This window comes from Hypanus sabinus, chromosome 1 (assembly GCF_030144855.1).
Source record: "Hypanus sabinus isolate sHypSab1 chromosome 1, sHypSab1.hap1, whole genome shotgun sequence".
Taxonomy (NCBI): Eukaryota; Metazoa; Chordata; class Chondrichthyes; order Myliobatiformes; family Dasyatidae; genus Hypanus; species Hypanus sabinus.
This window is the reverse complement of record NC_082706.1, coordinates 49,891,457-49,944,680: the sequence shown is the minus strand read 5'-3', so window position 1 is coordinate 49,944,680 and position 53,224 is coordinate 49,891,457. Positions and strand designations below refer to the sequence as shown.

Genomic DNA, 53,224 nt, shown 5'->3' with positions numbered 1-53,224 from the left:
CAGTCGTTGCTTAATGTTCTCTGCCATTTCCAATCAGATTCCATCTTCTTAAGCCAATTAACTCTTCCTCATATCCCCTCCCATCTTCTTTCTTCATCACCTCTCACCCACCCATCCAGCTCTCCAGTCACCTGAACTCACTTAACGCTCTCCAGGTTTTAATAACCTCCAACCAGCTTATTATTCTGGTTTCCGCCCTTTCCTTTCCAGTCCTGTCTCAGGCAGAAATGTCAGTTATTTATTACCCTCCTTAGATGTTGCTGACTTGCTGAGTTCCTATGGCATTTTGTGACTGTTGCTCAATATTTTCAATATCTTTAGAATCTCTTATGCAGATTTAAATACCATGTCTTTATTACCAATTCTTACCTGATGTGGGAATAAAACAATTCCACCTGAGCTGGCTCACAAAGAATGCAGAAAGTACATCATCACTGGCCTAGAGATAAACATCGAAAATATGACAAATCCTTCAGCTCCACATGCACAATTCTTTCTGTCACTACCCTTGCTGCTTATTTCAAGTACATTTTTTCTGGGAAACGTGTTCAGACAAACACTGCCACTCTGACATATCTGATATATTTCCCTTTCATTGTGGGGAGTCTGGGGACTTCAGAGGTTCTATAAGGATGTCTCCAGCTCAAACAGAACTTCCCACCTCCCTAGCCTCCATCGGTGCCTACACCCCCTCCATTTTTCTCTGACCCCTTCAGTACAGTAAAGACACTGACAATGTAATCTCTTCCTACAGCCTTCCTTGTCTCATTAAGCCCCCTCACTTCTGCCACTAAACGTTTTCCTGTATTGTCAACCCCACCTGGCCCTCAGCACACAAGTTCCCTTGTTCCCTCTGCCCCCACACCCCCCAGAGTTTCTGTAAACAACATTATAAAGCCTGAAGACATAGGAGCGGAATTAGTCCATCCAGACCATGGCGTCTGCTCTGCCATTCAGTCATGGCTGATTTATTAATCCTTCTCTACCCTATTCTCCTGCATTCTCCACAAAACCTTGTTGCTCTTACCAATCAAGAGCCTATCAACCTCCACTTTAAATACTGTATATCCAATGGCTTGGCCTCCACAGCAAATTCAACACCAACTGTCTAAATAAATTCCCATTTACCTCTGTTCTAAAGGGCCGTCATTCTGTACTGACGCTATTCTGATTCTAGGCTCTCTCGTGATAAAAAAACATTCTCTCCATGTCCAGTCTATTTAAGCCTTTCAATTTTTAATATGTTTCTATGAGATCTTCCACCTCTCACTCCCAAACACCATTCTTCTGAACCCCAGCACGTAGAGGCACAGAGCCATCAAATGCTACTCATGTGTTCTCCATTTCATTCTGGGATCATTCTTGTGAAACTTACCTGGACCCTCTCCAATGCCAGTACATCCTTTCTGAGATAAGTGACTGAAATTTGCTTACAATACTCCGTACGGCTTGATTAATGCCTTATAAATCTTCCGTTTTACGTTCTATCTTTTATATTCTAATCAACTAATGCATTTGCAAATCTAAACATTGCATTTGCCTTCCATATCAGTGACTCAGCTTGGAGGTTAACCTTTAAGGAGCCCTGCATGAGGGCACCCATCCATTTACAGATCTGATTTCTGAAATTTCTCTTTATTTAGAAAATAGCTTACTCCTTTACTTCTCCTACTAAAGTGCGTGGCCATATAGGTCTCTACACTATATTCTAGCTGCCAATTCTTGGCCCATTCCTCTACACACCCTCTGCAACTACCGACAACAACTTCCAATCTATGTAACTCCCTCCATCCTCTACATTCCTCCCTGCGTCTGTGACCTTCTCTGGCCCCAGCACATCTCAATGTCTGTGGAACCACTGCACCTCTGCTATGTAACTCGAAGTGGCCCAAATATCCCCCTCATTTATGTAACCCCCTCTGAAAACTGTAGTTCATGTTTCTAGGACAACTCCAGCCATAATATGACTCTGCACATCTGTAAAAACATTCTCCTGCAGCTATTCTTATCTCTGTAGCCCCTTCCACTTCAATCCACGGAAGTCCCCACTAATTCTGTGACATTAGCCATCCTGTACACCCCTCCTCATCTATGTAACTGCCACAAAATCACTTCCAAAGGCTGACAATGACTATGAATTGATGCGCTTTACCACTAACTCACAAATCCTCTTAATTGGCATTGATGGGCAAGGCCATACATGACAAGACCAGCAGCACTGAGAGTGCATCGTAACTGATAACCAAGTTCTACCCAGTTGTGGACTGAGAGCGCCTTTACCAGAAATCCAATTTTTGTTTTACATTCCCAATATGCTGCAGATTATTCATGTTACACAGCACAGCATGTAGGAACCAGATAGCCCACACTTTCAGGTAGTCAGGCCTGATGCTGATGGTGAAGGGGACATTAAATTTGTTTGGCCAGTCACTGAAGAACATGGCCTTGCTCTTACTGCTGTTGACTCTGGTCCCTAATGACAACAAAAACCTGTTGCAGTTGCTTGTCAATCAATGGGTTTCAATAGGTACATTTAATGTCAGACATTAAATCCAAGCAGAAGAAGCTAACTTCCATAAGACCATTAGATATAGGACCAGAATTAGGCTACTTGTCCCATTGCATTTGCTTCGCTTTTCTTCATGCTGATTCAATTTTCCTCTCAGCCCCAGTCTCCGGCCTTCTCCCTGTTTCCTTTCATGCTCTGACCAATCAGGAATCTACCAATCTCCGCTTTTGATATACATAAACACTTGGCTCTCACAGCTGCCTGTGGCAAGCATTTCCACAGATTCACTACCCTCAAGTGGAGGAAATTCCTCCTCATCTCTATGCTAAAAGAACACTGCTCTATTCTGGGGCTGTGTCCCCTGAACCTACACTCTCCCACCATAGTAAACACCCTCTCCACTCTATCAAGGCCTTTCACCATTCTTCTGAATTCTTGTGAATACAGGCCAGAGCCATCAAATACTCTTCCTGTGACAAATCATTCAAACCAGAGATCATTTTCACAAATCCTCTCCAGTTTCAGCACATCCTTCCTTAGATAAAGGGTCCAAACCTGCTCACAATACTCCAAGTGAGGCCTCACCAGTACTTTATAAAGTTTCAACATTACATCCTTACTTTTGTATTCTAGTCCTCTTGAAATGAATACTAACATTGCATTTGCCTTCCTCACCACAGATTCAACCTGCAAATTAAATTCAGGGAATCCTGCACTGTGACTCCCGAGTCCCTTTGCACCACAGATTTATTTATTTGCTCTCCATTTAGAAAATAGTCAACTCTTTTATTTCTTCTACCAGTCTGCATAACCAACACTATATTCCATCTGCCTTTTTCCCCATTCTCCTAATCTATCCAAGTCCTTCTGTAGCCTCTCTACTTCTTCAAAACTTCCTGTCCCTCCACCTATCTTCATATCATCTACAAACATTTCAACAAAGCTATCAATTCCATTATTCAAACCATTGACATATAATGAAAAAAGAATAAATCTCACAGACCCCTATAGCACATCATTAGTCACTGGCTGCTAGCCTGGAAAGGCTCCCTTTATTGCTACTCTTTGCCTCCTGCCAATTAGCCACTGCTTTATCCTAGCTAGGATCTTTCCTGGAATACCATGGACTTGTAACTTGTTAAGCAGCCTTGAGTGGCACCTTCCCAAACACCTTCTGAAAATCAAAGTACACAACATCAGCCAATTCTCCTTTGTCTTTCCTACTTATTATTTCTTCAAGGAATTCCAACAGATTTGTCAGGCATGATTTTCTCTTGAAGAATCCATGTTGACTATGGCCTATTTTATCACGTGCCTCCAAGTATCCTGAGACCTCATCCTTAATAATCGACTCCAACATCTTCTGATCCACTGGTCAGACTAACAGACCTATAGTTTCCTTCATCTACTGCCTCTCTCCCTTCTTGAAGGGTGGAGTTACATTTGAAATTTTCCAGTCTTTCGAAACTATTCCAGAATTTAGTGATTCTTGGAAGATCATTACTTCTGTCTCCACAATCTCTTCAGTGCTATCTTTCAAAACTCTGGGAGGTGCACCATTTCATCCAGGTGACTTACCTAACTATAGACCTTTCAGTTTCCCAAGAACCTTCTGTCTAGTTATGATATCTTCACACACTTCATGCCCGACACTTTGGATCTCCCACCATTCTGCCAATGTTTTCCATAGTGAAGATTGATGCAAAACACTTATTCAGTTTGTTTGGCATTTTGTTGTCTCCCATTACTACCTCTCCAGTGATCTGATATCTACTCTTGCCACTCTTTTACATTTTATGACTCTGAAGAAACCTGTTATCCTCTTTAAAATTATTGGCTACCTTAGTTTTTCCTTCTTTACATCCTTAACAACTTCTTAGTTGCCTTTTTGTTGGCTTTTAAAAGCTTCCCAATCCCTTACATTCTTACTTATTTTTGCTCTATTATATGTCCTCTCTTTGACTGATGTTGGTTTTAACTTCTCTTTTTAGCCATGGTTTGTCATAGGGTGGGCGTTGGAAAGCAGACCCAAATGCGAGACACAGACACTGAAGTACTAGGGAAAGGACTAGGTGCATTAAGAAAGCAAGGAAAGTGGGGAGGAAAAGACACTGGACAAGACACAGGCTCTGGATGAGATTAGGATACAGAGCCTGGGCTAGGACTAGACTAGGAAAGTAGGACCTGGACGAGGAACCAGGAACTAGGAACCTGGACAAGGACTCCAAGCCAAAGACTGGACAGGGACCCAGAACTCAGTCTCAGACTCCAGATCTAGGCATGGACAAGACGTGGCAAGGCAACAAAACTGGATGTGGGAGCAGGACACGGGACTCCAGGGCTGGATGAGGACATGAAGCTCAGACTTGGTCTTGGGAGACGGGAGAGCAGGAATGCAGAGCCTCGGTCAAGGGAGAGCAGGAGCGCAGATCCTCGGTCGAGGGAGAGCAGGAACTCAGAACACAGAGCCAGGGCCCCTCCTTGGGAACACGACGTAGGGCCTGGACTCATACACAGAAAGCTGAATATAACAAGTCAGCTTCCAGTGCTAGGATAGTGGCAAGCAGCCAGACCTACCTAGCAAATGTCTGGACACAAAGAGACAGTTCCAAACAAGGCAAGTCTCCAGACACAGGTTGCAGGGCAAGGCTCTAGCCAAGGGCTACAGAAAGAAGGGGAAGGGAAGGGAACAGTCCAGCCTCAGGGTAACAACAAAGCAGCCTGACCTGTCTCACAGAAGCAAGGACAGGATACTGACAAGAGAAACCAGCACCTACACTCAAACCCAGGGCCACTTAAATTCCCAGTTACAAGACGAGAATCAGGTGCCTATGATTAAGCCCAACTGAAACAAGGGACAGACAGAAGGCCCGGAGTCCAGAGCCCATGGACCGGACCGTGAACCAGAACGCAGACTTCACGAACCGGGCAGTGACATGGTTATGTCATCTTTCTTTAGGATACTTACAAATTGCTTCCAAAAAGTCAGGCATTGCTGCTCTACTGTTATCCCTGCCAGTGTACTTTTCCAATCAATTCTGGCCTACTCTCTTTCTCATGCCTCTGCCATTGCACTTACACCACTGTAATATCGATACATCTGAATTTAGCTTCTCAATATATAGAGGAGAGTGAATTTTCTCCCTCCTCTGCACGGCAATGTCACACCCCTTATATTATTATGGCTCCTGGTGGACTCTAGAAGGAGTTCTCTATAGTACAGCCACCCACCAGGGAAATGGATAGTCAAAGAAGGGATTCACATTTCTTCTCGCTCTGTAATCTTTCATTAGGTCCCCACTGACAGCCTTCTACGTCCTTACTGACTGTCTTTTGTTATTCATGTAAGTCACAGAAAGCTCAAAAGGAGACAGCAGTCAGAGAAGAAAACCGGTGTGGCTGTGATTGCCTTTGTTGTGATCAGCAATTATATTCACAACTGTAGTGAGCTGCCTGTCCAGGTCCAGGTATGTAGTGACTGTGCACCTCCTACATGGGGCTATGAATACATCACTCAGTTTGGCATCTTTGCTGCTCAAGCTCTTGATGCTGATGCCTTTTTTGACCAGTCATATTGATAATGCGATTGAAGTTGCCGATCAGAACAATTGGTACTCAATTAACCCGAGCAGAGAGGTATCATGTGTACATCTTGCCTACAGGCCCTGCACCATTAGCACTTTGACTTCAGTGATTGAGAACCCAGGCCAGATACATGACTATTGAACACCACCGACCACATAGTAAACCCCAGAGACCAACATTGTGACCTGCTCAAATAGGTGGAAAGGTAGACAGGTAACATTAGCCTTGACCTTCACAAGTTATTGCAAGGGATTAACTCATCGCACACTGCTGTTCACATCACATACATTTTAAGATACTGTTTTTATCTTTGTAGTTATTGTTCTTTGAGGTCAGTGATCACAAATTCAGTCCATTCTCAGCTGAATGAGCCCTCATGCTCACAGCTTTGGTGAATTCACTCACTGTTTTGAGGCTCTGTGGCCCTCTCCAGTGGTGATGCTGGTGGTCTCAATGGGAGAAGGGCACACATTGTTCCTGTTCCTTACAAGATTAACAAACTCCTTCATTTTCAACTCTGTTCTACTGGACAGGACCCAGGGTACCATTTACTTTCACTCCTGCAAGGGGAAATGTTGGTCCTTTTACAGCTAATGGAGCCTATCTGTGTTTACTGTTCCAGGGAAACTTGCAAGAGGATGTCGATGATCACCTGACACACACATCCCCTGGAAACCTGTCACCTAAACCCAACATGAAGTGCTGTTGCTGCTCCCCCTTTCTGCCCTACCTGCTCAGGATATTTTCAATGAGAACTGTCACGGCACTGAGGAGAGCCCATTCTGGAACCTGCAATTCTCCATCAACTAAAGCACTTAATTCACTGAGGCTTCCTCTGCCTCCAGAGAGATTGACCAGTGTACAGCCCCATTCCTACAACTCAGCTGTGGGTTGAGGGTCAAAAAGATTGATGAACATCAGCATTAAATTCAGTACCACAGTTACCACATAATGGGAGGCCAACCTGTAATCTTGTGTGATTATCATTCGGGTGACGTACGTCTCATAGGCTGTACTGTACATGTTGAATGACAAGTTTATATTTTCTGTCTGATCAGAGATGTGACTGAAACAATTCCAGTTAGCTGGCTCACAAAGTACACAGGCTCAATAGTTATGCTATTAAAGGGCCCAGAAAAACATACAGTATCACTCTGCAGAGACAAATTCTTCAACTACTCTCAAAAACTTGTTTCTATTTCCAATATTTTTCTACTGTAAGACAATTCCTGGCAGATATTTGTAATTCTGAAACCACCTGGTGCTCTAGTCTTTCCCACTGGCTGATTGTGGATTTGGGAGGTTCTGACAGAAAATCTCTGCAAGTTACAGGAATGATTTTTCTTTGCTCACATACGTTGCATTACTGCATTCCAGTATACTGGAGAAACGGTGGTGAAAGTCCTCCGATAGTGAATGGGCTGTGGAGTGTTTTGGGGATCAGATGGTCACTCCACTGAATGGGGGCAAAGTTCAGCAAATCAACCTCTCAGGCATGCCTCACAAGTTAATATCATCATTGCAGAGTTGCCCCAGACCTCCTCTGATTCTCCCCCAGTTCTTCTCTCCATCAGTCCCCTCTTTCAATCTTTCAAGCAAGTCCTTCCTCTGGTCCCAGACCACTCTCTCCTTGGCCACTCAGATGAATGCCCAGATGCATTGCAGCATCAATAAGCTCTTCCACCACTCTATTCGCCTAACTTCTGGGCCACATTTCATCATGAATCAAGCCAACTTTTCAATGTATGCTGGCTAGTTCATCACCCAGAGTCCCTCGAGCTCAAGATGTATACAGTACCAGACTCTACAAGCCCAACACTCTGACAGCTTTGCCATGTTTCATTGATGCAGCATTGAGCTGGAGGAGCAGCTTGATAACAATCAATTAGAAGTGTGAAGCTTTTTTTTATATCTACCTCTGATGTAGGGAGAAATTTCCTAGAGTCTACCCAGTCAATGCACCTCTTAATTTCACACATCCCCTGTTAATCTCTCTCACTCCAGTGAGTACAGAGCCAGACTCTATGGTCTCTTCTTGTAAATTAAAAACTCTATTAGGCAACATTGTGGGAAATCTCCTCTTTATGCATTCAAACCATCGTATATATCCAAGTGTGGAGGCTATTTCCTCCATATTTATTTTGTATTTCTAGCATTTGTAATATTTTGTTTTTGATTTAATAGAAAGTAAATGGGGCCTTGTCAGTGCTGCTCATATGTTAAATATGGATTAAAAATAAAATTATTTCTCCAGGTGTCAGTTACACAGGAAGAGACTTTTCTTTGTTTGACAAAGTGGCCATGGTTAAAGGTTGTGCTTTAGGGTCTAGTGGGATGATACAGCTGGATATGTGAATTTCCAATTTGCTGACCCTCTCAGATCATCCAGGTTACAGAGCAAAGAATTGGCCACTAGTGGTAAGACCCTCCAAGCTGTCCTATCATGAATGCACAGGACGTTCACTAGCGGGGTTTCCAGACATTGTTTGCAGAGTAAGGCACTGCTGGCTCTTTTCGTCAAAACTGAGAAGGTGAATCAAAGATTTAATGGAGGCGGTAATGATCAGGGAAATGAGGAGAAATTGGTTCCAACAGCAGGGACATTAGGAGGTGACAGACAAATGCTGGGAATCAACAGCAAGAAAATATGAGCGTATTGATGTGTGGCTACACCAGACAGTGGAAGCAAACTTGGTGATCGTGTCTGAAAGGAAAGGAGAAGTTTAGATGAAAAAGCAAAGTCAGCTATAAAAAAAACCCAGCAGAATGCAGCTAAAAATCCATAAAGAGAGAAAAGATGAAATATGAAGTTCATCTAGCCCATAATATAAAAGTGATTTCTGAAGGATTTCTTATTCAGATATGTAAAGAGTAAAGGGCAGATGAAAGTAGATATTGGAATGCTGAAATATGACACTGGGGAGGTAGACATGGGTGACAAGGAACTGATGGACCAACTGATTAGAGATTTTGTGTTAATTTTAACTGTGGAGGCTACTAGTCTTATGCTAGAAATTTGACAATGTCAGGGAGTAGAAAGTAGAGAAGTTGTTTGGGAAGATGAGAGATCTAAGATCCATTGTCACCGGGACCAGGTGGGCTGCACAGCTGGGAGTCCTTGGTAAAGAATGAATAGATTCTGAAAGGGTTTAGAAATTGTAAATGCTACTCAACTTTTTAGGAAGGGAGGGAGGCAGAAGAAAGAAAACTATAAGACAGTTAACCTGACTTCCGTAGTTATGAAGATGTTGGTGTCCATTAATAAATACGAGGTTGCAGGGTAATTGGAAGCACCTGATAAAATAGACCAAAGTCAGCATGGTTTCCTTAAAGGGCAATCTTGTCTGACAGATATGTTGGAATTCTTTGAGGAAATTTCAGACAGGATACAAAGCAGTGTCAGTCGAAGCTGTCTACATGGATTTTCAAAAGGCCTTTTTGACAAGTGTCATAGGGGAAAGTCTACAGTTTCCTGGAGATGTTCATACAGGAAGAGAGAGATTGAACAAGCTGTTGGGCTTTGGTGTATGTGCTTCATAGGCTGAGGGATTGAGAAGATAGCTTGGGACATGTTCCTTCAATACAAATCTTTGGTCAGGGCACACTTAAGAGTGCTGTGCATAGTTTTGGCTTCTACCTCAACAATGAGTGCAAAAGGTTGCTTGGAATGCCTGGTTTTTGCTTAGAGTGAGACTGGAAAGCTGGGTTTATTCTCACTGGAGTGAAGGAGGCTGAGGAGTAAGCTCAGAGTTTTATGAAATTATTTAGAGCGCAGACATATAGATCATCAGATTTTGTTTTCGTAGCAATGGAGTCTGTGATTAGGAGGCATAGGTTTATCATGAAAGGGAGACATGAGTTCTAATGGCTATGCGTGTCCACACGGAACGTAGTGACTAGCTAGAATGAATTCTTAGATAGGAAAGGAGAAAAAAGATAAGGAACTATTTGTATCTGGATAAATAGGGTCATGTAAGTGATTCTGTGGTCGTGATACCCGAAAGCAAATCTGTGATGCCAAAAGGCCAGGGTCAGCAATGTTTCTGATCAGGTCTGTAAAATGCTAATGGGGGAGGGTGAGCAGACAGAAGTTGTGGTACAAATTGGTACCAACAACATAGGTAGGGAGAGGGTGGCATTCCTGAAAAGGGAGTATGGGTATAATCTCTGGATTGCTGCCTGTGCCATGCACTAATGAGGCCAAGATCAGAGTGATTTGGTAGATGGATCTATAGCTGAGGAATTCATGCAGGGGTGAGGGCATCATTGGAATCTCCTCTGAGAATCGTTGACTTCTATATCTGAACCAGAGGGGGAGCAACATTCCATGTGGGCAGCTTTACTAGAACTTTTGGGGAAGGTCTAAACTAACCTTGCAGGGCAATGGATATCAAAGTGATAGGTCTGAGCATGGGGCAATAGGTATTCAAGTTGACACAGTGTTTAGTGAGAACACCAGGAACAGACAGAGACAAATTCCAGTCAGTGGGATGGGTTGAAGTGTATCTTAGGAGCAAAATGGAAAAGAATGAGGAATACAGTACTGATTGTCATTTATGCTGAATGCATACAGTATAGGATTTTGGAAGAAAATGAAGTTTATGAAAATTAAATTTTGCTATCTAGCTTGACTAACTATTAGCAGGGTCATCATGGTGACAAGATAAGAAGGAGACAGGTCTGTCCTGCTTGTGCTAACTAACAATTGATTGTGGCAATAATGAGGTATTGTTGACCTTTGTCTGAGCAACAAAGTGATTGACAACCTGTCTCTCTGGCTAATAGAGGAACCAAATATGGATGTGCAGTTCTAATTTTGTGTAGCGCACAGAGGCATTCACAAGCTGACTGATAATTAACAAGTGCTTCATGAATTTGCAGACCAAGTAAGTTCAGCTGTTTGCTTTGGCCCAAAATTTACTGTATAAATTTGAGATGTAACCTGGCATTGGCAGAGTCATAAAACAGCTCTCCATGATCACATATTAAAGGGTAAACTCTCTCTTTATTTCTGTTAGGTAACAGAGTAAATTCTCTAACAAGGATATCGTTTTGTGGCACAGTTACAGATTGACAAGTACTACGCTATGGGCATCACTGAGTCGTGGGTGAAAGACGGGCATAGTTGGAAGCTAACATCCAAGGATACAGATTGTATTATGAAAGACAAGCAGACAGGAAGAGAGGGTGGTTGCTTCTTTTAGTAAAAAATGGAATCAAATCTTTAGAAAGAAGTGACATTGGATAGCAAGATGTATTTTCTTCTGGGTTGAGTTGATAAACTTCAACAGGAAAAAAGACCATGACGGGTGTTACTCAGAGGCCTCCAAGCAATAGCTAGGATGTGGGATAAATTAGATAGAAAATGCATGTAAAAGAGCAATGTTATGAGAATGATGGACAATTTTAATCTGCAGATAGATTTCAAAAATCAGGTTGGTGCTGCATCCTAAAACAGGGAATTAGTAGAATGCCTAAGAGATGGCTTTTTTAGCACAGAATGTGCTTGAGTCCATAAGGAGAAACACAATTCTAGATTGGATGTTGTGTAATGTATCAGATTCGATTAGGGAGCTAAAGCAAAGGAAAGCCAAGGAAACAATAATTATAACCTGATATAATTCACTCTGCAGTTTGAGGGGGAAAAAATAAAGTTGGACCTATCTGTATTCCAGTGGAGTAAAGGGAATTAGAGACGCGTGAGAGATAAGCTGATAAAAGTTGATTGGAAAGGGACGCTTGCAAGGATGATGGCAGAACAGCAATGGCTAGAATTTCTGGGAGCCATTCGAAGGATAGATACATGACAAAAATGAAGAAGTATTCTCAGGGGTGGATGGGACAACTGTGGCTAACAAGAGAAGTCAATGAAAGCATAAAAGGAGAAAAATTAGTTGGAAGTCAGCCGATTGATAAGTTTCTTTTTAAAAACAGTAGAAAGCAACAAAAAAATCTATAATGAGAGAAAAGGTGAAATATGAAGGTAAGCTAGTCAGTAATATAAAAGTTACTCCCAAAAGATCTTTGTTGGATATATAATGAGGAAAACAGTGATGAGAACACTGGAAATGACACTGTGGTTGTAGGAAATGGCGGGCAAACTGATTAGGTATTTTGCTTCATTTGTAACTGTGGAAGACACCAGCCATATGTCAGTAATTCAACAGTGTCAGGGAGTTGAAAGGAGTGTAGCTGCTATTGCAAAGGAGAAGGTGTTTATAAAAGATGTGAAATTAGATGAGTAACTTGGACCAGATGGGCTACACCCCAGTGTTTGGAAAGAGGGAGCTGAAGATGTTGTGGAATACTTGGTAATGATCTTTCAAGAATCACCAGAATTTGAAATGGTTCCAGAGGACTGGAAAATTACAAATGCCACTCTACTCTTCAGGAAGGGAGGGCAAGGGGGTGAGGGAGTGGGGAGAGGAGGAAGAGAGGAAATTATAAAGCAGGTAGTCTGAATTCAGTGGTTGGAAAGGTGTGAGAGGCCATTAATAAAGATGAAATTTCGGGTTAATTGGAAGGACCTGATAAGGTAGGCTGAAGTCAGCATAGTTTCTTTAAAAGGAAATCTCATCTGATGAATCTGTTGGAAGTCCTTGAGGACTGGATACAAAGAAGGGTCAGTCGATGTTGTTTACTTGGATTTTCAGGAGACTTTTTTGACGAGGTGCCAAACATGAGGCTGCTTATTAAGACAAAAGCCCATTGTATTATAGAAAATATAGTAGCATGGATAGAAGATTGCTTGACCAGCAGAACTAAAAGAGTGGGATTAAAGGGGTCTTTTCAGGTTGGCTGCCACAAGAACGGCATTTTTTTTTACTATATATATATATATATCAATCATTTGGATAATGGAAAAAATGTCTTTGCACCCTTGTTTGCTGATGATATGAAGATAGGTGAAGGAGCAGGTAGTACTAAAGAAGGAGTCTGCAAGAGGACTTGGAGAAATTCAGAGAATGGGCAAATATGTGGCAGTTTGGATACAGTGCATGGAAGTGTATGTCCATGTTCTTTTGTGGAAGAAATAAAGACTATTGTCTAAATGGGGAGTGAACTCAAAGATCAGATGTGAATAGGAAGTTCGGAGTCATCACACAGGATTCTCTGAAGGGTGATTTGCCAGGTTGAGTGGTTGGTATGTTAGGCAAATGCAAAGTTCACTCTCATTTTGAGAGGACTAGAACATAAAGCATGAATGTAATCAACACACACAAAATGCTGGTGGAACTCAGCAGGCCAGGCAGCATCTATAGGGAGAAGCACTGTCGACATTTCGGGCCGAGACCCTTCATCAGGACTAACTGAAAGGAAAGATAGTAAGAGATTTGAAAGTAGTGGGGGGAGGGGGAAATGAAAAAAATGATAGAAGACCAGAGGGGATGGGATGAAGCCAAGAGCAGGAAAGGTGATTAGTGAAAATGATACAGAGCTGGAGAAGGGAAAGTATCATGGGATGTGAGGCCTCGGGAGAAAGAAAGGGGTGAGGGTGGTTCTCCTTATAGATGCTGCCTGGCCTGCTGTGCTCCACCAGCATTTCGTGTGTGTTGTTTGAATTTCCAGTATCTGCAGATTTCCTCATGTTTGCAGCATGAATGCAATGCTAGGTTTTTATAAGATATTGGTCAGACCACCCTTGGAGGATTGTCAGCAATCCTGGGACCTTATGTACAGTAAGTAAAGATGTGCTGGTATTGGAGACGTTGACGAGAATGATTCTGGGAATGAAAGGCAAGCATTTTTGATGGCTATGGACCTTTCTTCACTGTGGTTTAAAAGAAGAGATGAGACCATTTTAAATCTTTTGAATATTAAACAGCCTCAATTGCTTGGCTATGGAGAGAATATTTTCTGTAGGGGGGTGTCTAGGACCAGTTTCCAAACAGAGGGACCTCCATTCTTATTAGAGATGAATATAAATTTCTTCACCCAGAACTTAGTCAATCTGTGAAATCCATTGCCATGGACAGATCTGGATGCATTGTGATTGAATATATTTAACTGTAAGTTGTTAAGTTATACTGGTTATTCAAATTGTGCCAAATGTTATGGAGAGAGGACACATGAATGGGATTGAAAGGAATAATAAATCAACCATTATCGAATGGCAGAACAGAATCAATGAGATGAATGGCCTAATGTTACTCCTCAGTCTTATGGGATTATAGATACCACAGGCTGTAGAGACCGGATATGCCCATTTTCTGTACCGGACATTTCATTGATTATAGTTTTGTTTTTGGGTTCAGTCAACTATCCCAGAGTGTACTCCACTCATGTCATAGCTGATTTTGTCAATTCCACCAGCTAATTGTCTCTGGGCCTTTGTATGTTCAAGTCTTTATGAACCAATTTTATCTTGTGCTGAATTTTCTTATGTTACAAACATAAACTCTCTTTATTTAAAGTATGCAGATTTTTGATTTATTGAAAGATTCCATCCATAGAACACTTACATCCTTAGCTTTCATCTGTGTTTACTATAGGCAGCGGCTTTACAGGTTAATCCAGTGAGGGCATAATTTCCACAGTTCTATACAAACTCATGTCTAACCATTAAATGTTACTCTGAGATACTGGTCGATGTTTCTGACAATATTATCTAGAACATACAGGGCAAGGACGCATTTTGTCTTCTCGATCTGATCACCTTTCCACTGATTCGACACCACAAACATGCAGTGCTGGTCTATCCCCGTAAAGTGTGATAACCAGGCAAACTGAAAGAAAGGAAGAGAGAGGAATGTATTAGTGCAACAATAAACCCTTCACGGTGGTGATACATTTTGCATCAAAATCTGAATCAAAATGAATAAATTCTGTATTCCCTGTTTGGAGGATTAAGGATACTTCCTTTGGACTGGACAGGAACTTTGTGTAGGATGGGAGGATCCAAATATAGTGGTCCAATGGAAACTAATGAAATTGAGACAAGACTGGCAGTCCTGCTGAGGGTTGATGAGCAGCTAGGGACAAGATTATGAAACAGAATCTTAATGTTGACAATAGCAGGATGAAAATGTGTGATTTACAAATTGGCAGTGGATAAATAAGAGTAGGGAAAATGTTGCCAAGTTCGGTGTAGGTGAAGTGGATTCTGATGCTTAGGACAGGTGCAGCTGAATCAAGAGGAGAGCTATTCAGTCATACTGGGCTTCGGCCGAAATGATCAGGGATCAGTGACCTGCAGAACCAAAAGAATAGGGTTCATGACTAAATAGAAGAAAATGGCTTCCAAGTGTAGAATATGTAATAAAGGAAGCAGAACTATAGAATGGTGACACATAACAGTGAGTGGCCTCTGACAAAGTGTGACCAGAAAGCGGGAACAAGTAGACATAATTATGCAGTAAAGCCAAAGTATCTAAGATTGTTAAAAATATCAAGGCTTTAGGTTTGTTATTTGAGAAGACATAACATAGTCAAGAAAAAAAAATCAACGTCAGAGGCAGATATAGTATGTATGAGATTACATATACAGTATTATGATGACATTGTTGTTGGTTGACAAGGTCTATAAGCTCAAATTTTTGGATTATTAACATTCCCAAAGCAGAGGCCAAAAGGGAAATGAGACAGATGAGTGATTTTAATAGAGTAAAATATCAAAATTGTGTGGATTTGAGGTGCAGAGGCAGTGGACATAATGGAATAATGAACAGCAGGGGATGAAAACATTGGCAGGGCTGATCTATAGTCTCTCTTTGTCACACCTCTTGATTGGGAAAAGCTTCGGATGAGGAAACAGTGACAGGAGAATTTGCAGGGGTTGGAATTATGATAGGATACTTTAATCCACATGTTAATTAAATAGACCAAACTGGTAATGGTGTGGTAGTAGAATAATGTTGGGTGTCCCAGTTTAGGATTTCCTCAATGGTATGTTGAAGGTTAAGTCAGTAGTGAAGAAGTCAACTATAATGCTAGCATTTATTTCAGGGGCACTAGAATATAAAAGCATGGATGTTTGCTGTGTCCTGATGAGGTGTTGCTCAGACAACATTTGGACTATTGTGAGCAAATTTGGGCCCCTGTCTAAGGAACATGAGCTGCCCTGGCAAGTGCACAGAGGAGTTCCACAAGAATAATCTTGTGAAATAGGGTTAGCTTACGAGGATTGTTTAACGTCTCCATGCCTGCAATTATGGAGTTTTGAAGGATGAAGTGGATTTCAGTGAATACTCCCATATATAGAAATGCCTGGATAGAAAAACATTGTGTGGATCCTTTCACCAGTCTAGTGTCTGAGATCATGGCATCAGAATAAAATGACATCCCTATAGAACTGAGTAAAATAAGAATTTCTTCATTCAAAAGGTGACGAATCTGTGGAACTGGTTGCCACAGACTGCTGTAATTGTAGACATGCCAGGCATTGTAGGTTATTGATTCGTGATATCATTAAGGGTTATGTGGAGAATGCAGGAGGATAGGGCTGAGAAAAAAATATCAGTGATTGAATGGGAAGCAGGCTGGAATGGCCAAATAGCCTAAATTTCTTTCTTCATTTTTATTTATCAATTTGTTCACACTTACTGAACTCATTGAGAGATACCGTGCAGAACATGCCATTCTAACATAGAGTACGCACTGTCCAGCAACCCACCTATCTAACCCTAGCCTAACTGCAGGACAATATACAATGATCAATTAATCTACTAGCTGGTATATCTTTAGCCTGTGGGAGGAAACTGGAGCACCCAGAGGAAACCGATGCAGTCATGGGAAGAATGCACAAGCAACTTACAGAGGGCACTGGAAATGAGCTTGGATCAATGACACCCTAAGCTAAAATAGTGATGACTGTCACAGATATCTGGAACATAATAGGCAAACAAATTGAAGAGAGATGTGTCTATCCCAAATAGAGTCCCTTTTCCAGGGTGAAATGACAAAAACTAGTGGGATTACGTTTAAAGTTGGGGGAGAAATTACATATACGAGGCACTTTTAATACAAAGAGTAGTTCCCAACACAGTACACTGTGCTGTATTGATCTAAACCACTGACGCATTTGAAATATACTGCCCACCATGCTACAGGACAGATGTGATTGTGCTGTAGAGAGTGCAGAGGAGATGTACTAGGGTGCTATGTGGATTTCAGGACTTCAATTTTGGGATGAAATAGGACAGACTGTGCTTGTTTCCCTTGAGTGATCTAAATAGAGGGTGACCTGCTGGAGATATACAAAATAATGAGATGCATTGACGGATGGAGAATTAGAATCTTCTCCCCATGGTTGTCCTTTTGATTAATAAGGGAAGCATGGGCAAACCAGGAAATTCTAGCCCATGAGCTTTAAGTAAGTGGTAGTAATTGGAGATAAATTGTAGGGTTAGGATTCACTCATGTCTGGAAAAACATATACATTAGGGGGAGGCAGCATAGATCTGTGGAGAGCAGGTCATATCTTTGGAAGCTGATTGAAATTTTTAGGAGGATGTGACAAAAGATAATTGATGCCAGGTGCCTGTGAATTTTGTTCACATGGATTGAAGTAAAGCATTCTAAATTCCTCATGGTCATCTAAGTCAGCAGTATATGGACGTTAGTGGGATAGATGGAAACAAGAACAGTGAGTTCAGAATCATTTTAATCATAGACTATAGAATGTGATGATAGAGGGTTATTATTCAAAATTGGAGGTCTGTGACTAGTGGAGCTTTGGAGATATGTATGCCGGCCCATCTGTTGTTTGTAATGCATACAAGATTAATTGATGAGCATATGGAATCAACCAGTACTACAAATGCCATTGGCATAAATGTTGAAAAGGATTTAGCATGATATAAACAAGTTGCAGGCATATGCAGAAAAATGGTAGGTATTGTTTAGTCCAGACAAGGGTGAGGGGCTGCACTTAGAGAGGTTATTTACAAGGGGAATGTGCACGGGATCGCAAGCTATCATCTGTGAGGCGTGCGCGATGTTTGTTTTTAATAAAGTTCATGTTGGAGAACACCTGCTCACATACATATGTGGATCCAAAGATCGACAGGACTCCAAGCGCATACTTTTTTAATGTTTACATAAATATCGGGGATAGCATTCTATGTTTCGAACACAAGTTTGTCCGGTTTGGGGAGGTTTTCAATATCACTCCATCTGTGATTCTGAGCAAGAACGGCCTTCTGACGGGCAACATCTTCAAAGCCTGCTGTCAAGCTTCTAAACTTGGACACCCATATGTCTTTGTCGGCTATGTCGGCCAGTTCCATCTCAAGATCAAGTTGACTCACACCTGCCAATGCAGTCGTATTCGGTAGGGATGGATCGATGCTTAGAGAAGTGACCGGAAAGGATAATGTGTTTTTTTTCCGCTCTGAACTCACAGAAGCATTTCCCAAACGATGTTTGCATTGCGCTGATTGCAGAATGTAAATACTCTGAATTTATCATGTCGTGAGTTTGTTTGAACTCTCTCAACTTGGGGAAGTGAGACAATGTGCCTTTCTGTAAATCTCTGGCAAGCACTGTCAACTTGCACTCGAATGCCAAAACATCCTCCAACATGTCCAGGGCTGTGCGTCCTTTCCCCTGAAGAGCTGTGTTCAGCGTGTTCAGGTGCGCTGTCATGTCTACCATGAAGTGTAGCTTTTACAGCCACTCTGGCTGTTCCAGCTCAGGAAAGGTGAGCCCTTTGCTGCCCAGGAAAGTTTTCACTTCTTCCAGACACGCGACAAAACGTTTCAGCACCTCCCCTCTTGACAGCCACCGGACTGTTGTGCAGCAGGAGATCAGAATATGCGCTTTCCAGCTCGTCCAGTAACAAACAGAATCGATGGTGATTTAAACTTTTTGCCATTATTTCATTGACAATCTGAATAACAACATCCAGGGCTGTGCATTCCCGAGGAAATGTTTGAGCGCACAATGCCTCTTGATGCAAGATGCAGTGAAAAGTCAGCAACTTTCTGCCCAGCAACTTCTGCAGTAAAGCCACAAATCCCTTGTACGCTCCTGTCATACTTGGTGCCCCATCAGTAGCTACTGACACCAGGTGGGTGGCCTTTATTACTTTGGCTCTTAAACAATTCAAGACAGCCTCACAGATGTCCTCCCCCCATGTTTGGCCTTTTAGAGGCATCAACTCAATCATTTCTTCCTGTGGCCAGGCAGAATTTACATACCAGCAGAACAGCTCTATTTGTTCAATATCACCTTTGTTTGCAGACTCGTCACAGGCAATCGAGTAGGCCAGAGCTGAATTGATGTCTTTAATTTGCTGTCTTGTGATGTCTTCTGCCATTTTTATGGTTCTGTCTTTGACAGTCTTTGCAGAGAGGGGTATATCCCTGATTTTCTGCACAATTTCACTCTTGTTTTTAAAGTCCGTGAATAGATGTTCTGAAATCTTAATGAAAGATTCTTTTATATATTCACCATCTGTAAACTGCTTCCCGTGCCTGACTATTTCCTGAGCGGCAACAAAACTAGCATATGTAGTTGATTTTCCAGACTTCATCCACTTCTTGAAATGATTTTTCCTCAGCTCAACCTTCTGCATCAGTTCCAAAACGGCTTTTTTTCTCTCATCTCCATCTGGATATTTTTGAGCAAAGGCTGCGTGTTTGCTGGAAAAGTCTTGCAACTTTTGACTTTTTGTTGTTTGCTAGTTTCTCATTGCATATTAAGCATACCGCTAAACCAGTCACGTCAGCACTGAAAGCAAATGAATCTGCCCACGCATCATTAAACGTTCAGTTTTCTTCAGTCATTTTTCTTTTTTAGAATTCTCCGTAGTTCACCTACCTTGGATCGAAAAATTAAAGAAATCGTGCACTGGCGGGTGTCAGGCGTTGGCAGTATATTAATAGCGACAAAAAACACGTTTTATTTAGACTGTACAAGATCACCATAATCTTCAAATTTAGAATTACATTTCAAAAACTAACAATCTAACATAAAATACATTTTAATTAAATACTCATCATTTATTTTCCATAGCCACAGGGAGCCGCAGCACAGAGATGAAAGATGCGCCTGCGGTTCCGGAGCCGCGGGTTGCCGAACCCTGGTCTAGTCAAATCACTGATCAACGTGGTGGTTTTGGATGCTCAATATCCGGATCTGCCACTGACTGGCCCTGACGGGGAATGACGTTGTAAGATCTTGTTCCTGCGGAGGAAGGGCCAGGGTGGGGAGACCCTCTCCTTCCCTGGCTGATACAATAGGACGGGGATTGCTAACATCCAGGGTAGAGCTCTCCACAAAATAGGGCATCGTGGTTAAGGTGAAGAATACCCTTAGTACGGCATTTTAGTGGGCTATCAGTATTTCAGAGGGCGACCTGTAAAGATATATATGTTACTGACAGCAGCTGTCTCCTTTGTAGAGCCAACAATTCATAATGATGGAAGATGGACGTTCAGGAGAACAGAATGAAAATTACCCAAAGCAGCCAGTTAAGAGCCGAGACTAGAAAGTGAACATGGCGTTGGAGCTGGCCTCTCCCATCGGTGCTGCCCTCCAGCTTCCGGTGTTCGATGGTGGAATGACAGGCTGGATTGCTGTACCGGGAACAGCGCACACATTTTGCGGGACTTGTAGCTCAGAGTCTTGGACTATATCTACTTTTTTTTTGCGTGACTATGCTTTTTGTTTGTTTGCTATTTTGATGCATATGCTATGTAAGTTTTGCACATTGGCCCTAGCGGAACGGTATTTCGTTCAGCTGCATTGTACGGTTAAGTAATCAAAAACTTTTTTTGATTTTATTTGATTTGATTCTTTCTTCAACCTTATTGATAATGAAGCACTCCCATCCAAATTGTAACGAGGTATCGAAACGAAGTAATGGGGAAATAAACTGCCTTCCGTGGTCCCGGATATAGATATCACTAGCGCTGTTCTGCAAGAAGTTAATCAGAATTGGGTATTTGAGCAGCCAGGTTGGGGCCTTGGGGCTGGAGTGGCGACCTTTATGGAGTGCTCATGGAGAAACCCGACTATCTCCGTAGGCCCGATTTACGTCCATGGCTGGAACTGATATTCATTACATCCACTAAAGCTTTATTGCTCCCCATCTCCGCATTTCCCTTCCGTTCACCACATCCCTCCCCGTCTCCGATTCCGCTGGTCGCTGAAACCATCCCCGTCATGTATATTTCTCTCCGGCCCCTGCATCCCGTCCTTCGATGTAACCAAAACCCCTGTCTCTGTACACAAAGTCCTCGCTGAGTTGTTTTTCCCTTCTTTTTCTATCCTAGAACTCGGAGGGGATTCCAAACCCGGCTGCAAGAGGATGAGTGTTGTGTATGGGGGAAGCAGACCGATGCCATAGAAAAACATAGTGCCAGCAAAACGCCAGCGGAGGTTCCGGAGCTCTTTCGTGCGAACGAGAGAATATTCGATGGACTACACCTAGGGACAGCTTGCAGGACTGGCGAGCTACTGTTGGCGGCGTATGCCTCAGTAGTGAAGTTTAGAGGAGGTGTAGAGATCACAGAACGGTGTGGGGGATACGTTTCTGTAACGATAGGGTTGCAGGCGCACAGAAGGCCAGAGGTGTCGGGGCATGAAGGGTTACACCGAAAGTGAGGAGTGCAATATCTGGAGAAGGTTGCAGAAGGACGGTTGTGCAGGACTGTGTATGGTCTGCAAAGACAGGTACGGAAATGGAGCTGAGATCTGGGGCATTTGACCAAAGTGACAATACTGGTGATGTCGGCTTGATTATTCTGAACTCCAGGCCTGAGTTACAAAGTAACTCCTGCTCCAATTCCCCGTTGTAACTCCATGTGGAACACCCTGATTATTTCCACCGGTGAGCGCTACACTACACTGTGTACTACCGCGTGCAGCAAAGAGTATACACACCACAACGATTTGCCGGTGCATTTGGAAACGTCTCTCAACCCCACCCAGGTGGCATGAACGAAAGGTGACCTGGAAATATTAGCATTTGCCGGTAAATGTTGGAAAGCAGAGCCTGCTGTGAATCCCCTGTTACACGAGCAAGGCGCTGGACCAACCCAAGCGCAGCACACCGGCGCGGAAGCAGAGTCGGGAGGCGTTCTTAACGTAGCGAGCGTGGAATCGGTATCCAGGAGCGAAGCTAGACTTAGAACTGGCAGTCCTAAGAACCATGAAACAGTGTTATTCACACCGGAGTCGACCAACGAACTGGCAGCTCCTTGTTGTACTCACAGGGTTTGTATACTGCATTTGCTGATGCACAGCAGGTACGTGTAGTTAGTGGAACCTGGGAATTGAGGCCCAATTCCTGAGGTAATTGGCAAGGTGGGGGATTGCCAGAAGGGACCATGACAGTACCCCTCCCTCAACGTGAGCCTCCCGGCGATCCTCCAGGCCTGTCTTTGTTGAGGGATTTGGAGGGATACGGCCCAGGTGCAGGTCGGTGGGACTAGGCAGAAAAATGGTTCGGCACAGCCAAGGGCCAAAAGGTCTGTTTCTGTGCTGTTATGTTCTATGGTTCTATGGTCTGGATGGTCCCAATGAACATCCTGGATGAGGGAAGGGTCCAGGATGAAGGAGCGGGGTGCCCAGCAACGCTCTTCTGGACCGTACCCTTCCCAATCTATCAGGTATTGGAAACCCCTGCCCCGACGGCGCACATCCAGTAGTCTTCAGACGGTGTATGCCGGATGGTTGTCGATGATACGGGCAGATAGGGGAGTCTCAGCTGGGGGACACAAGGGGCTGACAAAAACATGAAAAGTCGGGTGGATCCGCAAAGATCTTGGCAGTTTTAGGCGGACCGCTGCGGGATTGATAATACTTTCGACCTTGAATGGTCCCAGGCATCGAGGGTGTTACAGAATGATGGCTGATGCCAGACGCGGTTGTTTGAAGCAGGTATGTGTAGTTAGTGGAATCTGGGAATCACTGGAAACTAATTTGGATTGAGGCCCAATTCGTGAGGTTACTAGCAAGGTGGGGGATTGCCAGAAGGTACTGTGACATCCCCAGCCTGGCTGGGGATTGGTGCAGAGTTACATAACAGACTGATTTTTTTTATCAGAACAGCACCAGCGATATTTATTCCTCTGATCATTAATAACATTCTTAATAGGTTGTGGTGCTGCTTTCTGTGAAGCCTCAGTGGAGAAACTCCATCCCATCAAAGGTATGCAGAAATTTTGAAAACATTATTTAAAGCTCAGGCCTGGAAAACAGACGGGTTGTCCTCAGCTTCCTCTTTCCAAGCCGGTTTAGCTTTTCTAGATTTTGACCACCACTTTTAAATTTTAACGCTTAGTGACCCGAATACGGTGTAGTTTCTCAAGTACATACCCTGACCAAGTCTGCTTACAAAGTTAGCATAACTCCTCCAAATTCTAAGCCATCTCACTGGACAGGACCTCAGGTTTATGTTCACTTCTGTGTAAGCCTATTAATCAGATCGGTGCCGTGTCACTGAGAACAGAGTATCCAGTAGACAGACGTAGATGACGTCGGGTGTTTACATCATCTCGCTGCGCTCTCGTACACACAGCAGTGTTGCAAGTGGGAATGTAGTGGTGTATACAGCCTGTCGGTTTTTCTTGCTCCATCGAGTTCTGCTGGAGGATACCTGTGATGCCACGCACCGTCTGGAGAATCTGCTGCCCATTCCCAGCCCTGAGTGCTCTGGGTATTTTTACTGAGAATTATTGCTACTTTTAATCCTAGATTTATGGTTGTCATGTATCTGAATTGCACTTTTTTTTACTGCTGGACATTGATTGTACTGGCTGTTTACTTGATTTTATTTATTATTTATGTTATTTGTTGTTTTATAGCATTGAGTACGAGAGTTGCAAACTTATTTCCGCTGTATTGGTGCATGAAAATTGTACTAAGCAATGACAATAAAGATATTTTATTTCATTTCCGTGAGAAGGAGTTTCCAGGGCAACGGGTTAGTCGAAGGCTGTTTCATCACATTTTGATTTCCATACATCTCTTAACGATCTTTTGTTACCATGAAAACTGCACCAAGGCCAACCCTCAGCTTTACCTGTCATGGCTGCTTCAGTGTTTCTAGTCTGCGAATTTGAAGTCATTAATTCCCTTTAGTGCAATGGACAGGAGTGATTCTAAGTCTGTTCTGACAAGTCACGCAAGCCATTCTGCGGGCTATTATACCACAAACTTCCAGTTCAGGTGCAATAATTCCCCTTTATATAGGACACGTGACCCAGAAAAAGAAAATAGCTTTGATTTTTGTACTTACTGCTGTCTGAGTTATGTTCACACTACAAGTCTGTATATGTGTTAACATAGCTCACTTGCACTGTTCGGGGATCCAGTGGGCAGATTGGAGTTGGGAAGTGCTCATCATCTTCGTGTTCCCATACTACACGGCTCTGTGCTCCCACCCCAGCAAGGGGAAATGTTGGTCGTTGTCGAGCTGCAGAAGCCCAACCTTCTTTCAGATTGCAGAGAGTCCTGCAGGAGGAGCCTAGGGATAATTTGTCGCACCCACCCTCTTGGGAATCAGCTGCTGTTTGATGCTTCTGCTGCTTTCTGTTCAGACCTGCGCTGGCTGTTATCGACGAGAACTCTCCACGGACAGAGTGAGCAGCAGAAACTGTGTGTGGAAAATACTTACCAAGATCTAGGTGCTTGATCAGAACTCACATGTGGCTGGGTTAATTAAATTGACTCAGCAGGACCAGAGAAATATCGATCCTGCATTGTTTTCTCACACCCTTTGTCAGCTTCAGCGATGGACAATAAAAGAGTGTGTCTGCTCCACTGTGCTGTGCTGTGGACCTGCTTAACCCCAATCTTGTCTGAGTAGTCCAAATATCGAGGAGCAAATTCCTGCTTCTGTGTTCCTGAGTCAATTCCATGAACCCCACCGTTTGGGATGAAACAAAAATACACCACTGTAGGAGTGTCTACAAATATTGACACAAGTGTAATTACTTCTACCATACACTTTATTCCCACAACAAATGGCGACATAGTATATAAGAAAAACTGTCCCCAAAATGTAGTAATGTACAACGTAGCACTTAACATACTCGGCGAGCTTAACCCTTAACACTCTGGGTGAGTTCTGCCTAATGAAATGACACCACTTTATTTTTGTCGTCATTTCAGAAGATGAAATCATTATCTTACTGCTGTTAACGTCAACTTATTATGCACCTGCCACTTCCGCCACTTCTCCAACTTTGCAACAGTGCCTGCCTTTCGATGGCTTTCTGTTATGTTCCATGTAGTGTTTCCATCCGGATGTCCGGTCATGGCAATGTACCCGGACACGGTGATTGTAAGCTGCTGAGAATGTCCTGTAATTGCATCACTGTAGTTCACTGTCAACCCCGATTCGGAGGGCTGAGTGGTCAGTTTCTGTACTATTCTCTCCATAACTCGATGTGGTGCTAAAGTCTCCTCTCCCAGTCCTACACAGAGTCCCTGGTAAACGTGTACTCTGAACTTTCTCCATTCTCATTAAAGTATATATTCCATGTTGCCTCTGTAGTTTTTTCTTCCAGCCATCATAAGACCATGTGACTTAGGAGTGGAATTAGGCCATTAGGCCCACCTCATCTACTCCAGCATTTCATCATGGCTGATTTATTACTCCTCTGAAACCCATTCTCCTGCCACAAGCCTTAAGCTGCCCTCAATAATCAAGAACCAATTAATCCCCGCTTGAAATTTAAATTTAAATTTGGCCTCCACAGCCGTCTGTGGCAAGGAGTTCCACAGACTCCCCAACTCGGTTAAAGAATGTCCTCCATGACTCTGTTCTAATGGGACATCCCTCTGTTCTGTGGATGCCATGTTAGCACGGCAGCTAGGCCAACAATTTTACACCTTGGACATGGAAGTTCGGATTTGAATCCGGCGTCCACTGAACAGATCTGTACGCCCTCGCAGTGGAATGCGCTGGTTTTGTTCAGGTCCTCCGTTTTCCTCCGTCAGTACAAAGACGTACCGATAGGCTCACTTGTCATTGTCAATTGTACCATGGTTGAGTTAGAGTTAAATCTGTGTTGTCGGGTGTTGCTGACCAGTGCAGCAAGCAAGGGCCTCTCCATGCTGTATCTTAATAAATTGTTGAATCAATGGATGCTAGATAGACAGCTAGGTAAACAGGTGGATAGATTGTTTCATTCTGAGGTTGCATCCCCTGGTCCCAAACTCCACCCCCTTCCCCTGTAGCAAAAGCGCTTTCCAACTCAACTCTGTCCTGACCTTCCCAAATTCAATAGGTTTCAATTAGATCACCCTTCCCCCAACTCTCCCATTCTTCGAAACTCCGGTGAGTAAAGGCCCAGGGACATCATCTGGAAAGTGTTTGATGACTGGAATCATTCTTGTAAAACTACTCTGGACGCTTTCCAATGCCAGTGCATCATTTCTTATACAAGAGGCTCAAAACTGTTCACAATACTCTAAGTAGGGAGGGATGAGTGCCTTGTCAGCATTGCATTGTTTTTATTTTCTAGTCCTCTCGACATGAATGCTGAAGTTGCATTCGGCTTCCTTGCCACTGACTCAACATGCAACTGACCCTTCAGGGAATCCTGCAGAATGACACCCAAGTTCCATTACATAATCTGATTTTTGAATTATTTCATAGAAAATAATCTTCCTTTATTCCTTCTATCAAAGTACATGACCATACACTTCCCTACACTGTATTCAATCTGTCAACTTATTTGCCCATCCTCCAAATATTTTCATATTGTTCGCAAACTGGGTCACAACGGCATCAATTTTACAATCAAAATCATTGACACATAACATGAAAAGAAGCACTTTATGTTGACCCACCTGGAAAACTATTATTTACCGGAAATCAACCAAAAAGGGAGCCTTTATTCCCACTATTTGTGTCTTGCCTGTCAGCCAGTCTGCTGTTCATGCCAGTTCATCTTGTTCATCAGCCTCTTGTGTGACTTATTGTCAAAGACCTTCTGAAAAAACTAGATATACATTATCTACCAACTCTCCTTTGTCTATCATTCCTCAAATAATTTAAATACTGAAATCTTGTTAAGCAATATTTCTCATTGTTACTGACAGGAAAGAGATACAGAAGTCTCAAGGCACATAATCAGCAATTGTGGAACAGTTTCTTCCCCTTTGCCATTCGATTTCTAAACAGACATTGAAACCATAAACAGCACCTCAATACTTTAAAAAATGCATTTGTTCTGCACTACTTATTTTAACTTTGTTTAATATATATCTATTAAATATGATATTAAACCTGATTGATTCCCTCTGAAGGAAACCATGCTAACTTGGCCTATTTTACTATGTGCCTCCAAGTACCCTGAAACCTTGACCTTAATAATTGACTCCAACGTCATCTCCACTACTGTCACAAAATACATGGAATAACATGTAGAGCGGGTGGTGAAAAAAACCCTGAGTGCCCTGGCCTTCATCAGTCAGGATAATGAGTACAGGAGCAGGAACTTAAAGTGTCAATTGTCCAAGTATTGGTGAGGCTGTAGTAGGGGTAATTTGTAGAGTTTTGGTCACTGTTTTGGAAAGATGTGGTTAAACTGGAAATAATGCAGAGACACAAGGACATTTTACATGATAGAGGCCCAAAGCAGTAAGGAGAGGCTGGCCAGAATAGGTCTTTATTCACAGGAATGCATGAACATAATTGGTGATCAAATAGGAGTACGGGACAAGGATAATATCAATGTAATAATAATTTCCCAAGGTCAGGGAATCCAAAGTTAAGGTGCATAAGTTAGGGCAAGGAGAATAAATATTAAAGGGACTGGAGGGACACCCTTTGTACCCAGAGGGTGGTGTGCATGTGGAATTAGTTACCAGGGGAAGTTGTTGCAGCAGATATATCAGATCAGAGGAGAAATTATCTCAAATTCATATTCAATTGTAGTACAAAGAAAGGAATATACATTGTCTAAATCATATATAATATTAGGCTAATATAAAGAAAAAAAGAACCACATCTCTTAACTCAAAAAGATACAAAAATTTCTGTTATTGAAAGAAAAAAACTAAACTAACCTAAAACCAAAAAAAAGGGAGGTACTGGGCAGTCCATTTTGAGGACACAATTTTTTAAAAAAAGGAAAAATCCTTCTGGTCAAATATAATACCTCACGGAGAACTAAAAACGATTAAATGAAAAAGTAAACAGGTAGGATGGGATTTGGAGGGAATGGAGGAAATACATACCAGCTGGCTGGGCATCATGGTTGTAATGAGGGGTTGGGCTGAAGGGTATGTTTTGAGCTCTATTGCACTGACTATGGGCTGGATGGCTAGTATTCTGCTGCATTACTCTATTCCTCGATAGGCTGAAAAGCCCCCACATTGTACACTACCCAGTCTCTTGATGATAGGCACCTGGAACGGCTGCAGTTTCTCCACAGTGGCTCTCCACAATCAAGGAAGAGAATCTGAGGGGCATGAGAGCCAATGTTCCCACCATCTCTGCCTCCCTTCACTCCCTGTCTCTCTGACACTTTGGCTTCTACAACTCTGCCACATGTCTGTGAACTCCATTGACCACAACATCCCTTCCCTTCTTTGTGCCCTCTCCAGCACCTACATACTCACCTTTCCATCTCTGTAAACCTGTTACCATCACATCCCTTGGGATCTCCCGTTCCTCTGACAGATCCACACTGGTACAAAGCACGCTTCCAGGACAAGGGCTGTCGACCTCTGCCAGTAAGCATCCATCTCAGAGGAAAGAGGAACAATAACTCAACCCAGCTCCCCTCCATTGCTGAGAATCTCCTGGTGAACTGTGTCTGGTGTGGTGCAATCTAGGTGAGCGCAGATTCTGTGTTTTACTAAACGATGTGTCATCAACAGGCCCAGATCCAAAGGGAATAGCTGGACAGGAAGGTAACACCCATCTCTCTTGGGCTACACCTTAAACTTCCCACACAGAAGTTCAGGGGCAAGACTAGTTTTTGTCTGGAGTGTGAATGGGGAAACTGTGCCCTGGTCAGTCAGTGACTGCACTTGGAGAAAAGAAGGGAACAGGAACCCAATGGATCCTGAGGTCAATTCATCAGTTATTCCTAGCTAACAAGCCCCTTGCTGTTGTTCAATGGGTTTGAGGGAGGATCTACCAAGTGGTGATACCCTGCCACTAGCGAACGAATGTGTCAGGAGGGGCCGGTTGCGGTAGGACTCAAGTGCAGACCAATGAATGTTCCTTTACCAGGATTTTAATAGCGGCCACAGGGGCAACAGTCTTTCAACACCAGGAGGCGGGCACAAAGACGGAATGGCAGGCGGAGGTCTTACCCAGGAAAGGCTGTCCGGCAAGGGCAGACGATTACGGGAGCGTCAGGCAAGAATCAGGTTCCAAACAGGCAGAATCCAGAAACACAGAATTCAACAATTTCCATTGGCATAGTCACTATAGCAGGCTGAAACAACTCAGTTCAGGACTGGGATGAACAGGCAGAGAGTATGAGTCGAGGCAGGGTTTAAATAGACCGGGTAATGAGCGAGTACAGAAACAGGTGGGTGCTATTGAGGAGTTAAGTGGGTAATTGGCAAGAATCCAATTAGGGAAGGGGCTGGTTCAAAGCCCACATGGCCAGGTGAAAGAAGGTAGAATTTAAGGGTTGTCATGATCCAGAGCTATCAGCAGAGCCCCTTTGACCCAGTGTCATGGCCGGATCCTGAACAGAATGATTGTTTTCTTTTTGTTTTTGCTTTTATTGTGCAGCCAAGGGAAGAGTGGCAGAAGCTCATAGAAGTTTTAGAGCAACGATGAGATTGAAGAATTGTACCCTTATAATGAAATAAGCTTGATACATCCCCAACTTAAGAGATAGAACCATAGAACCATGAAACATTACAGCACAGAAACAGGCCTTTTGGCCCTTCTTGGCTGTGCCAAACCATTTTCTGCCTAGTCCCACTGACCTGCACCTGGGCCATATCCCTCCAAACCCCTCACATCCATATACCTGTCCAAGTTTTTCTTAAATGTTAAAAGTGAGCCCGCATTCACCACTTCATCTGGCAGTTCATTCCACACTCCCACCACTCTCTACGTGAAGAAGCACCCTAATGTTCCCTTTAAACTTTTCCCCTTCACCCTTAACCCATGGCCTCTGTTTTTTTTCTCCCCTAGTCTCAGTGGAAAAAAGCCTGCTTGCATTCACTCTATCTATACTCATCATAATTTTATACACCTCTATCAAATAATCCCTCATTCTCCTATGCTCCAGGGAATAAAGTCCTAACTTACTCAACCTTTCTCTGTAACTCAGTTTCTCAATTCCCGGTGACATCCTTGTAAACCTTCTCTGCACTTGTTCAACATTAATATCCTTCCCATAATTAGGTGACCAAAACTGCACACAATACTCCAAATTCGGTCTCACCAATGTCTTATACAACCTCACCATTACATTCCAACTCTTATACTCAGTACTTTGATTTATAAAGGCCAATGTGCCAAAAGCTCTCTTTACGACCCTATCCACCTGTGACACCACTTTTAGGGAATTATGTATCTGTACTCCCAGATCCCTCTGTTCTACTGCACTTCTCAGTGTCCTACCATTTACTTTGTATGTTCTACCTTGGTTTGACCTTCCAAAGTGCAATACCTCACACTTGTCCGCATTAAACTCCATCTGCCATTTTTCAGCCCATTTCTCCAACTGGTCCAAATCCCTCTGGAAGCCTTGAAAACCTTCCTCACTGTCAACTACACCTCCAATCTTTGTATCATCAGCAAATTTGCTGATCCAATTTGCCACATTATCATCCAGATCATTGATATAGATGACAAATAACAATCCCTGTGGTACACCACTAGTCACAAGCCTTCACTCAGAGTAGCAATCTTCCACTACCACTCTCTGACTTCTCCCATTGAGCCAATGTCTAATCCAATTTATTACCTCTCCATGTATCCCTAGCGACTGAATGTTCCTAACTAACCTCCCATGCGGGACCTTGTCAAAGGCCTTACTAAAGTCCATGTATACAACATCCACGGCCTTCTCTTCATCCACTTTCCTAGTAACTTCCTCGAAAAACTATAATAGATTGGTTAAACATGACCTACCACACACAAAGCCATGCTGACTTTTTCTAATAAGTCCCTGTCTATCCAAATACTTGTAGATCCTATCTCTTAGTACTCTTTCCAATAATTTACCTACTACTGATGTCAAACTTACCAGCGTATAATTTCCCGGCTTACTTATTGAGCCTTTTTTAAACAACTGAACTACATGAGCTATCCTCCAATCCTCTGGCACCTGACTCATGGATATCAACATTTTAAATACTTCTGCCAGGGCCACTGCAATTTCAACACTACTCTCCTTCAAGGTCATAGGGCATACCCTATCAGGTCCTGGGGATTTATCTACTCTGATTTGCCTCCAGACAGCAAGCACTTCCTCCTCTTTAATCTGTATAAGTTCCATGACCTCCCTATTTGTTTGCCTTGTTTCCATAGACTCCATTCCAGTTTCCTTAGTAAATACATATGCAAAGAAACCATTTAATATCTCTCCCATTTCTTTTAGCTCCATACATAGCTGACCACTCTGATCTTAAAGAGGAGCAATTTTATCCCTTACTATCTTTTTGCTCTTAACATACCTGTGGAAGCTCTTAGGATTATCCTTCACCCTGACTGCCAAAGCAACCTCGTGTCTTCTTTTAGCTTTCCTGATTTCTTTCTTAAGTATTTTCTTACTCTTTTTATACACCTCAAGCATCTTATTTCCTCCCTGTTGCCTATACATGTTATACATCTTCTTTATCAGAGTTCCAATATCCCTCGAGAAACAAGGTTCCTTCTTCTTATTCATTTTGCCTTTAACCCTGACAGGAACATACAAACTCTGCACTCTCAAAATTTCTCCTTTGAAGGCCTCCCACTTACCAATCACATCCTAGCCAGAGAACAACCTGTCCCAATCTACGTTTTTTAGATCCTGTCTTATTCCTTCAAATTTGGCCTTTTTACAGTTTAGTACTTCAACCCGAGGACCAGATCTATCTTTATCCATGATTAAGTTGAAACTAATGACGTTATGATCACTGGAACCAAAGTGTTCCCCTACACACTCTTCTGTCACCTGCCCTAACTCATTTCCTAATAGGAGATCTAATATTGCATCCTCCCTCGTTGGTATATCTGTATATTGATTTAGAAAACTTTCCAGAACACATTTCACAAACGCTAACCCATCTAGACCATTAACAGTATGGGAGCCCCAATCAATGTGTGGAAAGGATAAGGACAGGAATTGAGAAATGTCAAGAGTAAAGGGCCAGGACATGCCTATTGAGGTGTAGGATAAACCTGATAAGTTTATGGAATCCTGGCTGTCTAGGGATATTGAAACTCTGGTTCAGATGATTAAGGAAGAACATAGCATGTATACACCAGGTACCAGTGAAAACCGTTAATGTAAAATGATTAGGAGCACTCTCAAGAGGGGAATCAAGGAGGGAAAGATAGGTTATAGATGGGTCTAAGGTAAGGATAAGGAAGATGTTCCATGGCTCTATTAAGAGTAGAGGAAAAGGTGGCCAGCAAGAAAGTAGGATCCCTTGGTGATTAGTGGGGCTCTTTTTTTTTCTTGAACTGTGGAATCGTTGGATTTTATCAAATATTTCTACTTGTTCTTTAGTAGGGTTAAACTTGTGGTTGCACAAGGAATAAAAAGAAATAAGTGAGATGCTTTGGAGGATATTCGTATTTCCATAGAGGAGTAATTGTAGTATCTTATAATGTAATAAGTTGTTACATCTCCATCCTGCGGCTTTCTGAGAGACTAAGAGGAGACATTGTGGAAGCCCCTGCAAAAATTTCTGTTTCATCGTTATCCACTGACACCGTTACAGTAGACTGGAAGGAGGCTAAATTTGTTCCATTGTTTAAGGGTAGAAAGTAAAAGTCAGGGTACAACGTAGTGGTCAGTGTAAAATCAGTAGGAGGAACTTATCTCAGAAAATCTGAGGGACAAGGTTGACCAACATTTAGTAGACCTGGACCAATTCTGAGACAGTTTTGTGTGTGGAAACTCATGCCTGTTGAAATGTTCAAATAGATGATAAAAGAGGTAGATGTGGCTGGGGTAGTGGATTATGTCATTTGTAGTTCAGCAAGGAATTTGACAAAGCTTTGTTTTACTGTGCAATGGTACATTCAAAGAGACATACATGCCAAGGTTGTGAAGGAGCTGAACAGCTCCTTCATGTGTGTAATTGTTGCCATTTGACATGATCATAATTTTACGCCGTGGGTGTTTCTCTAGAATGAAGTTTCTGTATATGTTACGAACCTTTGTCTAGGTAGTGTTATAGTCTTATTGCTGTCACTTACGGTTGAGCAAGGATCCACTGGATTGTGATACCCTGTCAGTCAGAAACTCATTGACAGGACTACATCCAGGTAACCTGCTCTCGCCAGCCCCTCCTCACAAAGCACTGTAAAGTTCCCACATGGAACATCAGAGACATTTCCAGGGTGGGACTGGTGGGAGACTGATGGAACTGTACCCCAGTCAGTCAGTGCAACAGAAGGGAGGGAAAGATGGTTATAGGAGAAATACACATTGGTCCTCAGGTCATCTCACATCTGTGGTTTGGTGACAAGACTGACTGCCATATGTGTTGTCCAAAAGTGTTACAAAAGATGGACCCCAAGGAAAGTGAAGTGCAGTCAGTGTAGGGCATGAACTGTAATGCTGATTCAAAGGTACCGCATACTGGGACAATCTGCCCACGGAAGCGAGTATGGAGTGGAAGCAGTCGGTGCCATGGTGAGAGGGAACAGCTGGGGCTTTGCGGCAATATATACCGTTGAGACTTAATCCTGTCCTTCCAATCACTGTGCTCCCCTTTGAACCCTGAACCCAACCCCTTCTCTGTCAAACCCTCCCTCCTTACCTGTCCCCTCCTCATCCCTGTGAAGCCTCTGCCGTCTACACCTCTCCTAGTCTCTGTAAACCTCTGGCTTTTATACCCCTCCTGTCCCTATGACACCTTCAGCAGCTATATCCTGTCCTGTATCTGTGATCCTCTCCAGCCACTACAGCTTTCCCCAGCTTTGAGACCCCCTACTGTCTGTAACTCTCCATCTCTATGACCTGCACTAAACCATTTCCCTTATCTGTGACTACTCCATCCCCTACACCCGTCCCCACTCTCTGTGACCAGCTGGGCCTATATCCCTCCCCGTCTCTATGACCTGCTCTGGCCTGCTCATTGAATCCTTCGAAATTGATTAAGGAAAATCTGAATAAAGGACACGATCATGTGGAAACTTGAACGAGTTGGGAGGGGTTTATCAGGTTGGGTATAGAGGGTACATTGACCAGTTGGAGAGTTTGTTTACAGAACCAGATGGGCAGGATGGTCTCCTATTGGGTCAGTCGGACTTCACTTAGTTGTGTTGTGAGGAGATAAAGGTGAAAACCTGTTCCCTCTCACCATGGCAAGTCCATCCTGATATAGCGGGACTTAATCAGGACTGTCACAGCAACAGGAAGGCATTGGGCCAAGTCAACCGGAGCAACACAAATTGGTGGGTGAATAAAGTTTCAAAACAATGTATTTTCATTTGTTAATGCAAGAGCATTATGTGCAAACGATGTTGTCATTGCCACCCTGCTAACCTGTCTGGTCCACAGGTGACTCCACACCCATAGAGGCTGATTCTACACCATTCTCTGAACTCACCAGGAAACCATTTACTTCAACAGAAGAGATGGATATTATCAGTGACTGTCACAATCGTCAGTGTATTAAAGATCAAATTACATTCAAGCTCATCATAATGTGCCCTGGTGGTGAAATCCTCAGGAACATGTCGACCAAATACTATTTTCTGTTTGGACCTGTTTATTTTCTTCCTGCTTTACTGTTAGAGACATGAGGTGGTGATTGTGACTTTTTGGAGAAAACTTTTTCTTGCTCTTCGTCTAATTTTACTTTGGCTGCTATACCTTTACGTCCGAAGAACACCCTTCCTGTTAAATTCAACCTTTTTCTCCTTCCAGGAAGCTCATCTGGTTTCAGTATTGATCATCAGGATCAGGATCTCTAAAAGCGGCGGTGCAATTCCATGCAGTTAATTTTTTGCATGTTCCAATCGAATGGTTTAAAAATTCCCCCGTTTGGTTTAGGACCTCAGTAACGAATATTAATAATCTAGGCTTCCCCAGCTATATAGTACAGCTGTCTCTGTACCTCCTGCAAGTTTTCTGATCATCATAGTGTGAAGCTCAGCCGGCCTGTCTGTCGGAAGTTTTAAGAATAACTCTTCAGGTGAGCAATGTATAATCACATTCAAATTTGCACAGAGCCTGTTGGCTCAGCAGGTTTACTGAGGAAATTTCCGCTTTCACAGACTCGTATATTGAATTTTCTCCTATTCTTACATCGACGGGTTTAGAAAAAGGGTCTACCACAGGAACTCTGGCAATCCCTACAGATCTAATGATTCCCTTTCCTTCAGGTATCTACTCAGAGGGGTACATGGACAATATAGTAGCGCCGGAATTATTCGAGACTGGTATCTCTTTATAGTCTACCTCTATACTCATTAAAGGATCCTCCAAGGGGTTAATAGAAAGTCTTAACATTGCAGCCTGCATCACCCATCCCTTGTGACCTCCCTGTTGGACATTCCTGGGCTCCTTCATAAAGTAGGGAGCTGTTCCATAGGTCCTATATCCAGGGGTATTCTGCCAAGGTCCTTGCTTTTGGTTAAATGGAAAAGAGCACTTCATTGCCCAATGCCCTCTCCTACCATAGTTTCTACAGACTTCCTGGTCTTTCTTTCTCTCTTCATTTTGGACATTCTTGGCAGGAATGGATTCTCAATATGCCTGGATTTCAATGCTTTAAAAGGGATAGAGAGGAGGGAAAAGGGTGAGGAGGGGTGGTATTACTGGTCAAGGATACTATTACAGCTGCAGGAAGGGTGGATAATGTAGCAGGATCCTCTTTCGAGTCAGTATGGGTGGAAGTCAGGAACAGGAAGGGAGCAGTTACTCTACTGGGGGTATACCATACACCCCCTGGTAGCAGCAGAGATACCGAGGAGCAGATTGGGAGGCAGCTTTTGGAGAGGTGCAAAAATAACAGGGTTGTTATCATGGGTGACTTTAACTTCCCTTATATTGATTGGCACTTGATTAGTTCCAAGGGTTTAGATGGGGCAGAGTTTGTTAAGTGTGTCCAGGATGGATTCCTGTCACAGTATGTTGACAGACCAACTGGGGGAATGCATACTAGATCTAGTATTAGGTAACGAACCGGGTCAGGTCATAGATATGTCAGTGGATGAGCATCTGGGGGACAGTGATCACCTCTCCCCGACTAGCATTATCATGGAAAAGGATAGAATCAGAGAGGATAGGAAAATTTGTAATTGAGGAAGGGCAAGTTATGAGGCTATAAGGCTGGAACTTGCGGATGTGAATTGGGATGATTTTTTTGCAGGGAAATAAACTATGGACATGTGGTCGATGTTTAAGGATATTAGGGATAAATTTGTCCTGGTGAGGAAGATAAAGAATGGGAGGGTGTAGGAACCATGGGTGACAAGTGAAGTGGAAAAACTAGTCAGGTGGAAGAAGACAGCATACATGAGGTTTAGGAAGCAAGGATCAGATGGGTCTATTGAGGAATATAGGGTAGCAAGAAAGGAGCTTAAGAAGGGGCTGAGAAGAGCAAGAAGGAGCATGAGAAGACCTTGGTGAGTAGGGTAAAGGAAAACCCCAAGGCATTCTTCAATTATGTGAAGAACAAAAGGATGACAGGAGTGAAGGTAGGATCGATTAGAGATAAAAGTGGGAAGATGTGCCTGGAGGCTGTGGAAGTGAGCGAGGTCCTCAATGAATACTTCTCTTTGGTATTCACCACTGAGAGAGAATGTGATGACGGTGAGGAAAATATGAGTGAGGTTGATGTTCTGGAGCATGTTGATATTAAGGGAGAGGAGGTGTTGGAGTTGCTAAAATACATTAGGTTGGATAAGCCCCCGGGGCTGGATGGAATATTCCCCAGGCTGCTCCACAAGTCAAGGGAAGAGATTGCTGAACCTCTGGCTAGGATCTTTATGTCCTCGTAGTCCATGGGAATGGTACTGGAGGATTGGAGGGAGGCCAACATTATCCCCTTGTTCAAAAAAGGTAGTAGGGATAGTCCAGGTAATTATAGGCCAGTGAGCCTTATGTCTGCGCTGGGAAAACTGTTGGAAAAGATTCTTAGATATAGGATCTATGGGCATTTAGAGAATTATGGTCTGATCAGGGACAGTCAGCTTGGCTTTGTGGAGGGCAGATCGTGCCTAACAAACCTGATAGAGTTCTTTGAGGAGGTGACAGGCATATAGATGAGGGTAATGCAGTGGTTGTGATCTACATGAATTTCAGTAAGGCATTTGACAAGGTTCCACACGGTAGGCTTATTCAGAAAGTCAGAAGGCATGGGATTCAGGGAAGTTTGGCCAGGTGGATTCAGAATTTGCTTGCCTGCAGAAGGCAGAGGGTCGTGGTGGAGGGAGTACATTCAGATTGGAGGTTTGTGACTAGTGGTGCCCCAAAGGATCTGTTCTGGGATCTCTACTTTTTGTGATTTTTATCAACGACCTAGATGTGCGGGGAGAAGGGTGGGTTGGCAAGTTTGCAGTGGTGGTTGGTGGTGTTGTAGATAGTGTAGAGGATTGTTAAAGATTGCAGAGAGACATTGACAGGATGCAGAAGTGGGCTGAGAAGTGGCAGGTGGAGTTCAACCTGGAGAAGTGTGAGGTGGTACACTTTGGAAGGACAAACTCCAAGGCAGAGTACAAAGTAAACGGCAGGATACTTGGTAGTGTGGAGGAGCAGAGGGATCTGTGGGTACATGTCCACAGATCCCGGAAAGTTGCTTCACAGGTAAATAGGGTAGTTAAAAAAGCTTATGGAGTGTTAGCTTTCATAAGTCGAGGGATAGAGTTTAAGAGATGTGATGTAATGATGCAGCTCTATAAAACTCTAGTTAGGCCACACTTGGAGTACTGTGTCCAGTTCTGGTCGCCTCACTATAGGAAGGATTTGCAAGCATTGGAAAGGGTACAGAGGAGATTTACCAGGATGCTGCCTGGTTTAGAGAGTATGGATTATGATCAGAGATTAAGGGAGCTAGGGCTTTACTCTTTGGAGAGAAGGAGGATGAGATGAGACATGATAGAGGTGTACAAGATTTTAAGAGGAATAGACAGAGTGAACAGCCAGCACCTCGTGCCCAGGGCACCATTGCTCAGTACAAGAGGACATGGCTTTAAGGTAAGGGGAGGGAAGTTCAAGGGGAATATTAGAGGAAGGTTTTTCACTCAGAGAGTGGTTAGTGCATGGAATGCACTGCCTGAGTCAGTGGTGGAGGCAGATACACTAGTGAAGTTTAAGAGACTACTAGACAGGTATATGGAGGAATTTAAGGTGGGTGTTTGTATGGGAGGCAGGTTTGAGGGTCTGCATGACATTTTGGGCTGAAGGGCCTGTAATGTGCTGTACTATTCTATGTTCTATGTTCTATATACTCTCATTCCATATTCCCAGCCACTCTGTATCACTTACCCCTTTCTCCATGGCTCATTGGCAGACCATTACATTCCATATTTATCAGCCCTTACATGCACTCCCTCCAGTCTTGTGCTTGCGATTCAAATTTGTTAATTTGAAGGAGTGGGTCACCTCCAGTCGAGGGCAATTTAGCAACATTTACACCGCCAATGGGTTGTTATGTTATAAAGGAATTCCTTCTTTAGATTCCCAAATAGCTGAAAATCTAGCAATAAAGTTCCTAATTGTCTCTCCCTTCATTTGCACACATCTGGCAACTTCCCCAAAATCACTGTGTTGCTTAGCTACCTCTGTAGCAGGTTGTTTACAAGTTTTTAGGCACTGTACCATTGCATTCCATGATGATGCTGATCCATCTTCTGCCCAGTCCCCTGATGGATGTATACTTATTCCAGGGATTTTCTCTTCTGCTGTCTGCCACAAGGCTCCATATATTATTCTAAGTAGGCCCCGCATGTCTCCTGCCAAGGGGGTAAAAATTTTGCAGGTCTGTATCAACCACTTGTGGAATGCCGCAGGTTTTTTATATTGGATCAGGTCCATCATGTATCATAATACAAACCTCAGCCAGGGTCTGAGGTTTTAAAATGGCCATACCTCACACTAAGATACGGGGATGCCGACCCAGCCCCTTTCCTGTGAAGCCAGCAGGCCCCGTATCCTGTTCCACCCTGAAATGAGTTCTGCTGGCGAGACCATCCCCTGCCACCATTGAGAATCTGGATCCTGCCTGTTGTCACAAGGTCCAGTATTTCTGACCTCTGCTCCCGTTCTAAGCCACACATCCCCACCCCTAGTGATTGTTCCCTCTGCTATTGGCAGTCCCGAACTGGAGACACACCCACAACAACTTCTATATGGTATGGGATTCTACGACAAGAGGGCACAAATTCAGAATTGAAGGATGTCCTTTTAGAATTGAGATTCAGAGAAATTACTTTAGTCAGAGGGTGGTAATTCTGTGGAATTTGTTGCCAGGAGCAGCTGTGGAGGCCAAGCCATTGGTTGTATTTAAGGCAGAGAGAGATAGGTGCTTGATTAGCCATGGCATCAAAGGGTATGGGGTGAAAGCAGGGAAGCGGGGATGAATGGAAGAATTGGATCAGCCTATGATTGAATGGCAGAGTAGACTCAATGGGCCGAATGGCCTCCTTCTAATATATCTTATGGTCTTATACTTCGATATAATTGGGGACGTCCGGATAAGGAGGCAGGGGAGCAACTTATGGGTTCAGTCCAGTGCCCGGGGCTGTCAGCACAGAGGGGCCCAATACACTTTCGAGGGTCTGGTTTCTTGTTTCTTAGGTCAGGCCTTTGGCAGCTGATGCCATCCTGCCACCTCTTCCCATTTATTAAAGCACCATGTCATATATTGTAAGTTGCCATTTGGATCCCCATTCCTAGCATTCGACTTTCCAGTTCTGAATTCTCTTTAGAACAAAGGACCCACTATACGACCAATCACCATAACTCCACCCATACAAATCACCAGAGAATGTTACAGTACACCTGCTGTCCTCTGTTTCCAGCCAAACCTTGTCAGCGGGTGAACCCAGGGGAAGGAAGGGGTCGCCCATGATCTGTTTTGTCTTCTTATACTTTTCCCTTGTGCACTCTTATTCATCGGTGCCTTGTCACCTCTTGCTCGAGCGAGTATAACGGAGAAGCTCAAGCTAATCCAGTCTCGACTTCTATCCTTTCGAGCAAGTCTTCAGATAGGCACACCCCAGTCCGGTCTTAACTCCTCTTCCTTGAGTGAGTCTCACGGATAGGTTCATTTAAGATCCCTTGTCATAGGGCTCCCATCCTTGTTGTTGAATTTACCCTGACTTACCGTATGTAAGGGGGTTTCTTCTTTCTTTATGTTACTGCGTGTGTTAATCAAAATGGCTTATTTGTTTTGTTAAAAGTAGTAATGCTTCTTTGTTATGATAAGTGATTTCTCTCGTAGTTTGGGTTAAAATTTACTGATAATGAGAATTGTATTCGTTTGTTAATCAATTGGGATTGAGGTTATTCCTTTTTGTGCGTCTGTAAACTAGTGTTGGCGGGCTTTTGGAGAGTCAGCGGAGTGAGAGAGATTGGACACGATGCTATAAACTCCGTGACTGAACGGACCCTGAGTGGGGGTCCAAGGCCAGGGTTTTCAGTGAGGAGAGGCGAGCATACAGACGTGCCAGGGGTTTCCTTGGTTGATCACTTCGGGTGGTCCGGAGCTACGAGACGAGGAGGTCTGAGGGGATCGAATGTTGGCCAGAAGACTTTGTTAATTGAGCTCGAATGGTTGTGCACGCAGTGGTTTGGACTTTGATAAGTTTGGCGCATTTTCTTTATTTTCTTTTTCCTTCATATATACTGTATCATTATTAATCACTTAGTTCTAGTAATATCTATGAAGTGTAATCATTTAATCGCATATGGTGTACTGTCTGTTATTTGGCGGGGTGGGGACATCACACAACATCTACACAAGCTGATTATCCAGTTTGGCAGAGCCGAAGGCTGCTCCCCCTAGACAGAACCGAGCTGAGCGACCCTGAACCTAGTCAGGGGTTTACACATCTATTACTGTAAAAGAATTTTGATCCCAATTGCTGTGAGAGACATTACTCTGCCAGGGAACAGAAATAAAGACACAGAACTCGGTATAAAGTTATCTTTTAATACATGATCATGGGCAGCCATTCCCTTAAAACCCCATCAATGTCAAATTACTTCTTAACTTTACACAGTAAATTTAGGGCAATAGCCAACAGCTAAACATACTTTACAAGCGATTTCAAGATTTACTTGTTAGGTATCAGCAAGTCTGCCAATGTCCCCGTGCGAGTCACAAAGTTAGAATTGCACATCTACAGCCAGTTCCTCTATCAGCGAGACAATCACAGAAAAAAAAATTAACAATACCTCATCACTGGCATGATCTATTTCTAGCTATTGTTCGCTAGTATGAACAAGGCAGTGTCTGCATCTTATCCTCTCACCCTCATCACCAAAGTCTTAAGCAATGCTTGAAAACAAATTTTAATTTTCTTCTTAGTATTCTTCTACACCAGGGAAACAGAGCATCAGCTGACTGGATGAAATAGGTTAATGAAATAATCACATTTACTTCGGTCCAGTCAGGAACACACACCTGATTAAGGGAACCTACCACTGGTCCATTGCTAGGTGGTGAACGCAGACGTATCCTTTGAATAATCTGAAATGTAAAGTGAAAACATGAACTGCTATGTTTTCATCTTGAAAGAATGTATACAGCATCCACTGGACTACCCTCATCAATAATCATCATATAATTATTTCAGTGAACTCATAAGATACGATATTCCCTGCACAAAACCATGTTAATTATCTGTAACAAAATTATATCCCATTCCTAAGAAACTTCTCCAATAATTTCTTTGGTCTGCAACATGCTGGATGATCCTCATCATGTGGAGGAACAACATAGGGATTTTCCTCTCCTCTGGGACTTCAGTGGTGACTAGACAGGAGAGGAAGATTGTCAGGGCCGCTCTTTTGGCTCTCTCAATAATCTGAGGTGGGTCCCATCAGGCCCTGGGGACGTCCGCCTTCAAAAGAACGAACATCTCTTTCTTGATATCAACAAGCCCACGATTACCAACAATCCACACCACATCATCAATGTTCTCCACATGCCCCTCCTTGTTGAATACTGATGCCAAGTACTCATTTAGTCTGTCCACTCCCTCCAGCTCCAGGAACAAATCCACTTTCATATCCCTAAGTATTCTTTCACTCTCCCTAGAAGCCCTCTTGTTTTTATTGTGTGAACAAAATGCCCTGGAAATAACAGACTATTTCTTGCTTCCCATTTCACTTTGAATGCGGCTTGTGACTGGTCAATGAGTTGTGTTCGGCAGTTTGATGAAAATGAGACAGGAATAGATAAAGAACTTTACTGTGACATCATCTTCATTCTGCTGTTACTGTTCATCCATATCAGCGACTCTACACAGGACATAAACATTAACTCACAGAAGGAACCTATTCCTTTTACAATACCATGACCCCTCCCTCCATGGTCAGTAAACTGTCTGGGATGTTCCACCGACATTGGGAGCACAGTGTTTGGAGGAGGGGGATGAGTCAAACATAGGTTCCTCCCCTCCCCATTTTCCCTCCCTTCAACCCAGCTGTAAGCGACCAATGCATGAATAGAGGGGATGATCATTTTCACCCTGCTGATACGAGTCAGAGCCCAGTAAGAAGCCATTCAACCTGTCAGCCTGTTGCAGGTCCATTTCAGTTCCCCACATCCCACACCACCCACTCCAGGTCCACTAAATTATTGCATCATCCTGGCACGTCATGTCCCCACATCCGGATCATTTCCAGCAAAAACTTGCTTCCTCATCTCTTCCTGTCATGTATTTGCTTTATCTCTGTGCTTTTGGTAACGAATCATTTGTCCGATGGAAGGGATTTTCCACCATGACCTGTCCTCACTAGGATTCCCTGAATCAGTCTTCTCTCTGTCCCTGTGAAGCTCCCATTCCCTGCTGGGTGTGAAATCATTTCACAGACAGTGCGAGTAGCCATGGTGTGTTCCATGGAGCACACTGCAGCCATAGGTGAGGGAGGATGCAACATTTAGCAGGTGTGTGTACAGTGTCAATTGAGTGGGAGCTTTGTCCCAGGCAGCATCCAATGTTGGAGCCACAATTACGCAGAGGGTGGGGAAATTCCTGGCACCATCCTATATGCTCCTTCTGTAGTAAACATTACACACCTTAACAGGACTCTCTTCAGACACAGTTACATAAGCGGGATACAGATACTTATACCATCAGATCTCTACCAACCAAGTCTGTCATTTAATCTTTTCCTGTCTGTCACACCCCTTGAGACAATCCCCATGCATAATCACCTGTCCAACTACCTTTTACATATTATTCTACCTGCCTCAAATACTACCCCTGGTAGCTTCATCATCCTCTGGCTGAAGAAGGTGCCTCTCATGCTCCAATTATGTCTCTTCCCTCTCACCGCAAACTTATGCCTCTCGATTTCCCAATCAGTGATATGGATGACAAAGAAGCAATGGGCCAGATGAACCTCACGGAGCAGCAAGCAGTGTACCAGCCCTCCCCTCACCTCTGCCCCAACACCCTGACCTTTTCAATCTAGTCCGGTGCTTAACTCTTCCAAACCTCAGGCTGTTCCTCACTCTTGGACCCAGCCCTGCCACTGAAATACTTCAGGTCTAGGACCCACCGCCACTATTCGGCATGTACCCGACCTTTCCAATTTGACCTGGCCGCTAAATTGTCCAAACACTGTCTCATTCCCCACACTCTGGCCTGGGGCCCACCACCTCAACTTGGCCCGCACATGCCACGCCACAACTGTCCTGCTCCTCCGAGACATCAGTTCATATTGCAGAAATGCAGTTGTACAGGATCATCTCTGAAAGGGAAGTTACTGGCTATTGATTGGAGTGATCATTTACCAAAAGGAGTGTCACTATTCATGTATTTAATAGTTTTCATTGCTTTGTTTATTGCAGGCAAGTATTGCTCACCAGCCCCTTCTTAAACCAGAACCATTTTGAGATAATCAAACTACTAGCAGCAACAATCATTTAAAGTCACTTTAATCACATTTCTTCACTATTTTCACATTTGCTTTGTACAACAGCTGAACCACTTAATCAAACCAGAGGAATTCTGCAGATGCTGGCAATCAAAGTAATCATCTGTCCTGATGAAGGCTCTCAACCCGAAATGTTGACTATTTACTCTTTTCTATCGATGCTGTCTGGCTTCTGAGTTCCTCCAGAGTTTAGTGTGGTATGTTGTTCCAAGCGTGTGTGAGTGTGTGCATGTGTTTGCCGGCAAGTGTGTGTATATGCACCTGCATGTGTGCCTGAATATGAGTGTGTGCACCTGCATCTGTGTGTGTATGTGTGTGCATGCGCGTCTGTATGTCTGTGTCTATGCACGCCTGCATGTGTGTTTGTGTGCACCCGAATGTGGGTGTGCGCACGCCTGCATGTATATCTGTGTGTGTGCATTCACCTGCATATTTGTGTGAGTGTGCATGCATGTCATGTGTGCATATTTTGCACCTCTGATTTCCTGTAAAGGTCAACATCATCAGATTTGTATGCGGCAGATCCAGACTTCATGGATTGTACATCCTGGCATGTCCAATCGTTTCTGGTTTGGTAACACTCAGATTAATCTCTTTAGTACACATTCTCTGCACATTTGCTGAAAAAGTACATAATGTTGGTGACATAATATTCCAAGTTTTCTGAGCCTTTGAACATGGACATATATCTCAAAGCATTGTACAGGACTGCATGCATATCCTCAGTTCGCACCGTATGACTCTCTGTACTGGATCGTTTGTTTATATGCAGGGTGAAGGAGCAAAGCCTGGTGGTGGACAGGGGCTGGGATTGACACAGTGTAGCAATGGTTGAGGGTGTTTGGAACCCCAGTGTGACAAGTGATGTGTTGATTGTATTTTGGTAATAATAATAAATGTTGGTTCTTTTTTAATTGCTGAGGTTGAAGTTATTGGCAATGAGAAAGAGGTCTTTTGGGTATTCCATTTCACAGCTGTTAACAACAGAGTATAATTTATGAGTGCAGGCTTCATATCTGCCTGGGATCAGAGGTAGAACTGCCCGAAGGATAGCTGAAATGAACTCCCAAGGCAAGTGCATATATGGCCAACACTTAACCATTAGATGTTCCAGGTCTGTTGTGCAGGAATCGAATGGATTTTCATGTCTGAGCGCCCTGAATAATTGACAAGGAAGCTGACTTCTCTACCTATTAACTATCCTGAAACACCATTTCACCTATCCAATGAAATGAGAAATCCTGAACCTGGATGGCACAATTTCTAGTTAAGACCCTTCATCTGGACTTTGATGATGAAGTCAACAAAAGAACTGGAAAATCCGGATCTGTTTGGAAGAACTATGGATCAAAGAGGTTCAGCCACAGACCAAGTCAAAAGTGTATCATGCTGTTGTCACTCCCACTCCACTCTCTCCTAGAACATGGATGAGAAGCAATAGCACTGATACATTCCACTGGAACCGGCTCCTCCTGTCTGATGGGCCGGCAGAGAAAGCAGTTCTCACTCATATATTATGAGAGGAGAATAGAGGCAGCAAAGACGAAAAGAGATCTGGAAAATGATGAACCACTGATGCTACAGCATCCCCACACCCGTCAACTGTGTGTAAGGAGCATGAGAATGTCGATACATACTACCTCACCATCAATTTCACCGTCTGACATGGCAGTAACCGGCACCAAAAGAAAATCTGGGACCAGAGTTTTGCTCCACTGGCTCTCATCCACCAATCCACACACAGTGGCTGCAGCATGTGTCTGTAGAACTGTCCACCATGTGGGGTGATGTTGTCCGGTCTGATATTGAGGTCTGTAGTAAACTGTGAAGGCTTGAGCAGTGTGCTGGACTCAGTAAAGTCCTACTGTTCACGGCACTTGCTGGTTCTCGTAATTCCCTTCAGTTACTTTTAAGCTTCTTCATTCTCCTCAATGGCTCCCCTAGATTTTAGCTTCCTCAATCTTACATACATTTCCTTTTTCTTCTTGACTAAACTCATCACATCTCTCAGTATCCAAAGTTTCCAATCCCTCCTCCTGATTGGAACATACCTGTCCTGTACTTTGTGCAGTTGGTTTTTAACACCATCCATGTGCCAGATGTGGACTTGCACAAAAACAGCTGTCCCCGGTTAACCCTCACCAGTTACTGCCAAATTCTCTGATATGTCCTGCTCCAATCTGATGCTCTCCTGCAAGGTCCATCCTCATCTATAAGTATCTGAAAACTTAAGGTGCAGTGGTCACTGTTCCCTAACAGTTCTCGTAAGGGATCAGTCACCTGGAAAAGAGCTTTACTTTGAAACCTTTACTCACCCTGCCATGTCCTGATGCTCTGTTTGACTTTGTCTACTGCTTCCTTGTAGCAGGGCTGCTCCTGAATCTTCTCCGATGAATCCCAAAGCATTCTCACAACCACAGTTTTAGGATTAAGCATTGCCTGGTAAACAACATCCACGGGTTTATACAGATTATCCAATGTTTCTGCTGTGTGGATCACAGTCTAGTTGTCTTCTGTGATTAAAGTAAACAGATTTCATTCACCAGGCTGTACCAATCTCTGTTTAATGCATTTATTCCTACACAACACAACTGAGTGGATGGACCTCCGAGTGACCCAGTAGGAGACAGTGCCTTTCACACAATTCTGTGATCAACCTCTCCAACTGGTCCCCAAACTCCCAACTTTAACCCTGAACATCCCCCCCCCCCCCGACTCCCTCATTTTCCAGAGGATTGCATTCTTTCTTCTGATCTTCCTTGATCACTCTCGGAGGAATCAGTGAGTCTCTACTCTGCATGATCTCTGGAGCAGGGATATTTACCTTCAGCTTTCCATTTGCTGAGTCAGGACTGTGGACACACTGACCCATGTTCCTCAGCATTATCCGTTAGACCTCAGCATTAACATAATCACCCTTCACTCTGTGCATCCCATCATACCTGTTACCTTCCTCCTGCCTGTCTGCTCCCTGCCAAAGTTGTTTAACCACCCACATTCCCCCACCCCTCCAATCAGCACAAGTGAACCTCCGGTCTGGAGATTGGTTCGTTTTCAGTTTAGATGCAACCTCTTCCTCTACTACTAGTCACCCCTTCCCCAGGAATGTTCCACTGATGTGAAATCCTGAAACACTGGCCCCTGCACAACTTCCTCAGCCACTCGTTCATCTGATCCATTTTTCTCGGACGTGGTACTGAGAATATTCCCGAGATTATTACTTTTGAGAACCTGTTTTTCAGCTTCTTTTCTAACTGCCTCTGGTTACTGCTCCGGGTCTTTTCTCTCTGTTTACCTCTGTCACTGTCATCTCCTGCTGCTCACCCTCCCTCCTGAGGATGTTCCACAGCCAGTCTCTGACACATCCCTGACCCTGGCACCTTGGAGGCAACTCAAGCACCAGTGACTGATTTTTGTTTTTTTTTTCAGTTGGTGATGAAGGCCACGGATGAAAGCAGAGCTATGGATGTTTTATACACGGAAACTAATGTTCCACATTGGAAGAACACACACAAAATGCTGGTGGAAGGCCACAGGACAGGCCTCATCTATTGGAAGAGGCACAGTCAACATTTTGGGCCGAGACCCTTTGTTAGGACAAACTGAAAGAAGAGATAGTAAAAGATTTGAAAGTGTGAGGGGGAGTGGTGAGATCTGAAATGATAGGAGAAGACAGGAGGGGGAGGGATGGAACTAAGAGCTGGATATAACACACAAAATGCTGGTGGAACACAGCAGACCAGGCAATATCTATTGGAAGAAGTACAGCTGATGTATAACACACAAAATTCCATATTGGAATCTCATTCGGGTGAATAAAATATGTGATCAATGGTTAATAAGCCATTTATTCCACTGGGATCGGCACTGTTCCTGAATATAGTTCCTATTTACATTTTTATCCAAGTAATTTATGTACACTACATTACAAGCAACAAATATATGTAGTATTGTGGATAGTGAAGAATGTTGTCAAAGAATATATTGGTATATAGATTAGCTGTAGATATCGGCAGAAAAATGGTAGATGGAGTTTAACCAGCCACATGTTGTATCTTGGGCGATCGCTTAACAAGATGATCCACAAATGAAAATGGTGTCGAAGTTCACAGATGTCTAGGGAATCTGTCCCTAGACAGTGATCCCCATTACCAACTGTTCACTACAGGGAAGGAGAGTGGACAGGGAATTGCTGCTACTCTGCATCAATCCAGCTCTTGTGAGAGAGCTAGTATGCAGGTCCAATAGGAAAATGGAATTCAGTCAGCCAGCTGTCTGAGGTTTTCACTACAAGGGCACAATATGGGAAGCTGGAATGTAATTTTAATACTCTGACACAGGTAATAGTCACTGACATTGACCCTCTCACCAGATAAACTGAATGATTTCCCTGGCCAGTTGATCTCTGTGAGTGTGGATTCACCTATCTTCTTTTTCGGTTGTCCATCGAAATCTGATGACGATGTCCACTGCTTTAACAGTGAGATCTTTAATGACTATACAGTCCTATCCTGGACCCACAAGCTCTATTGCAGGTGGGACATGTATATGTGGTAGTGGTGTTGGTCAGAGGTGGAGACCTGCTCAAGGAAAATTTTAAAGCGCCACAGGGTGTACGCCATCCCCAGTAGCACAATCTTCACCAAGATGAGGTGAATCCCGGTGGCAAGGGTGATCCCATGACAACCGATCCCACATCTTGGCTGCAGGAGGCTGCCAGGTCCCTGGTATGTTAAGGCCCGCCTATTGCACGACCCCAGTGCATTGCTTTTCTGTCAGGGTGTGTTCCCTTAGCCTTGTCTCACCAGACTTACCACAAGGCAGTGGGGCTATTTACCCATATCTGGAACAGTGGTTGATGGGCACCAGGGCATATCCACATGGTGGTGGCCTGCACGCCACATCTCTGGGGCCCACTGCTGCTCCTAGATCCCCTGTAGTTTACCCTGGGACCGTAAGTTACCCAGTTTCTGTGTGTGGCTCCGAGGAGGCACTGCAGGAGTCTTGGTGGTGAGAGGCTCTGTACTGGCAGGAGGAGGCTTACATACTCAGCTCCTCTTTTCACCCTCTGTTGAGAAGGCTGGCCAGCGGCAATAGCTGTAAGCAGAGAGTAGCAAGCAGAGAGCACTATGCAGCATACAGCATGCATCATGCAATAACTACAAGCACTACTGCACTACTGCACCAGATGCTTCACACCCATCCTGTGAACAAATACTCACACCCACACACATAGAGCGGACAGGTCTCCAGAGTGAAGGGTCTCCTCACTGCCTGTGCATCACACACGAGGATTAGCAAGAGCAAAACAATCTGTGTTGAAACCTTTACTCACCCCACCACCTCCTGATGCTCTGCTTCACTTTGTCCATCGCCTCGTGAATCTGCTCAGGGGAATCCCAGAGAATTTGCACGACAACAGTGTTGGTATCAAATGTTCCCTGGTGATTAACTTCCACTGGCATTTTCCACTAATGCAAACACTTTTCCAGCAGGATCACAGCACAGATGTTTCTACGTTTCATTCCTTGTTTCTCTGTGGTGGAATTACAGAGATTTTATTCATCACGTTGTACTTGTCTGTTTATTGTATTTATTTCCACGCCACACAACAGAGTGGAAGGACCTCTGAGTGACAAATAGGAGACTGTCCTAGTCAGGTGGCTCTGTGATCAAACTCTCCAGATGGTCTCTGAGCACTTAGCATCCACCCTGACAACCTTCTCACAACTTCCACATCTTTCCACAGGATTGTGTCTCTTCCTTCTGATCTTCCTAGATTACCTTCACGGTTTCAGTCAGCCTGTCTCCCCTGCATAACTTCGTTGGCAAGTATATTTACCCACAGTTTCCCAAGTAATCGATCAAGGACTGTGGACATCATTAGCAGGTATTGACCAAAAGCTAAAGCCAGTGAAGCGATGAGACAGGCACTTCAGTCATAGTGAGGGTTGTGGAGACAGATACATATCAGACCTGTGAAAGGAAACGGAGACATGGAGGGCTCTGGGGGCTGGGGGAACTACAGAGACAGAGAGAGGCATAGTAGCTGGAGGTGTCATGTAGATGCAAAGGGTGCGCACTCCAGCATTTGGTTTTGGTAACTCATGTAGATGTTGTTAACTGAGTCAACAAAGGTATTTGTCAGCAAATACAGATTCTCTCTAGGCCTAAACTGACGACTATTGTTGAAGGTTGATAGCAGTAACAGAGGCTTACAGAGAAGAGGATGGGGTGGAGGGTCAGGAGAGGGTTTCAGTAATGGGGTGAGGTATACAGGCTGTGAGGAGGCGTGAAGGGGCTGGAAGGGAGTAACAGAGATAACTGGTATTGGGGTGGAGGAAGTTACAGAAAAGGGAAATGAAGGAGGTTATAGAGATGGGAAAGGATGTAGGGGCTGGAGTGATTTACAGAAATAATAGCCCAGATGGAGAGCTTTACCAGGAAACATCATCGATCCCTCTGCAACCACAGATGCTGCCTGAATCCCCAGCAGATTGTTTGAGGCTCCACATTTGACATAGTGAGAGGAGACGAGAGACAGAAATCAGTGGAACCCCTAAAGATAAAAAATTCAGGTCACTTAGAGACAGAAAATGAGAGTATCTACCTGTGACCCACTGTAAGGAATTTTGAAGATCAGCAATTTCTTGAGACACTTTTTTTTTTCCCTTCCCCAGACTGTCCATCGCTCCCTTCCCTTCAATATCATCACTGTCGATCTCTTCTTCACCCGAAAGTTCAACAAATTCCACATCTTCCACTTTCATCGCCACCGAAATACATTACATTACTTCTGTGTTACCCGGCTCGTGGGGGCGGGCTATCGTCTCCCCCTGCAAATTCCATTGGACCTAGTGGCAGCTACTCAGTACGTTCTTCTTCCAACTTTTTATGGTGTTTGGCAGTTAAACTTAAAGGTGCATTACTGCCACCAACTGGACTGCAGTGTGGTGCAGATTTGGGAAATAAAAGCTGTACTAGTTCTTTATCAAATGGAAATTAAATTACCCCAAAAAGCCTTCTAGATTATAAATAATGAAAGACAATATTGTGAATAAAATTAAAGTCACTTCCATAACTTAGTAAAGTTTTTAAGTGAAAACTGTCAAACCCCAAAGCGAGTAGTGCATCCTGCATTTGCCTTTTTCTTCAACCTTGTATACTTCACATTGTAAAAGAATGTGTTCAACTGTTTCATAATGAAGACAAAACCTACACACCCCGGAGTGTTTTCCAACAAGATGCAAGGAATAATTAAGCATAGTATGCTGAATTCTAATTCAAGTAAAGTCAATTTAATTCCTTCCCTTCTTGTCTTACCCCCTTCTCCCATCTATCTAACAGCTTTATGCATTCTGTAAAGGTGTCTCTCCTTTGCTCACTATCCCACAAGTTTTGCCATAATCCACTAATTCTTAGTCCCACCAAACCCTTAGCTTCTGATTTGCTAATTGTCTATATTTGTATTATTATATTATATATATTGTCTAATTGTCTATATCCACAGATGAATTTTAGTAGCCCTTTTTGGCCAAACAATCAACCTGCTCTTTCCCCTCAACACCTTCATGCACACTCAGTACAATGCTAGGTTGTGAGTGAACTGGCAGAAAGACAAGGCAGGTATGAGGAATCGCATGCTCTGATTGGCTGAGGTTGGATGTGGGCGGCTATAAGGAATTGGGTACAGGTCAGACAGACAGGACAGGAGGAGAATTGATTTTGAGCTCAAACCTGCACACCAGACAGTCAAGCCGGGGCTGGTCTGTGTTTCTCTCAACACCTCTTCTGTCATCTTTCTCCAGGCTCCATCCAACAAATGTTTATTCCCCTGCGTGATCCATTCTCCATGTCTAGACCATCATTTCCTGCTTCCAACACATCAGTTTTAAACCACTGGACCATTATCTGTAGTTAAATCCCTTGTTCCAGATACTGATGAAAACATTGCAACATCTCTGTTGTCAAACCAGCATCTTATGTGTTTGAACAAGATGACCCCACTTTCTTCTAAACTCCAAGTTATACAGCCCAAAATGGTTGATGGCAAAACCCTCTGATTCCAAGATAAGCTTCAAGAAGCTTCCAGATTTTAACCTCAATATCTCCCTGAACAGTTGGGTCCTCAGTTTCCTCATTTGCAGACATTAGTCAGTTCAGATTGGCAAAAAGATCTCCCCCACAATTTCAATCAGGACAAGTGCAACACAAGCTGTGTGCTTAGCCCCTTGCTCTATTCTCTTTATACTTGTGACTGTGAGGCTAAGCACAGCTCCAATGCCATATATAACTTCACTGATAACACCACTTACATTGGCCAAATCAAAGGTGGTGACAATTAGCATATAGGAGGGAGGTTGCGCACACACGCACGCACACAAATCCAGTAAGCAGGAGTCATGTGGATGAAAATGCCTTCTTAATGACAGAGGATCAAGGTAACAGGAATGGGACAGTTACAAAACAGTGGTGTGCAGAACAGCATCTCTGACAACACAACGTTGATGCACGAGATGCACTGCAGCAACAGAAGACCATGAGCATTTACTCAGTGGCCACTTTATTAGGTACAGGAATATATACACATCTTAAGTACTTCATGTATTGTTCTGCACTCCTGAAGCAAAACAAGAAATTTCATGACGTATGATCAGCGATAATAAACCTGACTGGCCGCAAGAAAACAAATATTCAGGTAGTATATGGTAACATATGCACTTTGACAATAATTTCACTTTGGCCTTTGAACACCTTCTTTCATATCCACAACGCCCCCATCACAATACCCTCCACCCTTACCAGACCCGGCTCAGCTCCTCCTGTGCCTTTCCCTTCCCTTCACCTGCCACCCAGTCAATCCTTCTAAACATTTCCACCTCACCTCAACACCACAGATCTTCTTCCGTCCCAGTTACCCATCACCCGCAATCCCCCGATTGTCCAGGGGGAAAAGTCCCGCAAAGCCCCC

The 53,224-nt window shown here is 43.5% G+C and overlaps 1 long non-coding RNA gene across 1 annotated transcript; it reads right to left on the bottom strand.

Moving 5' to 3' along the window:
• Nucleotides 1–41,303: 41,303 nt before the first annotated feature.
• On the bottom strand, nucleotides 41,304–50,496 carry LOC132395386 (uncharacterized). Its single transcript, XR_009512601.1, has 3 exons — nucleotides 49,589–50,496; nucleotides 46,569–46,766; nucleotides 41,304–41,836 (listed from the first exon to the last, which is right to left on the bottom strand). It is a non-coding gene; the product is annotated as an uncharacterized LOC132395386 (long non-coding RNA).
• Nucleotides 50,497–53,224: the final 2,728 nt, after the last annotated feature.